This window comes from Capra hircus, chromosome 12 (genome assembly GCF_001704415.2).
Source record: "Capra hircus breed San Clemente chromosome 12, ASM170441v1, whole genome shotgun sequence".
NCBI classification, from domain to species: Eukaryota; Metazoa; Chordata; class Mammalia; order Artiodactyla; family Bovidae; genus Capra; species Capra hircus.
Window position 1 is genome coordinate 75,062,707 of NC_030819.1, and position 72,089 is coordinate 75,134,795.

Consider the following 72,089-nt stretch of genomic DNA (forward strand, 5'->3'; position numbering starts at 1 on the left):
GGCTCAGCTGGTAAAGAATTTGCTTGCAGCGCAGGAGACCTGGGTTCGATCCCTGGGTTGGGAGGATCCCCTGGAGAAGTGAACAGCTAGCCACTCCAATGTTCTTGCCTGGAGAAGTCCATGGGGTCACAAAGAGACACGACTGAGTGACTTTCAGTTTCTGGAATTTGTGAGGTCAAAGATTTTTCTTTTCTATTCATTGCTAAATTCTCATGTCTAGAACAGTGAGAAGCAGATAACTAGTGCTCCATATTTACTGAATGAATGACTGAATGTTTTCCTTTCTTTTTTTTCTGGAGGAGGGAGCTAGTATCAGCACTTAACAGCCATAGATTATTAAGACAGGTAAGCTTTATCACTAGTTTGGACAAGTTACTAAAATTCTCTGTGCCATTATTTTAGTGTTGTTGTAAGGATTAAATTAATTAAAAGGCTTAAGCCATTTAGAATAGTATCCAGTATGTAGTTGGTAGAAGTGGATACCTTGATATAGGCAATAAATGCTAGATATTTATGTTTATGCCTAATTCCCATTTTTACATTTATGTTCATAACCTAAGAAAATATCCTGTGAAGTCAGTAATATGGAATTCTTGTTGCCTCTTCTTTTCAGGAAGAAATACTGAGGCACAGAGTTCAATATCTGCAACATAAATAAGTATCCTACTTGAATATTTATAGTAAGGCAATATATTTGCATTTTTCTGGAATTGTTTGTTATTTATGTTTTCTAATGCTTTACTTAATTGATGTTTTACTTAATGTACTTACTCAAACCTAAATTGAGCCCCCAAATTCTGTTTATGCAAATACAACAGATATAAAGTCACTAACCTGTGACTATACATGGTCTCCCATATTTTGGATCCTCCTTGTGACTTTCAGGGCTTCCCAGGTAGTGCTCAGTTCAGTTCAGTTCAGTTCAGTCACTCAGTCGTGTCCGACTCTTTGCGACCCCATGAATCGCAGCACGCCAGGCCTCCCTGTCCATCACCAACTCCAGGAGTTCACTCAGACTCGCGACCATCGAGTCACCGATACCATCCAGCCATCTCATCCTCCGTCGTCCCCTTTTCCTCCTGCCCCCAATCCCTCCCAGCATCAGAGTCTTTTCCAATGAGTCAACTCTTCGCATGAGGTGGCCAAAGTACTGGAGTTTCAGCTTTAGTATCATTCCCAGGGTTGATCTCCTTCAGAATGGACTGGTTGGATCTCCTTGCAGTCCAAGGGACTCTCAAGAGTCTTCTCCAACACCACAGTTCAAAAGCATCAACTCTCCAGGTAGTGCTAATGGTGAAGAATCTGCCTGCAATGTGGGAGACCCGGGCTTGACCAGGGTAGGGAAGACCTGGAGGAGGAAATGGAAACCCACTGCAGTATTGTTGCCTGGAGAATCCCATGGACATGGGAGTCTGGAGGCCTATAGTCCATGGGGGTTACAAAGAGTGGAACACAACTTGCTATCTGAGTACTGCTATGATTTTTTTAGAGATATACATTTACAGTGTCAGCTAGCCATTAGGCATTTTCTCAGGCAAGGAAAGCTGAAAAATACAGCTATTAACGTTCAGAATCCTGTAAACTTTCGAATCCTCCTTTATATAAAAAAAAAAATCAGGAATCCCTGCTCTAGTGGCTCCACATGTAAGGAAATTTTTTTATATCTTCAGCTCTTAATCAGAACTGTAGAGAACTTCCCTTTTGAGCTTGCCTGAAACTGGGAAAACCGAAGCTGCAGCTTCGGCCTAGGGGGTTGGGGGCGGAGCGCCTGTCCGACGTAAACTACAAGTCCCAGGACTCCCCGGCCGACGCTCCCGGGAGTCGTTCATTCAACGCGCCAGCCTGCGTTGCCCGCACACCTCCCCTCTCCCTCCCCTGGCAAGCCACACTTTGGGCTCTGACTCCAGATGAGCAAGCCCAAGGCCGTCTCGGGGGAAGTTTTCTTGCTGTATCGTTTTCTCTCCTGTTTCCTCTGTTAGCTTATGTTGCGCAAACTCAAGAACTCTTCTGCAGAGGAGTGGAGACGCCCGAGGAGGCGGGGTCGGGCTCTAACCCAGGCTGGGTGAACCCGGAGGTGAAAGGGATCCGGTGACCGACGGGCTGAAATGTAGTGGATCAAAGAAGGTTCCGACTTCAGTAAGGAAAACTAGTGTCCTTAATTTTTTTTATTACTCACAGTTCATGTCTCTTTTCTGATCTTTAAAGTCTTATTTTCTTTCTCTAGCTTTTTTGCCCCCTGGTGCCTCCCTATGGGATCATTCCTGATACCGAGTAACTCAGCGTAACTTACACGTGGTACTCTCGTGCGGGCTTAGTGTCGCTACTGATTTGCCGAGGCTGAGAGTTCCTAGAATTTCAGATTAATCTTGTTAACTATTTGTGTGTATGGGGGCGCGGGGGTGAGGGATGAAGGAGAAGACTTGCAATTCTCAAGTATAGATAACCCTAGAGGGTGAAGGTCTTAGGGTTTACTTAACATTGAAGTTCGTGACCTAGAGAGGTATTTTTACTTGTTGTTCAGCCGCTTAATGGTGTCCGACTCTTCACCAGGCTTCCCTGCCCTTCACAATCTCTGGGAGTTTGCCCAGACTCCTCCCATTGAGTCGATGATGCCATCCAGCCATTTCATCCTCTGTCCTCTCCCTTCTACTAACTGTTCCTAAAAAGGAAGTCTAGCTAGAAGTGTTTCAACAAAAATCTTTTTGCCGTTTTTTTCTCTGTCCTCTTTCAAATGGACACACCTGTGATGGAGACTAGATGTTGCTACCCATCAGGGTTCTTGGCCTCCTTAATCACTAGAAAGTGTTCAGAGGCTAGTCAGGAAATTGAAACAAGGCTTTATTGAGGCCCCTGCCAGAACAAGTTTGCTTGCTTGCTCACTTGCTGGGGGTGGGGAGACAGAGGCGAGCTTGTTCGTGTCCGGAGTCGGAAGGAGGGGTAGCTTAAGTGGTTTGTCCCTCCCTTTGAGGGGTCATGCTCAGGACCATGCTTTTACGCCCAGCTCTTCAGGCTCTTGGGAGGTGGCAGGTGGGCTTTTTGGTCTCTTTGTATCTAGGTGTCTAGAATTTGCCCCAACTGCGCATGCAGGCAGTTAAGTCCCTTATAGTTCCTTTGTGTTTTGTTGCTCCTGGAGATGTTTGTCCAGGTGCAGGCATGGTAGCCCTGCACCAGCGGGTCCCAGGCCCCAGCCCCCAGCCTGTCTCAATGTGAAGACGAGTAGTAACTCCTGCTGGAGGACTAGCATTTGTGGCTACTGGACACTGGTGCCCTCTTTAGAGTGTGATTATGTTACATTTTCTTAGCAGAACCCTTTAAATTTTGAGTATTTTAGAGACCATTCTATTTCTTAGGAAATAATGATATCCACGTTAGCTGACCTGCAATGAGCAACTGAACTGATATATTAATATACCTAGCATAGTAGGAACACTGGAGATAATAAAGGTTGATTCTAATAAGTTTTGACCATTACTTCAGATTCGAACCTCACGATTCTAGGGGCAAAGTATTTTTCTCAGAACACTTTATCTTCTCCCTTTCTTATTCAGTAATCACAATTGTGTACATATGTTCGCTCTGTTAGAGGGAAGAACAGATAGTTATTGGACACAGCCAAATTCACCTAACTTGTAATTTTTTAAGTAATTTTTCCCTTGATTGCAAAAATACTATGTGCTGTATGTATAGGAAATTCAGAAAACACTAAAAAGTAAGGGAAAAAGAAAAAGTATCCATAATCTCACAACTAGAGACCATAGTATTAACAGTTGGTGTTATATTTTTATCTAGTTTTCTTTTTTCAAAATAAAAATCTTCCTCAATTATGAGGGCTTATGTCCCCATAAATCCATGTATTCCATATACTGTAGAAATTTTGAAAACCTAATTGATAATATATTGTTTTTGAGTCTGCTTTTTTCATTTAGTATAATTAGCTTCATTGTCTTTTTTTAAGCCAAATTTCTACATTTTTACTATTAATATGTAAAGTTTTTATCCTTTGAATCTCAGCTAAAAGGGAAGCATCTCTGAAGAGAGATTGCATAGTTGGGAATGAAAAACACTGAGCTCTGAACAGGCAACTTGCATTCACCTCAACTCTGCCTGAAATGGGTAGAATGAATAATCATGATTAAGTTACTTGACTTGGGCATCTGGGTACCTAAAATTAAAGTATTAGACAAGGAAATAGTGTTTCCGTCAAATTTAGAAATCTGTTAATATGTGAGACACCTAAGCTTGCATGGTTATTTTGTACTTGTGCTTATTCATGCACACAATTTTAGATTCTGGATATAAGAAATAGGGGATACAACTTATTCTGTTGATATATTTATTCATTATACTCTTACTCATTTGCCTTAGTTAATTATATATGATGAGCGGGTGGAAAACAGTGCTGTCTTCATTTATTTTGTTTGATTCAGAGATTTGAAGTAATCGTCTTCCTTTGTGGGTTATTGAATTTGGGGACTGTGTTTGGATCTGGCTGGGGCAGTGAACTGAGCTAGATTGCTTGAGGTTCCTCCCAGTTTTTCTATCTGTGGAGTTGATATTTTTCAACTTGCGCTTATTTTGTTGCAGATGCTGAGATGAATCGTCACCTATTTGCTTGGCTTTTTAGACATCTGTCTCTTAACGGTCACCTCCAGTGTCACGTCCGTCGCCATTCTCATCAGCTTACACAGATCCCTCTTGACAGAAGGCTGTGGGTCTTCAGGCGAAACAGGAATCACGTTCTCCATTGTCTGTCAAATAAGAATTGCTCCAGGAGATACTGTCATCAAGATACCAGCATGCTCTGGAAACATAAAGCACTACAAAAATACATGGAGGACCTGAATAAGGAGTACCAAACACTTGATCATCGTTTGCATCACGTCTCTGCCAGTGAAGGGGACCGGAGGTCCTTGACGCGACGGCATGCCGAGCTGGCCCCGCTTGCGGTCATTTACAAAGAAATTCAGGAGGCTGAACAAGCCATTGAAGAATTAGAATCCATGTGTAAAAGTAGGTAAAAGATGTGTGTGTGTACAAGCACAGGATTGATTCTTTAAGTTAAAGCTGTATTGAACTCGAGCTCTTAAAAAACCGACGAGTAATAAGCCCTACAATTGGAAAGGACAGGACTCTGTACTGTATGTAGTCTGGTGTCTGACAGCTTCTAAAGAGTAACTCCTGCATGAGACTGAGGTCCTCACAGTACTCGCCAAGATGCTGTGAAGGTCTGGGAGACTGGATACTGACCTTTTCAGAAGCTTTAATTTATTGAATAGATCTTTGTTGAGCACTGTCCTAGATGCTACATACCATGGGCACAAAAATACAATATTTACCCCATCAGAGGGCTCATGTATTGTTTCATCACCTTCAGAGGAAACCCTGCACCCTTTAGCCATTTCATCCCAATCCCGCCATCCCTACCAGCCTTACTTTCTGTCTCTACCCAGTTACTTATTTCAGGCATTTTATGTAAATGGAATCATCCAATATGTTAGCTTCTTTCATAAGCTAAGATTGGCCTCTTTCCCTTAGGATGTGTTTAAGGTTCAGTTTCGTTGTAGCATGTTTCTGAGCTTCATTTCTTTTTATTGATGAATTTTGTCCTATTGTATAGATAGCTCGCATTTTATTTATCCATTTATCAGTTGTTGGTTATTGAGTTGTTTCCACTTTTTGGTTATTATGAACAATTCTCTTACGAATACTTGTGTACAGGTTTTTGTGTGGACATACATTGCTGTATGGTAACTCCGTGTTTAATCTTTTGAGGAGCTGCCTGACAGGCGGCTGTACCATTTTACATTCCATCGCGCATGTATGAGAGTTCTGGTTTCTCCACATCCTCTCCAACCTTTGTGATCCACCTTTGTAATTCTAGCCATCCTAGTGTGTGAAATGGTATCTTACTGAGATTTTGGCTTTCATTTCTCTGATGAATGTACCTATTGTATGTCACCTTTGGATAAACAACTGTTTAAATCCTTTGCCCATTTTTAAATTGAGTTGTCTTTTTTATTATTGAGTTGTAAGAGTTCTTTATGTTACAGATACAAGTTCCTTACCAGATAGATTATTTGCAAAATTTTTCTTCCATTTTGTGGGTTGTCCCTTGAAGCACCACCGTTTTTAATTTTGATGAGGTTTATCTTTTTTTTTTCCCTGTTGTTTGTGTTTTGGTACCATATCTAAGAAACCCACAGTCACAAAGATTCAGATCTGTGTTTTATTCCAAGAGTTTTATATTTTTAGCCCTTATATTTAGGTCATTGATCTGTTTGAGTTAATTTTATATACATAATGTGAGAGGTGTTAATTTTCAATTTTAGTATCTCTTAATATTATTGTCTTAACATTTTTCTTTTATAAACAGTTTCCAAAATATATAGAAGTTGAGAAACAAGTATAATGGCTTAACCTGGGATTCAACACTTAACTTTGCTATTAACTTTTAGTTTAGTTTATAAGCTTTATTCTGTGTATCATCCTGTTTCATTAAGCCTTAGAGATGTTAAGCCGTATTACAGCCAGTCACAGTTACACCTGTAAAGTCCTGGATGTCCAAACCCTTACCTTTTTCTGCGTTCTATTGGTGGTCCTGTGAGTTTCTTACCTCTTTTTTTTTTTTTCATATGCGTATGTTTTTAATTTTTTTTCTGTATTTATTTTATTGTTGGCTGCACTGGGTGTTTCTTGCTGTGTGCAGTCTTTCTCTGGTTCCGGGACCACTCTCTAGTTGCGGTGAGTGGGCTTCTCATTGCAGTGGCTTCTCTTTTTGTGGAGCACAAGCCCTCGGGCTTGCGGGCTGCAGTAGTTGTGCACAAGCTTAGTTGCCCCGCAGCATGTGTGATCTTCCCAGACCAGGGATTAACCCGTGCCCCCTGCATTGCAAGGCGGATTCTTAACCACTGGACCACCAGGGAAGCCCTTCTCACCTCTTTTAATGAGTATTATTTTTTACCTTTTGCATAATTCCTCTCAAATTTGTAATTATTTGGGAAAGTTGCCTGCACATATTATGCATGTTAGTCACTCAGTCGTGTCCGACTCCTTGCAACCCCATGGACTGTAGCCCATCAGGCTCCTCTGTCCATGGAATTTTCCAGGCAAGAATACTGGAGTGGGTTGCCATTCCCCTCTCCAGGGAGTCTTCCCAACTCAGGAATCGAACCCTATTGCACATAATAGGAGCTTACTAAATGTCTTCCAAATTAAACTGACACAAACTCTGTCAGCCATGTTTGTATCTTGCAATATTAGTAGATTCAATTAGTAGATTGCTTCTAAAGTTTCTACTACAATTCTGCTATTTTATAATAGTGATAATAGCTGTATTTACTAAGTCTTATTATGTGCCAGGCACTAAGCTAAGTATTCTGCAAATATTAATCTCATTTGAATGCTCACAATGACCTTATGAGGTAGGAATTTTTATTAACATTCCCACTTTATAGATGAAACCGAAAGGTTAAAATGCCAAACGTCACTTAGCTGATCCAGAGAGGAGCAGGGATTTGAACCCAATCAATGAGATTCCACAGCTGCTACTCTTATTCACTGCCCAAGGATTCGAAGTCCAATGTAGAGTCTACGTCTGTAATATATCTTGCGTGAGTCTTCTCCTGTTCTTTCCACTACTTTATATCTTCATTATAGCTCATCAAAGATACTTACAATAAATTCCCAACTTGTAGTCTCATCTCCAAGCTTTTCCAGCCTAGTGAGTGATTACTCAGTCCTGTCCAACTCTTAGTGACCCCATGGACTGTGCAGTCCATGGAATTCTCCCGGCCAGAATACTGGAGTAGGTAGCCTTTTGCTTCTCCAGGGGATCTCCCAACCCAGGGATCGAACCCAGGTCTCCCACAATGAAGGCAGATTCTTTACCAGCTGAGCCACAAGGGAAGCCCAAGGATACTGGAGTTGGGTAGCCTATCCGTTCTCCAGCGGATCTTCCTGACCTAGGAATCAAACCAGGGTTTCCTGCATTACAGGCAGATTCGTTCCCAACTGAGCTATGACAGGTTCCCAGCTGAAGTACAACCTTAACTATACTACTTTCCTGCTGTGAATTTTCAGTAAATCCCATTGCCTGTAAATACAGATTGTATGGCTTGGCATTTAAGAGTCCCTGCAGAGTGACCCCCACCTCTCTGTGTAGCCTGAATTCCCTTTGCATGTTCTATCTTCCGACCAAAATAGACCAATTTGCCATTTCCTGAATATACTCAGAACATCCCATGTCTTTGCTCGTGTTCTTAACCCACCAATTTCATCTTCTTGAAATTCAGTCCACTTACAAAGTAATGGCTTGAATATCATACTTTGGCTTCACTCCGCTCTGTAAAGCAAGTATGATTACCTTTCTCTTTTTTGTATTCTAATCTCTTATGTAACTGTCTTAACTTCAGTCCCTTTCCCTGAGCCTCAAGTACAAGGCCTGTGACTTGTTTTTATTTCCTGCGGCACCAGTCACAGGGTATAATAGACTCTTGAATCTGTTGACATTGAATTGAATCTGGTGAAATTGAATTAGGTTGGATTTTACAGTTCAGTAATGAATCAGGTGTTTCTGGTATACCTTTGACCCCGCCGACACATTGAGTCGTGGCAGCTGGCTACCGTCTGAGGCTTACGTGCACACGGCGAGGCCAGCTGTGATAGTGCAATTCTGCAACAAGCCATTTATAATTAGAAATTGAGGTCAGGGGCTTCCCTGGCGGTCCAGGGGTTGAGACTTCAGCTTCCAGTGCAGGCAGTGTGGGTTTGCTCCCTGGTCAGGGAGCTAAGATCACACACACACACACAAAAGGAAGAGATTCAGTTCAGATGGTACCTTATTTAGGAATCTTCCTTAAGGGTCAAAGTCTGGGTTAGACCACCCTGTAGGCCTCAGTGGCACTACTTTTACTACCTATTGTAACCAGGTGAATGTGTCCATCTTTGCCAGCAGACTGAGCCCCTTGAGGCCTGAACCATGTCTTATTCATCCTTGGGTCCCCAGCAACTAGAGCCAGTGTTAAATGTTGAAAGACGGAATGAGGCATAGAATTGCACCAGAACCCGATGACTTCCATGACTAGAGAAGGATTTTAAAGAGCCTTCTCTCTTTTATGAGTCTTCATTTCTAATTTTTTTAATTATTAAGAATCAAAAACGTCTTCCTCATTTAGCACACATCACCACTGACAAATGGAGTCTCTAGGCATCTAAAGCAATGGGGTCAAAGGTTATAGGAGTCACCTTGTTTGGCCACTGTCTCACTGACAGCTTGTTTTGTGAGAGTTCCAGGATTTTTAATTTTCGGCTTTGAAATGTGAAAAGAACCACTCTTTCCATAAAGCAGAGGTTGCCAAGATGTGTGGGTTTTTGACCCATGTGGTGTTTTAAAAAAATGTTTACTAAGGATGAGCATTTTTAAGAACGTTCAAAATTTTAAGAGTTCTTATTTTTGACTTAAAAAAGTGGAGGTTCTAGCCATGCTAGATTACTCAGCGTGCTAACCAATTACTGCTACCTTTAGACAAGTAGTCACCCCAGTTTACTCTAAAACTTAGCTTATTTGGGTCGCGAAGATGTCATCACCGATTTTTATATTTACTTATAGACATTCATATCACCAGCTCTTTGGAGCAAGATTTTTCTTGTTTTCACACAAGTTTTTTGGACATACTTAGCATACACTTTGGAGAAGGAAATGGCAACCCACTCCAGTACTCTTGCCTGGGAACTCCCATGGATGGAGGAGCCTGGTAGGCTGCAGTCCATGGGGTCGCTAAGGGTCAGACACGACCGAGCGACTTCACTTTCACTTTTCACTTTCACTCATTGGAGAAGGAAATGACAACCCACTCCAGTGTTCTTGCCTGGAGAATCCCAGGAACGGCGGAGCCTGGTGGGCTTGCCGTCCATGGGGTCGCACAGCGTCGGACACGACTGAAGCGATGCAGCAGCAGCAGCAAATACCTCATTGATATTCTCTAACTATTGTTGTAATAGTTCTTTTTTATAATCCCTTGCCTTCACAAGATAAAATTTAGTAGATTGAGATTAGGTAGCTATTTAAGAGTTTCTTGGTGAGTATTTAAACATTTTTGCTATTAGATAAAACCTAGTAGATAGAGACTAGGTAGCTATTTAAGAGTTTCTTTGTGAGTATTATTTACACATTTTTACTATTATTTGATGGTTTGTAGGTCTAAATAAACAAGATGAAAAACAGCTACAAGAACTTGCATTGGAAGAGAGGCAAACCATTGCTCAGAAAATCAACATGTTATACAGTGAGGTATGTTTGAAGAGGTAAACTAAACCTAATACTGTGAATATAAAGGAATACTGTTGTTGCTAGATTATGTTTTGGTGCTTAAAGTATTAAGTCTTCTCTTAGGATGATTGATAATGTTGGGTTTAGTGCTGTGATTTACGACAGAATGAGATTGAGGTGAAGAGATTGTGATGGCAAAGAAAAGAACAAGCCCCCTACCTCCAGACAAAAGTATTCCAAAGCTGAATCTACTTCAACAAGGGGAGGAGGCCAGGGTTTTCAAGTCTTAGGAAAAGGGAGCGGTTCATGCTGCTTAGGTTAAATATGGAACGAGTCCAAGACTGTAGAGACAATGGGTTAATGTAAGTCTTTAGCCCTTTCTAGCTCAGTGGATGGCTTGTCCAAAAGAAAAGGGAGACCCAGCCCTGCGCCTTATATTCCCGGCCATGTCTGCCGTCCCCCTACCTTCAGGCTTCCCTACTCTAGGAACCCAGTAGACGGGCTTTTGTTTTTAATTGAAGTATAGGTGATTTACAATATTGCGTTAGTTTCAGGTGTACAGTACAGTTATTCTGTTACGTACACACACACACACACACACATCTTTCTCAGCTTCTTTTTCATTATGGGGTATTACAAAATTTTCAGTGTAATTCCCTGTTTTATACAGTAGATCCTTATTTATTTTATATATAGCAGCATATATATATATATATATATAAAAATCCTAAACTCATAATTTATCCCTTCCCCTTTGATGACCCTAAGTTTGTTTTCTATGTCTGTGCATCTATTTCTGTTTTTGTAAATAAGTTTATTTGTATCCTTTTTTTTTTTTTAAGATTCCACAGATAAGCAACAATATATCATATATGTTTTTCTCTGTCTGGCTTACTTCACTTAGTATGATAATAATCTCTGGAGGGGCTTTTTGAAGGGTTGAGGAGGATGTGATGGAGGTATCAATATTTTTTATCCCTGATGTAAACAGCTAGTCCAAGACAGAAGTCAGACGTCTGACTCCTAGTCTAATATTCTCTCCATCAGGCCAAATCATTTCTAGTAGAGATGGACTATTTCAAAAACTGTCAGTAGGAAGAGTCATGGTACATGGGTAATTTCAGTTTGATTTGAAAGACCTTTTAGTAATAATAAAAGAAAACTGCTTCCTAAGAGGGAAATTGGTTACTTTCTTTATTAGAATGTCCCTCTTTTTCTTATTACACTGAGAAAATATTTGAGCCTTATCTTGGGAGTCCTCAATCTACTCTTTAAACAGCAACTCTGCTGAGAAGACAGGGCATGGCCTGGCACTGGCATTTATTGCTGGAGAGAACATGTAATCATATATAAAAAGTCCTCATTTTCTCCAAGTGAAGACTTTGAAAGCTTTCTTTCATTAGATGAAAGAAGCTACTGTTTAGGACTACTAGAAGCAGAATCTGAAGAAAACTGAATGGGACACTGGACTTTGATCTGAACTTCTGCATTTTAGAAAATTGAGATAATCTGATAGCATTGTAGAAACTATCCCAACAAGTAACTTCATTGTTTAACGTAAACCGATTGCTTATCTTAGGCCTAATTGGTGTACTTCTTAAAGACAGACCTCTTTGGGGATGATCTGTGATTTTATTAATTACTGATTTTATTAATATTTGGGAATCTCTTGTCTAAGTTCAAGTAATAACAGCATACCATGGAAACTATACACACTAATACTGATTTGTCCCCCTTTTCAGCTTTTCCAGAGTCTACTGCCAAAGGAGAAATATGACAAAAATGATGTTATTTTAGAAGTGACATCTGGAAGAACGACTGGAGGTTAATAAAATAATTTTATTGTAAATGATCTTAAAAAATACTTGAACATTACCTTGATCTGACACACTATAACTTTAAAAGTTTGTGAAATGTGTTTCCCTTTGGAAGTAGTTACTTCTTAACTCCTAAGGGGCCTTGTATCAATACTTAAGGAGGACTTCCCTAAAATTTCCTGGGATTTCTTCTCCTAGAAAAAGCAGAATTTTATGTTTTATTGAAGTATAGTTGATTTATAGTGTTGTCTTAGTTTCTAGCATACAGTGATTCAGTTACACCTATATATATATTCTTTTTCATATTTTTTAAATTTGGTTTATTATAGGATATTGAATATATTCAATTCTAGTGTGCTATACAGTAGAACGTTGTTGTTGATCCATTATGTATATAGTATTATATATCTGCTAATTCCAGACTCCTCATTTATCCCTCCTCATCCGCTATCCTGGAGAAGGCAATGGCAACCCACTCCAGTACTCTTGCCTGGAAAATCCCATGGACAGAGGAGCCTGGTAGGCTGCAGTCCATGGGGTCGTGAAGAGTCGGACATGACTGAGCGACTTCACTTTCACTTTTTCACCTCCATGCATTGGAGAAGGCAATGGCAACCCACTCCAGTACTCTTGCCTGGAGAATCCCATGGGCTGCCGTCTATGCAGTTGCACAGAGTCGGACTTGACTGAAGCAACGCAGCAGCAGCAGCAGCAGCAGCATCCCCTATCCCCTTTGGTAAATATAAATTTGATGTCTGCATCTATAAGTCTGTTTCTGTTTCCTAAATAAGTTCATTTGAGTCATAGTTTTGATTCCATATAGAAGTGATATCACTTGAAATTTGTCTTTCTTCCTTTTCTGACTCACTTCATTTTGTGAGATAATCTCTAGGTCCATCCATATTGCTGCGCAGACGGCGTTACTTTGTTCCTTGCTAAGGCTGAGTAGTGTTCCACTGCACGTGGATGCCAGGCCTTCTTTACCCATTCATCTGTCAGTGGACATTTAGGTTGTTTCCGTGTTTTGGCTAATAATGCTGCAGTGAACACTGAGGTGCATGTGTCTTTTTGTATTAAGAGTTTTCCCCAGATATATGCCCAGGAATAGGATTGCTGAGTCATATGGCAATCTATTTTTAGTTTTTTAAGAAACCTCCATACTGTTTTCCATAGTGACTCTACCAGTTTACATTCCTACCAGCAATGTTGGAGGATTCCTTTCTCTCCACACATTCTCCAGCATTTGTTATTCGTAGGCTTTTTAATGGTGGCCATTCTGACCAGTGTGAATCAATACCTCCTTTGTAGTTTTGATTTGCATTTCTCTAATAATTAGTGATGTTGAACATCTTTTTATGTGCCTATTGTTCATCTGTATGTCTTTCTTTGGAAAAATGTATACTGACTGAATATTTTTAAATTTTCTTTTAGGTGATATCTGCCAACAATTTACCCGAGAAATATTTGATATGTACCAAAATTATTCAAGCTACAAACACTGGAGATTTGAACTTCTGAATTACACACCAGCTGATTATGGTAGGTGTGTTTGAGGATTTTGTCCATAGATGATGCTGAAAATTATTTTTTCTCTGCTTTTGATTAGAACCATGTTGTCTTGTTTTTTAAAACATGTGGTCTATATCTGCTAAATATTGTGACATGGACTCATCAATTTCATTGGCTTACCAGAGTAGAATTCTCGCTATAGAGGAAGAGAATGGGAGACAGAGAAGCGTCCTGTTAGGAAGGAGTATGTGAATAAGAAAAACTTTTCGTGTGGAGGGTTGATAAATGCCTTGCCTGGGAAATCATTGTTCTGTTATGCAAAGCCAAGATGTCTTAAACTTTTTACTCTAAAGTACTTATAATGTGTTAGATGTTTATGGGAATGCAGAAAAAGTTAGTCATTTATCTTTAGTTTCAAGTTGCTCCCACTCAAGCTGGACTGATAAAAACTTAGACAACATAAACAATAAGAAACTAGTGCAAGTCTTTAAAGTTTTAAATACTCAGGTATTTAAATCAGAACAGCTGATAATTCTTTTTTGTTCCGTTCTTTTAATTCATCTGGAAGTTTTTTAATCTGCTTGGTTAGAGAAAGATACACCATGGTAGACAGAGGGCCCGTGAGTAATAACCCACAAATGATCAAAGTGGGGAAAGAAGATTCACATAAGCGACACAATCCAGGGAAATGAAAACCAGTGGCAAGCATAGGAAGTGTGTGCTTGGTACAGATTTGAAGTACAGCCAGTGGTCAGGAAAGGGAAAGACCAGGCGAGCAGAGGGAAGGAGTAATCCAGGCAATGGCGTGATGGTGGGGAATATCTCGCTGTGTGTGTACAAGTGGGGAAGCCAGTTAATCGGGATATTTGTGATGAGAAGTGAGAGGAAATAGGTTTGAAAGAGTAGATCTGCCGTAGACAAGAGAGCTGAAGAAGCCTTGATTATTAGGGAGCTATTAAACACTTGATTAATAAGAATATCATTTGATAAATATATATTGTAAGAAGATTATTTTTCTTTTTTATTGAAGTAAGTTGGCTTATAATATTTTTTCAATTTTTGGTATGTATCACAGTGATTCATACACACACAAACATACACATATAATTCTCTGTACTACACCATAGGTCCTTGTTGGTCTTCTGTTTTATGTACGTGAAGTGAAAGTTACTCAGATGTGTCCAACTCTTTGCAACCTCATGGACTATACAGACCATGGAATTCTCCAGGCCAGAATACTGGAGCGGGTAGCCTTTCCCTTCTCCAGGGAGTCTTCCCAACCCAGGGGTCAAACCCAGGTTTCCCACATGGCAGGCAGATTCTTTACCAGCTAAGCCCAAGAGAAGCCCATTTTATGTATAGTAATGGCAACCCACTCCAGTACTCTTGCCTGGAAAATCTCATGGACAGAGGAGCCTGGTGGGCTGCAGTCCATGGTGTCACTAAGAGTCAGGCACGACTGAGCGACTTCACTTTCACTTTTCACTTTCCTGCATTGGAGAAGGAAATGGCAACCCACTCCAGTGTTCTTGCCTGGAGAATCCCAGGGACAGAGGAGCCTAGTGGGCTGCCGTCTTGGGGGTCACACAGAGTCGGACACGACTGAAGCAACTTAGCAGCAGCAGCAGTGTATATATGTTAATCCAAATCTTCTAAATCTCTGCCCCTCTTTCCCCTTTGGTAAGCAAAAATTAGTTTTAAGATTATTTTGACAGTGTGAAAGATGGATTGAAGAGGCTTGATTTAAGGCAGATGGCTGAGAGGTTATTAGAGTAACCAGGTGTGACTAAGAGTTAGAATTGGGAGTAGACATATAAGAGACCTTCAGTGGAAGAATGGGCAAAATCTGGTAACTGATGAGAGAAGCTATTGCTTGCCAACTGTGTCTGGCATGCAGTGTGGGTCATTTGATCCTTAAAACCCTGTGAGATGGGTATTGTTAATCCTATTTCACAGATGAAAATCTAGGCTCAGAGAGTAAGTAACTAATCCAAGATCACACAATAAGTAATGGCAGTCCTGGGGTTAGATTTAAGTCCACGCTATATCCCATTAGTTTATTCTGACACAAAGGAAATGAGCCACAGGGACCTAATCGTTCTAGCTGAGACGATTGGAGTATTCATTCATGCCAAATGAAATAGAAATTGGAAGGCAGACTCCACTTGGGAAGATCAGTGAAAGTGGTTTTTGCATGATTGTGTGTGTTGTTATAATGAACATCCCTTTAGAAATATCCAGGAAGTGCTGAAGTTGTGTAATCAGAGCTTTGGTGAGAGAGTAGAGTTGAGGAGAGATATTTGATAGATGTTAGAACAGAGATGGGTGCTTCCCTGGTTGCTCAGCTGGTAAAGAATCCACCTGCAGGGCAGGAGACCCTGGTTTGATTCCTGGGTTGGGAAGATCCCGTGGAGGAGGACATGGCAACCCACTCCAGGATTGTTGCCTGGAGAATCCCTACGGACAGAGGAGCCTGGCGGGCTACAGTCCGTGGGGTCATAAAGTGTCGGACATGACTGAGCGACTAAGCACAGCACAAAACAGAGATGATGTCTGATGCTGAGAGAGAATAAGTGAGGGAGAGTCTATAGAGAGGGTACCAAACCATGGAGAATGGCCACATTTAGAAAAATAGACTAGTTGACAAAAGAAAAAAAGGAGTTAGGCAAACAGGAAAAAGAATGGGGACAGTATATATTGTGGGTGCAGGAGAGGAGAGAGTTGCGAGAATCAGAAACAGCATTAGAAAAGAGTGTCATCTCTGAGATGCATATTTTGAATTCAACTTTCAGCAATGAAAGGGAATTGCACTTGACATCGGGAGGAGAGATTCTGCTCCAGGAACACAGAGCAGACAAATAATGGTTGGGAGGTCTTATATTTAGATACACTGACTCCCTAGCAAAATAAAATAAAACACATTTTAAAAAGTACGAAGTTGAGCTTTCCTGGTGGCTCAGTGGTTAAGACATGGTTTCAATACCTGGTCCAGGAAGATCCCACGTACCACGGAGCAACTAAGCCCATGTACCGCAAGTACTGAGCCTGTGCTCTTGAGCCCACAGGCCGCAGCTCCTGAAGCCGGCATGTAGAGCCCGTCTGTACAGCAAGAGAAGCCACAGCAGTGAGAGGCCCAGCACCGCAACTAGAGAGTATCCCCTGCTCCCTACAGCTGGAGAAGGCCTGTGCCCTGCAGCAAAGACCCAGCACAGCCATGAATAAAATAAATAAATCTTTAAAAAAAGAAACAGATTAATGTATACAAAATAGAAGGAAAAAAAAGGTAAAAATCCTTTTATCAAAAACGAAAAAATTGGGGGAATTCCATGGCAGTCCAGTGGTTAGGACTCTCTGCTTTCATTGCTGTGGGCCTAGCTTCAATCCCTAGTGGGGGAACTAAGATCCATGTCTCACCTGCCACCAAAAACAAAAAAGGAAAAAAAATTTAATACTCTCCTCAGATACCTTTAAAATTAAAACCTAAGAATAAACCTTTATCCGTTAAAATTATAAAATATAATTTAATTTATTTACTGTAATGAGCAGAAGACAAAGATATGGATAGGGAAAGACTAAAATAGAGACGGGGAAAAAGTATCTGTCTTGCAAAATATGTATGTTAAAGTATATGTATGGGGCTTCCTAGGTGGCATTAGTGGTAAAGAGCGTGGTTGCCAATACAGGAGACTTTAGAGATTCAGGCTTGGTCCCTGGGTCAGGAAGATCCCCTGGAGGAGAGCATGGCAACCCACTCCCACGGAGAATCCCGTGGACAGGGGAGCCTGGTTGGCTACCGTCCATAGGGTCGCAAAGAGTTGGACATGACTAAAGAGACTTAGCACAGCATATATATATATGTATATGTACATACTTGGGAGGGATTGGGGGCAGGAGGAGAAGGGGACGACAGAAGATGAGATGGCTGGATGGTATCACCGACTCGATGGACATGGGTTTGGGTGGACTCCGGGAGTTGGTGATGGACAGGGAGGCCTGGCGTGCTGTGATTCATGGGGTTGCAAAGAGTTGGACACGACTGAGTGACTGAACTGAACTGAATGTTTAATTGAAATATAGGGAACTCCCAGAGATTCACATAGCACTAGAAGCTAAGATTGGGAAAAAATATACTTAAATGTAAAAATTCACAAATCAAATGACTTCAAGTCTTTTAGTTTTGTGATCTTGCGACAGATAGGGAAAATCCTCAACCATTACACAAGTAGTCAATACTACGTGATTACAAGATTAGTCTTTGCAGAGGGGTGGCCCTTGACATGCAGTGTAGGTCATCACTGTCATTCTGTATTCCTGATTTCTAGGGGGTTGAGAAAAATGTCTTTCATATTAAAGGGGGCTTCCCTGAGTGGCTCAGTGGTAAAGAATCCACTTACCAATGCAGGAGACTCAGGTTCAATCCCTGGGTTGGGAAGCTCCCCTGGAGAAGGAGATAGCAACCCACTCTAGTATTCTTACCTGGAAAGTCCCACCATGGACAGAGGAGCCTGGCAGGCTACCAGTCCATGGGGTCGCAAAAGAGTCAGACAAGACTTGGTGACTGAACAACAACAACAAATGAAATTTATTATGTTCTCTCTTCCCGCCCAACCGATTAATGTTTATAATTATGTTTTGTCATTTTCTGCTCACCAGCTAGATTCAGGGAGAGGTCATTAAAGTAGTGTGGTGGTTGGGACTGCCCTGGCGGTCCAGTGGTTAAGATGCTGTGCTCCCAGGGCCGGGGGCCTGGGTTCGATCTCTGGTTGGTGAACTAAGATCCTGCAGGCCACACATCGAGGCATAAAAAAACAACTAGCTAAATAAAAATAATGTGGTGGTTAATTTAATGTGTCCAGATATCATACTTTTCACCACAACTGTTGAGCAATAAATTTATAAAGGGAGCCCTGGCGTCACTGAAGAGCTCTCTGGTAGCTTTCACCTGCAGCCGAGACCTCACAGTGGGAACTCTAGTAGATGAATTGGGAAACCCAAGGGCAGTTGGAGTATTTGGATCTCAAGGTAGCAGTGTTGGCACTCAGAGGCCAAAGGCAATATGGGCGTGGTTACCATAATGGACAGCAGAGTAAAAGGAGCAACTGGAATAGGCTGGCTTATGCAGACAGGGCATTGGCTGGTTGACAGGTGTCCCTGGGAGTAAAGAATGGAAGCCTGCGAAATTCTTATTTGATCTGTATAAGCAGAAAAGTTCTAGGTCAAGTGAACAGAAGTCTAACCTGTGTCATAAAAACAGAAGTCATGGCCCCTTAGTCAGTTCCCAGACTTGATCCAGTTTGTAGACCTAAAACCCCTTGAATAAAGGCAAGAGTGGGTCGTCTTGAGAAAGTTTGTACATGCCAGAAATTTATACTGCCAGTCTTTCTCCCAGGCTTTCCTGGTGGCTCAGACAGTAAAGAATCTGCCTGCAATGCAAGAAACCTGAGTTCTATCCCTGGGCTGGGAAGATCCCCTGCAGTAGAAAATGGCAATCCACTCCAGTATTCTTGCCTGGAGAATCCCATGGACAGAGGAGCCTGGTGGGCTGCAGTCCATGGAGTTGCAAAGAGTCAAACATGACTGAGCGACTAACACTTTCACTCTCCCTAAAGGGGAGTATTAAATACATGATTATCTATAGAACTAGGTCTAATTGAGGACTAAGAGGAAAAAGTACAGTATATAAGGACTGTTAGATCTGACAGTATAGAGTATAATCATTTGCAAAATGGGGAGGAGAATGGGAAGAGCACATGCAAAAAAGTTTTATAATGTTTTTATTAATCATACTGGTGGCAGAACTAATACTGGCATTCTGAAACTTGTTTATGAAATATGGGACAAAATAGAAGAGTAATTATGAGATACTCTGATTCTGGTATCCTCTCTGTCTTTGGGAACCAAGATTCTCAGTATGGAAAGCAAGTGATACAGGAGTATTAGAGAAGACATTGTGATCTTTAATTTATATTAAAAGTATCAGTTATCAAGAACAAGTTGTCTGAGATTTTATCCTACTTGCAAGATAGGAATTTAGCAAGTCAGTTTCATGGGTCAGAGACAAAGGATGGTTTATGACTCATGGTAGTAGCAGCAACCAGAATATCAGCATTTTTGTGCTGGTTTCATGAGCTCCATGTCCCCAAAGGCAACTGGAAGAAGGTCAGATGACACCTGCCCACATGGTGGGTTTCAAAGCACAAGAAGAATCCTGAGCTTGGGGTTCTCAAGTGCATTTTATTTTGCTGAGTCTCCATTGCCATGCATGCAGGCTTAGTTGCCCTGCAGCATGTGGGATCTTAGTTCCCGATCAGGGATCAAACCCATGTCCCTGCATCGGAAGGTGGAATCTTTTCCTTGGCTGGGCTGGGTGGGCCGCGTGGCTTTTTCTCTGGTTGAGGTGAGCAGGCGCTCCTCTATAGTTGTGGCGGCTTCTCTTGTTGCACAGCATGGGCTCTAGGGGGTGTGGGCCTCAGCAGGTATGGCTTCCCGGCTCTAGAGCACAGGCTCAGCAGCTGTGGCACACAGGCTTAGCTGCTCCACGGCGTGTGGGATCTTCCCAACCAGGGATGGAATCTGTGTCTCCTACATTTGCAGGCACTTGTCAAGGCTATGGTTTTTCCTGTGGTCATGTATGGATGTGAGAGTTGGACTGTGAAGAAGGCTGAGCACTGAAGAATTGATGCTTTTGAACTGTGGTGTTGGAGAAGACTCTTGAGAGTCCCTTGGACTGCAAGGAGATCCAACCAGTCCATTCTGAAGGAGATCAGCCCTGGGATTTCTTTGGAAGGACTGATGCTAAAGCTGAAACTCCAGTACTTTGGCCACCTCATGCAAAGAGTTGACACATTGGAAAAGACTCTGATGTTGGGAGGGATTGGGGGCAGGAGGAGAAGGGGACAACAGAGAATGAGACGGCTGAATGGCATCACTGACTCAATGGACGTGAGTCTGAGTGAACTCTGGGAGTTGGTGATGGACAGGGAGGCCTGGCGTGCTGCGATTCATGGGGTCGCAAAGAGTCGGAGACGACTGAGCGACTGAACTGAATTGTCCTTTGCTCTAGAGGGAGACATTATCTCCAAAGCTGTTTACTAAACAAATACCTTTGGGAAAAAAGGACAGGCAGTTCCTTGTTTACAAGATGTGCAGAAATGCAAGAAACTGATAAGGAATTGTTTCTCAACATCTCTGTAAACTCATGAGGTATTTCCTATCTCTGTCCATTGAAAAGGTCTGGAAACAATGACCAACCAGTATTAGTGAATATCCCTAGTTCCCAAATATTGAAAACATTGAAATATTATTTTCCTTCGAAAGGAACCAGGGCTTCTTGGAGAAATGGCTGACTCTAGGTCTTTTTTTTTAAAGTCACTCAGTCATGTCCAACTCTTTGTGACCCCATTGACTATACAATCCCTGGAATTTTCCAGGCCAGAATACTGGAGTGGGTAGCCTTTCCCTTCTCCAGGGGATCTTTCCAACCCAGGGATTGGACCCAGGTCTCCTGCACTGCAGGTGGATTCTTTTCCAGCTGAGCCACAAGGGAAGCCCATAGAGTTGGACTATCACCCTTTTACAACCTCTGTGGTACATGAAGCATCAAACATTGTCAAAACCATAAAAACAGAGACAGCCAGACATTGTCTGTCTCCTGTTGTCTTGCCAGAGTTCAATCTAGTTTCTGGATCCAGCTGCCCAGTAGCAACCAGAACAGAAGGCAGAAAAGAGACGGAAGCATGGCAAGAGTATGCAGTCAGCAAAACCGAGCTGTGGGAAATTTCTATATGTCAACAGCCCTGGTTCCTCAATGGATAACTTGAGATGGGTGATGAACTTATAAACTGAGATTTGAAAGATGTATCAACTTTTTTAAATGGACAAGACTGCACTGTAGTGCCTAGGGCAGCACATTAGGTAATAAAATTATAGTAGCGAAGGGAATAAAAAATACTGGTTACCTGAGAAAGGGAGGGTATTGTAGGAAAGGCGAATCTATGGGAGGACTTTGCAGGTGCCTGATAAAGTTCTTTTTCTTAATCTTGAACCATGCATTTGATTCGTGTGGTTTTCTACATCTGTATATTATTTTACAATAAAAAGATTTTTTGTAAACAATATGTTCAATAAGAAGCTAGCTTAGGCCTTGTGCTTATTTTCCTGCTTCATAGACAAGCAAAAATTAAATTTCAATAGATTCTTGAAAGCTTGGGAGGACCTAGAGAATTATTCATCATTATCAAATTGCTGTGTTATTGAGCACTCATATATGGCATCAAATTAGCCTAAGATCGCATAGGTTCAATGCAGAAAATGTCCCAGTATTCTTTTTTTTCTAATACTATTTTTATAAAAGTGAAATGTGTTCATCATATAAAACTTTGCAACAAAAACACTTAAGATGAAAAACATGCTGCTGTTCTGTTCTCCAGAGATAACCATAAGTCATCGTTTGGCATGTTCCGTATTACACATGCACACACTTAGGCTGGGAAACGTCTTTGGGACCTACTTTCTGTTCTCATCTCAGGCTCTGTTTTCACAGAGGCCTTTCATGGAGGCCACTTAAGGTCTTGATCCCTTCCAAAGTAGAATTTATTATCACGCTGGAACATGTTTTTTCATAGGTGGGCTACATCACGCGGCGGCCCGAATTTCCGGTGATAACGTCTATAAGCACTTGAAGTACGAAGGTGGGATTCACCGGGTTCAGCGAATCCCCGAGGTGGGGCTGTCATCCCGGATGCAGCGTATTCACACGGGAACGATGTCGGTGATCGTCCTCCCCCACCCAGATGAGGTAACCCCCTGCAGGAACCCCGTACCATTATCCGTGAAGATCCCCCGTTTCACTGTCCACGGAAAGCTCCTGTACGTTCCGTCTGCTTACAGAATGCTTCTGCACCCTAAACTTGTGAACTTCTTTCCCCCCACGAAGCAGTCCCTCCATTCTTTGTGGACAACGAGTGACCGTCCTACAGTTCAGCTCAGCTCACGTCTGACACCATCTCCCTGGGGAAGTGGCTCAGGTTCCGCAAGCTGGACTCAGCCCCATAGGACAGCTGCCCCTCCCACGTCAGAGCCAGACGTGAGACCAGGCTGTCTCTTGTGTTCCTGCATCTGGAGGGTCCTGTGACCGCCTCCTTAGTCTCGGTAATTTACTAAAGGGGCTCGCAGAACAGAGGAAAACAGTGTCCTTACCAGCGTGTGCACGGAGTCATGTCTGACTCTCTGTGACCCCACATGGAATTCTCCAGGCAAGAGTACTGTGGTGTGGGTTGCCATGCCTTTCTCCAGGGGATCTTCCCAACCAAGGGCTAGAACTCAAGTCTCCTGCATTGGCAGGCGGATTCTTTACCACTGAGCCACCTGGGAAGCTCACACTTACTTAGACTACTGCTTTATTACAAAAAATATAACTCAGGAAGGGCCAGATGGAAAAAACTCAGAGGACACAAAGAGGTGTAGGGCTTCCATAGCCTCTCCAGGCTCGCCACCCTACCTTGTAGCTTCACATGTTCACCAACCTGGAAGCGCTCTGAACTCAGTGCTTGGGGCACTTTTATGGAGTCTTCCATACATAGACATGATTGATTACATCAGTAGACTTTGGGGATTAATTCAATCTCCAGACCCTTTCCCCTCCCTGGAGACTGGGGTGGAGCTGAAAGCTCCAGCCCTCTAGTCCTGTGTTTGGTTCCTCTGGCCATCAGTCCGCATGCTGTGGTTATCCAGGATTTTCCACATGTCACCTTATTAACATAAAGTAAAATGTGGTTCAAAAGGGCTTGTTATGAATAACAAAGGACACCTTTGTCACTCTTATCACTTAAGAAAATATCCAAGGGTTTTAGGAGCTCTCTGCTGAGAACTGAACAATATATATTTCTTAACATAAATCACAATGTCACAATTAATACTTAACTCCAGTTGTTAGTTTCCTCAGCATCAAAAAGTATCTTTATAGCTATTTTCTTAAACCAGGATGCTATCAAGTTTCACTTATTGCAGTTTGTTGTTATAACTCTTTATGCTTGGAACAGTCTTCCAACCTTTGTTTTTTTTTTAATGACACTGACATTTTGAAGAGTCTTGCAGAATGTTCCACATTCTGGATTCGTCTGACTGTTTCCTTATAACACTCTTTAACTTGTTCCTTTATCTCCTGCATTCTATGAAAAGTTGTATTTAAATATTCCGTTCTATTCAGATTGTACATTTAGAGCAAGAATACTTCGCAGGTGTCGTTATATTCATGTTGCGTCTCATCACAAGTCATGGAATATCAGATTCCCCCACTTTTAGTGAGGATCACTTTGAGCATTTAGTGAAGTTGGTGACCACAAAAAAAATCCTGATTGTGAAAGTTTATTTCTCCCTTTATAATAAGGGAATAATCTAAGTAATATAATAATATAGTAATATAAGTAATATATCCTATTCCCAACAACTTTTCGTCCATGGTCTTTAACATCCAGTAGTGATCTTTGCCTGAATTAGTTATTTAGTTTGGTGTTTCAAAATGATGATTTTCTAATTTCATCATTCCTTCTGCATGTATTAACTGGCATTCTTTACTGTGAAGAACTTTCCTCCCCACTGCCTTCCCTCCTCCTTTCTTCTCTTTCCATTTTTATTTTACCTCATTGTAAACTCATATATTGAATTTTGTATGTTTGTGACTTCATTATAGACTTATGGATTTATTTTTTAAATTCAATAAGATATAATCACTATTATTTTTCTTTTTGAAAAAACTGAGGTGTAGTTGACTTACAATATTATGTTTCAGGTGTACAACATAGTGATTCACTATTTTGAAAGGTTGTACACCATTTATAGTTATCATAAAATACTGGCTTTCTTGCCCGTGTTGTACAGTATATCCTTATAGTTCATGTGTTTTATACATAAGAGTGTGTACTTCTTACTCCCCCGCATCTATTCTTCTCCTCCCACTTTTCCTCTCCTCACTGGTAACCACGAGTTTGAGTCCATTTCTTTTTTTGTTATATTCACTGCTGCTGCTGCTAAGTCGCGTCAGTCATATCTGACTCTGTGCGACCCCATAGACGGCAAGCCCACCAGGCTCCCCCGTCCCTGGGATTCTCCAGGCAAGAACACTGGAGTGGGTTGCCATTTCCTTCTCCAGTGCAGGAAAGTGAAAAGTGAAAGGGAAGTTGCTCAGTCGTGTCCAACTCTTAGCGACCCCGTGGACTGCAGCCTGCCAGGCTCCTCCGCCCATGGGAATTTTCAGGCAAGAGTACTGGAGTGGGTTGCCACTGCCTTCTCCACAGGCTTATATATTGACTAGTGTGTTTTAATTTTTAGACTCCATATATGTGATACTATACATATTTGTCTTTCTCTGTTCGACTTATTTCACTAAGCACACTACCCTCCGAGTTCATTTATGTTACTGCAAATTGCAAAATTTCATTTTTTCTGGCTGAGCAGTATTCCAGTGTGTGTGTGTGTGTGTGTGTGTGTGTGTATGTGTGTGTGTGACATCTTTATCCATTCATGGATACTTACATTGCTTCCATATCTTGGCTGTTATAAATAATACTGCTGTGAACACTGGGGTGAATATATCTCTTTGAGTTAAGGTTTTTATTTTCAGATATATACCTAGGAGTGGAATTGCTGGATATGTTGGTTCTATTTTTAGTTTTTGAGAAACCTCCATGCTGCTTTCCACAGTGATGCACCAATTTACATTCCCACCAACAGTGTACAGGGGTTTCCCTTTTTCCATATTGTCCCTGACATTGGATGACAGCCATTCTTTCTGATGATAGCCATTCTGGCAGATGCAAGGTGATACCTCACTGTGGTTTTGGTTTGCGTTTCTCTGATGATTAATGATTTGGAGCATCTTTTCATGTGCCTGTTGGCCACTTGAGTGTCTTCTTTGGAAAAATGTCCACTCATGTCTTCTGCCTTTTTTAAAAAATATATGTTGTATCTAATATAGCTTTGTGGGATGATAGATAATAAAGCTTTTGAAAGATTGCATAACTCAGCGGTCTCATAAATCAGTGTTTAAAATAGCATCTGTTGGAATAGGGTGTTTATGATTCTTTCTTTGTTATAAGTTATTTCGCCTCTTACTCACATGGCTGTGATTTAAAACAGTACAGTTTATTTGAAAGACCTTGGGATCAATTTAATATTTAAGTATTTGTTCAGTATGGAATTTACTCATGCTATACTTTTGGTTCTAGGTCGACGTGAAAGTGGACCCTAAGGACTTACGAATAGATACATTCCGAGCCAAAGGCGCAGGAGGGCAGCATGTTAATACAACTGATAGTGCTGTCAGACTTGTCCACATCCCCACAGGTAAGCTAGTCCTTCTGCCTTTGTGCTTTTAACTCTTTTTTTCACATCTTATAAAACTGTCCGGCATTTAGAAAGAGTTTTAGGTTAGTGTCGATGACACTGGACGGACTTCCCTGGTGGTCCAGTGGCTAAGACTCCACACTCCCACTGCAGAGGGCCCAAGTTCAATCCCTAGGCAGGGAACTAGATCCCATGTGCCGCAACTAAGATACTGCATGCCACGATGAAAGATCCCTTGTGCTGCAAGTAAGACCCAGAGCTGCCGGATAAATACCTAAATAAATAAATACATAAAAGATTTTCTTAAAAAAAAAGGTGACACTGGGTCATGGGTTCAAAGTCCCCAGTGTGTTCATATTCCCTTCTGTTGGGACAAAGTCCCTCCTTGGCTGTGTATATACATTTAAGAGTGAGGTTCTAAACACTCCTCAGCGCATGGGCGCCACTTATCCAGTAAGAAGTTTCAACAGTCGGGGAGTGGATCAGCTTTTTTATTAGGGCCCCTGAAATGTCAGCATTTGTAGAACTTTTTCTCCTGGGTAGTTTTCTCCTAAGAAGGCTCGCCCAGGACGCACCTGACGGTAAAGTCAAGGTCTCCCCATTCAGTAAGCAAACTTTCACTTAATCTTCCTTTTCAGTCTTGGGCCTCACGCTTGCCTTCCTTTGTACCTTTGAAGACTCAAGTCTGGAACTTTCCTTATTTCATTCTCTAAAGACTGTACCTCCTGCCTCCTACAGACTGAGGGAGGGGACTTGAAAATGTAGTTGTTATATAGACTCTCTGTGTCTAGTCCCCAAATGGTCAGCTCCAGTCTCTGGGCGTCCTCATTATAGTGCTTCATAAAAGGTCTTAAGGATCTATACCTATATGTTAAAATATAAAGAAATACATGGAAACAGTTATTTTAAAATTTTAGGTAGTCGTTACTTCTGGGAGGCATGACATAGCTTCTGGCTTGGAAGGGGGCAAATGGGAGGTTTAAAGGGCATTTAGAAATATTCTTTGTGGCTCAGCTGGTAAAGAATCCGCCTACAGTGTGGGAGACCTAGGTTTGGTCCCTGGGTTGGGAAGATCCCCTGGAGAAAGGAAAGGCTACCCACTCCAGTATTCTGGCCTGGAGAATTCCATGGACTATATAGTCCATAGCGTTGCAAAGAGTCAGACAAGACTGAGGGACTTTCACTTTCAGCAATATTCTATTTAAGCTGCGTGGTACATATATATTCTTTTACATTATGTATATTCTTCCCTGTGTGGAGTATACAATTGACCCTTAAACAACATGGGTTTCAACTGCATTTTGTTGTTGTTTAGTCACTAAGTCGTGTCCGACTCTTTAAAACCCCATGGACTGCAGCCCACCTGGCTTCCCTGCCCTTTGCTATCTCCCAGAGTTTGCTCAAACTTATGTCCATTGTGTCAGTGATGCCATCCGACCATCTCATCCTCTGTTGTCCCCTTCTCCTCCTGCCTTCAATCCTTTCCAGCATCAGGATCTTTTCCAGTGAGTCAACTTTTCCCATCAGGTGGCCAAAGTACTAGAGCTTCAGCTTCAACAACAGTCCTTCCAATGAATATTCAGGACTGATTTCCTTTAGGATAGACTGCTTTGATCTCCTGCAGTCCATGAGACTCTCAAGAGTCTTTTTCAGCACCACAGTTCAAAAGCATCAATTCTTTGGCGCTCAGTCTTTTTAGTCCAACTCTCACATCTGTACATGACTACTGGAAAAACCATAATCTTTGACTCTACAGACCTTGGTTGGCAAAGTGATGTCTTTGCTTTTTAATACACTGTCTAGGTTTGTCATAGCTTTCCTTCCAAGGAGCTAGAGTGTTTTAATTTCATGGCTATAGTCACTGTGCAGTGATTTTTGGAGCCCAAGAAAATAAAGTCTGTCACTGTTTCCAATTTTTCCCCTTCTGTTTGCCATGAAATGATGATGTTGGATGCCATGATCTTAGTTTTTTGAATGTTGAGTTTCAAGTAAACTTTTTCACTCTCCTCTTTTACCCTCATCAAGAGGCTCTTTAGTTCCCCTTTCTGCCATAAGGGTGATGTCATCTGCAATTCTGAGGTTATTGATATTTCTCCCAGCAATCTTGATTCCAGCTTGTGATTCATCCAGTCCAGCATTTCACATGATGCACTCCACATAGAAGTTAAATAAGCAGGGTGACAATATACAGCCTTGACATACTCCTTTCCCGATTTCGAACCAGTCCATTGTTCCATGTCCAGTTCTAACTGTTGCTTCTTGACCTGCATACAGGTGGAATTCCCTTACTTTCCCTGTGATCCAAGGAATGTTGGCAATTTGATCTCTGGTTCCTCTGCCTTTTCTAAAACCAGCTTGAACATCTGGAAGTTCACAGTTCACATATTGCTGAAGCCTGGCTTAGAGAATTTTGAGCATTACTTTACTAGCATGTGAGATGAGTACAATTGTGCGGTAGTTTGAGCATTCTTTGGCATTGTCTTTCTTTGGGACTGGAATGAAAACTGACCTTTTCCAATCCTGTGGCCACTGCTGAGTTTTCCAAATTTGCTGGCATATTGAGTGCAGCACTTTCACGGCATCGTCTTTTAGGATTTGAACTAGTTCAGCTGGAATTCCATCTCCTCCACTAGCTTTTTCATAGTAATGTTTCCTAAGGCTCAACTGACTTCACACTCCAGGATGTCTGATTCTAGGTGAGTGACTGTACCATCATGGTTTTCCAGGTCATTAAAGCCTTTTTTATATAGTTCTGTGTATTTTTGCCACTTCTTTCTAATCTCTTCTGCTGCTTTTAGGTCCACCTTTTCTGTCCTTTGTTGTGAGGATCCTTGCATGAAAGGTTCCCTTGATATCTCCAGTTTCCTTGAAGAATTCTCCTAGTGTTCCCCATTCTATTGTTTTCCTGTGTTTCTTTGCATTGTTTACTTAAGAAGGCTTTTATCTCTCCTTGGTATTCTCTGGAACTCTGCATTCACTTGGGTGTATCTTTCTCTTTCTCCCTTGCTTTTCACTTCTATTCTTTTCTCAGCTATTTGTAAAGCCTCCTCAGACAACTACTTGCCTTCTTGTATTTCTTTTTCTTTGGGGTAGTTTTGATCACCACCTTCTGCAGAATGTTATGAACCTCCATCCATAGTTCTTCAGGCACTCTCTCTGCCAGATCTAATCCCTTGAATGTATTGGTCACCTCCATGCATAATCATAAGGGATTTGATTTAGGTCATATCTGAATGGCCTAGTGGTTTTTTCTACTTTCTTCAATTTAAGTCTGAATTTTGCAATAAGGAGCTCATGATCTGAGCCACAGTCAGCTCCAGTCCTTGTTTTTGCTGACTGTATAGGGCTTCCCCATCTTCAGCTGCAAAGAATATAATCGATCTGATTTCGGTATTGACCATCTGGTGATGTCCATGTGTAGAGTTGTCTCTAGTGTTGTTGGAAGAGGGTGTTTGTTATGACCAGGTGTTCTCTTGAGAAAACTCTGTTAGCGTTGATCCTGCTTCATTTTGTATTCCTCCAAGGCCAAATTTTCTATATTCTAGGTATCTCTTGACTGCCTACTTTGCATTCCAGTCCCCTATGATAAAAAAGACTTTTTTGGTGTTGTTCTATAAAGTCTTGTCGGTCTTCATAGAACCGTTCAACTTCAGCTTCTTTGGCATTAGAGGTTGGGGGTATAGACTTGGATTACTGTGATGCTGAATGATTTGCCTTGGAAACCAACCGAAACCATTCTGTCATTTCAAGATTACACCCAAGTACTGCATTTCAGAATGTTTTGCTGACTATGAGGGCGACTCCGTTTCTTCTAAGGGATTCTTGCCCACAGTAGTAGTTATAATGGTCATCTGAATTAAATTTGCACATTCCTGTCCATTTTAGTTCACTGATTCCTAAGATGTTGACACCCACTCTTGCCATTTCCTGCTTGGCCATGTCCAATTTACCTTGATTCATGGACCTAACATTCCAGGTTCCTATGCAATATTGTTCTTTACAGCATCAGACTTTACTTTCAGCACCAGACACATTCACAACTGAACATCGTTTCCCCTTTGGTTCAGTCTCTTCATTCTTTCTGGAGCTTATTAGTAATTGCCCTCTGCTCCCCTCCAGTAGCATATTGGACACCTTCTGACCTGGGGGACTCATCTTCCGGTGTCATATCCTTTCGCCAAGAATACTGGAGAGTTGCCATTCCCTCCTCCAGTGGACCACATTTTGTTAGAACGACCTGGGTCTATATAAATGCGGATTTTTTTTTAATAAATGTGTATTTGTATTATAAGTTGAAACACCTTATTTAGATATCAGAATCTAAAGAGCCATCTATAGCAGTTACCATCATAACTCATGTGTAGTTTCTGGTGTGTGCTTCATTTAAAATGTTTCTCATTCTCTTCCTGATTAACCTTTCCCCCTTTAAAGCATTCCTCAGTTCTATCTTCTTTATCAGTTTTATTGTGATGTAATAGATACCTCGGGGTTTCCCAGGTAGCTCAGTGGTAAAGAATCTGCCAGCAATGCAGGAGGTACCTGTTTAATCCCTGAGTCAGGAAGATCTCTTGGAGCAGGAAGTGGCAACCTGCTCCAGCATCCTTACCTGGGAAATCCCATGGATGGAGGAGCTGGGCGGACTGCAGTCCATGGCATCACACAAAGAATCAGACGCGTCTGAGCGACTGAGCACGTGTGCACGCACTCTTTACCTCTGATCCCTGTTATTTTTCAGGACTTGTAGTGGAATGCCAGCAAGAACGATCACAGATAAAAAACAAAGAAATAGCTCTGCGTGTGTTGAGAGCTAGACTCTACCAGCAGATTATTGAGAAAGACAAGTGTCAGCAACGAAGCGCAAGAAAACTTCAGGTAAGAGTTATTGAGTGAGATAACTTAATGGCTCTGTACAGAAGGCCATCATCTTGTGTAGGAAAATGGGGTCAATATTCTTAATCTAATCGAAGTACCTTGGAGCACTGGAAAACATGTTCATTTGTAAATAGCAGTAATTTAATACCGGTTGGTTATGGCTAAACTCAGACATGCCAATAAGGAGAGGAGATACATGTAAACTAAAAATTATTTCCCAGTTGTGTTCTGTGTTTATATCATAGTTATCTTTAAGAGGAAATCAGTGTAAAAGACAATTCTCTAGAAATTAAGAGACTTTTCAGGTTTTTAATTTAAAACCTTGCTTTTATTATAATTTTATGTGGAATCAAAAATATATGGCATGCAAAAAACTGGTAATAGTGATTTCTTCTGATGTGTCTGGGAACAAAGAATAGAAAAGAGATTGATTTTTTGTTTATGCTCTTTTCTACTTTTAAAATTTTGTTCTATGTATATTTATATTATTATTTATACAAAAATATACATAGATAAGTTTTAAGCAAAATGAATAAATGTCATTGTTTTAAGTAAAGCAAGTGTTGTATGATTTTAACTTCTGAAAAAATAAAGTTTGTCTTTGAGAGGAACTGGGAGAGACAGTGGGACCCAGAAATAACTGTGTTTCTGTGTTATTTGCAGGTAGTTATACTTCAGTAAATATGGGAGATTTTGTGGCCTGTTAAGATAATGAAATTATATAAAACTAAACATCAATTATTCTTTTCATGTAGATGTCCTAGTCTTTCACACTTTTCCCCTTTTCATTTATTTCCCTTACTAACTTGCAGATAGTAAAAGTGGCAGGATAAATAATATATCAATCTTAAACACTATCAGCTCTGCCACATTTCATGAAAGACATTAGGGTTTTTTCAGTTCAGTTCAGTTCAGTCGGGATCCTAGGCACTAATATGATACTTTGGGATAGTGGTTTCCAGACCTGGCTGGTTGCAGAATGGATGGCTTGAGGAATGTTTTAAAAATCAGTTCATTTCAGTCGCTCAGTCATGTCCGACTCTTTACGACCCCATGAATCACAGCACGCCAGGCCTCCCTGTCCATCACCAACTCCCAGAGTTCACTCAGACTCACGTCCATCAAGTCAGTGATGCCATCCAGCCATCTCATCCTCTGTCGTCCCCTTCTCCTCCTGCCCCCAATCCCTCCCAGCATCAGAGTCTTTTCCAGTGAGTCAACTCTTCACATGAGGTGGCCAAAGTACTGCAGTTTCAGCTTTAGCATCATTGCTTCCAAAGAAATCCAAGGGCTGATCTCCTTCAGAATGGACTGGTTGGATCTCCTTGCAGTCCAAGGAACTCTCAAGAGTCTTCTCCAACACCACAGTTCAAAAGCATCAATTCTTCGGCGCTCAGCTTTCTTCACTGTCCAACTCTCACATCCATACATGACCACTGGAAAAACCATAGCCTTGACTAGATGGACCTTAGTCGGCAAAGTAATGTCTCTGCTTTTGAATATGCTATCTAGGTTGGTCATAACTTTTCTTCCAAGGAGTAAGCGTCTTTTAATTTCATGGCTGCAGTCACCATCTGCAGTGAATTTTGGAGCCCCCCAAAATAAAGTCTGACAGTGTTTCCACTGTTTCCCCATCTATTTGCCATGAAGTGATGGGACCGGATGCCGTGATCTTCATTTTCTGAATGTTGAGCTTTAGGCCAACTTTTTCACTCTCCACTTTCACTTTCATCAAGAGACTTTTTAGTTCCTCTTCACTTTCTGCCATAAGGATGGTATCATCTACATATCTGAGGTTATTGATATTTCTCCCAGCAATTTTGATTCCAGCTTGTGCTTCTTCCAGCCCAGCGTTTCTCATGATGTACTCTGCATGTAAGTTAAATAAGCATGGTGACAATATACAGCCTTGATGTACTCCTTTTCCTATTTGGAACCAGTCTGTTGTTCCATGTCCAGTTCTAACTGCTGCTTCCTGACCTGCATACAGATTTCTCAAGAGGCAGGTCAGGTGGTCTGGTATTCCCATCTCTTTCAGAATTTTCCACAGTTTATTGTGATTCACACAGTCGAAGGCTTTAGCATAGTCAACAAAGCAGAAATAGAGGTTTTTCTGGAACTCTCTTGCTTTTTCCATGATCCAGCAGATGTTGGCAATTTGATCTCTGGTTCCTCTGCCTTTTCTAAAACCAGCTTGAACATCAGGAAGTTCACGGTCCACATGTTTCTGAAGACTGGCTTGGAGAATTTTGAGCATTACTTAACTAGCATGTGAGATGAGTGCAATTGTGCGGTAGTTTGAGCATTCTTTGGTATTGCCTTTCTTTGGAATTGAATGAAAACTAACCTTTTCCAGTCCTGTAGCCACTGCTGAGTTTTCCAAATTTGCTGGCATATTGAGTGCAGCACTTTCACAGCATCATCTTTCAGGAGTTTTAAGAATATATTACCCAAAATTTAGTATTTCTTAGGTTAGGCTTTGGAATCTTTCAACAATTTCCCAGATGCTCAGCCATACTTAAGAGTTTAGTTTCATACTGTTTGCTTTGTAAGTTGTAGGAATGTCTTTTTTTTTTTTAAGTGAAAGTGATATACTTGTACCTTATATTGCATAGCAACTATGCTTCAATAAAAAATTAATAATACAATAAATTGTGAAATCAAAAGTGAAAGTGAGTGAGACAGAGTATTGTGTGCCTTGTATGTGAGGGAGGGAGGGCAGGTGAGCAGACGAGACTATGAATAACCACCGCATAAGGTAGACTGGTGTGCCATGAAGAAGATTCCAAGTGCGTGGGGTTTCAAAGGAGGAAGATAATATACTTTTCATGTTGGGACCAGAAAAGTCAAGATGGTACAAGAGTGCTAGGAAGCGCATTCCTTGAGGTGATGTTTTAGCTGAGTTAACAGACTTGCAGACAATAATGAAATGGCAGCAGTTCAGTTCAGTTCAGTCGCTCAGTCGTGTCCGACTCTCCGTGACCCCATGAATCGCAGCACGCCAGGCCTCCCTGTCCATCACCAACTCCCAGAGTTCACTCAGACTCACGTCCATCGAGTCAGTGACGCCATCCAGCCATCTCATCCTCTGTCGTCCCCTTCTCCTCCTGCCCCCAATCCCTCCCAGCATCAGAGTCTTTTCCAATGAGTCAACTCTTTGCATGAGGTGGCCCAAGTACTGGAGTTTCAGCTTTACCATCAGCCCTTCCAAAGAACATCCAGGACTGATCTCCTTCAGAATGGACTGGTTGGATCTCCTCGCAGTCCAAGGGACTCTCAAGAGTCTTCTCCAACACCACAGTTCAGAAGCATCAATTCTTTTGAGGTTCGCATATTCTCAGAAATAATATTGGGAAAGTTGGCCACATTATGAAGTACAATTGAATGCTGAGTTGAGTTGTGAGTGTTTAGTAGTCAAGGAGCCAAAGAAGGAAATTGACAAAAAAACCCAAAACACTGTGCTTTAGGAAAACTAAGCAGGACAATGCAATGTAAACAGGGAAATGGAAGATTAACTTTTACAGGAATGTAGTGAAAGTAATGAGCCCTTGAATGACAATAAAAATGGCAAGGGCAGGATAAAATAAAATTTGGAATTGGGGAGAAGTGAGATGAGTTGAAGGTCCTTTCAGTGTCTCTATCAAAGCCTGCCAGATAGTCAGCCCCCATGAAATGTCTGTCAAAGTGTATAGGATGTCAAGTTCCCTACTTAGATCAAAAGGAACATTGTGGGGTCATTTACAGAAACCACAGGAAGAACTGACTGATATAGAAAGATAATTTGGTTTTAAATATTTGGGGTTTGAGGTACCAAAGAAACATTCATTCTCATCCCATAACTAAGCTTTACAAAACTGTAGTCTTCAACAGTAAGTTCTGCCCATTCTTATTCCTGGTCACCTTGTATCTTTGAATTTAGAAAATAATTATACTGTTAAAATAGAAAAGTAATTTGCAAGCACTTTTTCCATTGTGATAAAGATAATGATACAGGTAAAATATGAATTGTTTTTTGTTATGGCACAGGTGGGAACACGAGCCCAGTCAGAGAGAATCCGGACATATAATTTCACCCAGGATAGAGTCACTGACCACAGGATAGCATATGAAGTTCGTAATATTAAGGTAATAACACCGAGTATGTTTCATATGCCTTTGATTTTTGAAGAAAGTACAGTCAAATTCTAGAGCAATCTTTGAAATATTACCATGTAACTGAGTTTATGTTAGTACCCCAAATCTGCAAACATTTTTCTTCGTTTGCTGATAAGAAATACACTCTTTATGCCAATATGAAAAAGCTGTCTTTTAAATTCAAAATTCTGTTATGCACTCACAGTGTATTAATGAATTTTCAGTATATGTCTATCAGTTTTCTATTGCCATATAACAAGTAACAGCAAATTTATTGCCTTGAAAGAATGCCTATTTATCATCTCAGTTACTGTATGTCAGAAATCCAGGTATGACAGAGCTGAGTTTTCTGCTCTAGGTCTCACAAAGCTGAAATCAAGGTGCTGGCCAGCCGGCCTGCCTTTCTAGAGCTTGGAGTCCTCTTCTGAGCTCATGTGGTTGCTGGCAGCATTCAATTTCCTTGAATTTTAGGATTGAAGCCCCCATCTTCTTGCTGGGCATCAACTGTGTGCCGCTCTCAGCTCCCAAAGGCTGCCCGCAGTTGCTTGCGGTCTAGTCCCTTCAATGGACCCTCTCCCACTGAAACGCTTGCAGAAATGGCCTTTTTAAGGGATTGCCTGCTTAGGTCAGCCCCACCTGGAAAAGCATCACTCACTAGTCATCTGATCACTGGAGTGATCATCATCACAGCTTCTGCCTGCTCTTAAGGAAGGGGATTTTGCCAAGGTGTGGACGCCAAGGGGCGTCTTAGAATTCTGCCTTCCACAATGTGTATCAGTAGATTCAGGTGTTACAATGATGCTTTCAGGGAAAAGACCCTGTCAGTTTGATTTGAACATTAACCTAACTAAATCCCATGTCACCAGGATCATTGACAGTAATCCATTAATGACAGCACAGAAAAAAATTTTTTTTTTCTTCCACATAAACTGGTTCCCGTAAAGGACTATGCGGAAAAGGCAGGAGGTAGAAGGTTTTGATCCTTGTCCTTGCTACCATGTGATACCTCGGGCTTCTTTCACTTGATTCTGTCTCATTTTATACACAGAATTAAAGTCCTGATTTTACAGAAGAAATATCTATGGTTTTAACATATTTAGAAATTTCTGTGTGTCTTATGCCACTTCCTCTGTCTTCTCAGCAATTTCAGGCCATCTTGCATAGGAACACAATAGCCTGCTGAAAAGGAGAAAATATTTACCAACTTCCCTTTCCTCAGGAAACACACAGTAGTAATACCCAAACATGTTTGGCCATATTGTTCTAGTTACAACATAATTTTTCAGTTGTTTTTCTTATAGTGGTGATGGTTTACCGTGAGACAGCTACATTTTTGTGACGTGTAATATTTTTTAGAAGGGCACATAGGTGCTCAGCAGTGTATTCAGTCATGAAACAGAGGTTAACTGGTTTTTACAGTTATAAAATATATGACTTTGTCCTAAATACTAATATGTTATTACTAACTAAACTAGCATGCTAGCCTCAGAAAGAACAAGGACAGTCATATTGGTATGCTCTACTAATCACTAACCAAGTTAAAGGGAAAGAAAGAAAATGCTCCATATTAGTGAAGGGAAAAGGTTTGAAAATGGTATGAAAAAAACATTGTTGAGGTAAAACATTAAAATCTGTGGAGAAGGGAATGTCAACCCACTGCAGTATTCTTGCCTGGAGAATCCCATGGACAGAGGAGCCTGGTGGGGCTACAGTCCATGGGATCACTACATCCATGACTTAGCAACTAAACTACTCAGACTCTTAAGGTAATTTCATTGTTGGTACCCTGATATTAGGATGTTTTCCACATTAGTCATTTTTTTGGTCCCAGTTGAGACAGAATCTCATCAAATCCTGACATCTCTCCTGAGGGAGAATGTCCCAGACCAAGGGGGTGGGCAGGTCTTGCGGTGAGAGCAGTTACTAAACAGAACTCCCTCTGTGCTCGTTCTGGTATAATTGAAGTTAAGAGGCAAGATGACGGGTAGCAGGATTCCTTCTCAGGATCACGTTTGCTGCCACATCAGTTAATATCAGAGCCCTTTAATCTGGAGGGTGATACTGTAACTTGATTGAACTAATTCGCTTTTAGTTATTGATAGTTGTTTTATTTATACCCTCCCACATACAGTCCTGGGGACCACTGTAAACGTCTCAGATGGCTTGTATTTTTGTAGTACTACGAGATTTATTTATATCCCTGTAAAGAGAACTGTGAAAATCACTCAGTTGTGTCAGATTCTTTGCGAGGCCATGGACTGTACAGTCCGTGTAATTCTCCAGGCCCGAACACTGGAGTGGGTGGCCTTGGACTTTAACAGACATCCTGCTGTGTATTTGAAACAGGAAAGGCAAAGTGTTTCTTGTGTATCAGCCTTCCCAGGTAGCGAAATGGAGGAGCAGGAAAGTCGGCTGTTCGCCACAGGAACAGCCACTGACCCGGAGCAGAGGGTGTGTGGGCAGTGAGTGGCACACATGTGTGGCTTCCAGCTCTGCTGCCAGTGGGGACTCAGAGGGGCACTGAGGGAGGAGGGTCCACGACCCTCAGCCACCTGCCAGACTGAAGGCTAGGAGCAACTTGATGTAAAATTGGGCAGGATCTTCCCTACCTGAACCCCTTCTCTGTTAGACCTATTGACTTACAAATGGTCCCTCTCAGGGCTGAAAGATCTGTTGCCTGAGGCTAGCGGAGAGCTTAACCTAGAGTTTCTACCCTGTGGTTTCTCAGCATCTGTTGTGTGAGCTACTGAAGTGACCTCTTCCTCCCTCTGATTGGAAGCTCACCCGGCATTTTTTGGATTAGAGAATTCTTATCTCCTGCCTTGTCATTTTGGGAATTTTGAATTTCTTTGCTTTCGATTTTAAGAAGTAACCTAAGCTTTCCTACAACACTGAATAAAATGGTGCTGGTCCTGTCCTTCAAAAAGAAAAAAATTAAAATCTGTACGCAGGACAGAGAAAGAAACTAGTCAGACTGCATGATTTAGGAACTGAAGAGTTGTATTGGTTGGCCCAAACGTTTGTTCAGGTTTTTCCATATGGAAAAAACCCATAACATCTTATGGAAAAACCCAAACGAACTTCTGGGCCAACCCAACAGATGACGCAGGAAAAGTGATAAAGGCCTTAGCCGCAGGGCAGCTGCTGTAGGACTGAATGGAGGAGTGGAGAGGAAAGAAAGTGGGCTCCTGAGGGTCTCTGCTCAGCCGTCCCTGCCATTCTACAGCCAGACCTCCTCCCTTTTCCATGCACAGAGTCCCTCATGAAGGGCCCTGTTCTTCCAAGATTGTGATCTTGACCCAAGACAATAATTGGTTTGTTTGGTAAGGAAGTCCAGACAAGCCCCAGTCAATGAGCTGCTTCCCAGGATTTTTAAATTAAGAGACGAAAATGCTCCTTCTCTCTTGTGGATGAAGCTGAAATATGTAAAGCTTATAATAGGTTAGAAGCCGTATTTCCAGCCATGGCAAGAAGCAGTCTTCAGTGAGGGAACACTGGAAGCTGATATATTGATCTTTTTTTTTTTTTTTAATATGCATTTATTTATTTGGCTGTGTCAAGCCTTAGTTGCAGCACCGGGATCTTCTTGTGGGCTCCAGGCATGTGGGTTTAGTTGCCCTGGGGCATGTGGGATCGTAGTTCCCCCACCAGGGATTGACCTGTGTCCCCTGCTTTGGGACGGGGATTCTTAACCACTGGACCAGCAGCGACGCCCCACAGCTGATGTAGTGAAAGGAACAAAACTGGGAGAACGGGATGCAGAGAATCCTGATGCTATTGTTAGTGATTGGGGTTCTTGGCCTTCCCTAATCAATAGAAACTGAGTAGACGCCAGACTAGGAATTCAGGTAAGGCTTCATTCAGGCCCCTGCTGCAACACAGTTGCGGCAGGAACAAATAACAGGTTCCCTTACGCACTCTCTTCTGGATGCAGGGATGAGCTTGTTTTTTATGTGGGGTGAGGGTAGGGGTGGCTTAAGTGTTTTGCCCACCCCTTAGGTGGTGGTATGGTGTTATGCACAGTACCAAGTTTTTTTTTTTTTGCTCCAAGCCCCTCAGAAATTCACAGTTGGGTTTTTTGGTCTCTTTGTATCTTTGGGGTCCAGAATTTGCCCCAGCTGCCCACGCACGCAAGTTATTTTTAGGCCCATACAGTTTCTTTGCATTTGGTTGGAGAGGTGTGTCCAGTGCTGCAAGCTTCGCAGCACTGCAGCAAAGGGCCCCAGCGCCCAGGCCTATCTCAGGATGAATTCCCACATGATTTATACAAGAGGTGTGGGTTCGATCCCTGGGCCAGGAAGATTCTGTGGGTCAAGAAATGACAACCCACTCCAGTATTCTCGCCTAAGAAATCCCATGGACGGAGGGGCCTGGAGAGCTACAGTCCATGGGGTCACGAAAGAGTCGGACACGACTTAGCTACTAAACACCATCACCATCATGTAATATATTATTTTGCATTTTTATTATGTTTCTGAAAGTCCCTGTGCAGATTCCTTAGCACCAGCCTATCTCCTCTCCTGTATTCCAATTACACTGGAAATTTACTCTTGCCCTGGGTGTTCATTGTACTATTTCCATACCTCTCTTCATACTCGTTCTTTTGCCTGAAGTGCTCTGTTTGTCTCTGTTTGGAGAAATACTATTCTCTTTTTAAGATCTAATTCAAAATGTTCTTCCTTTTTAAAAAATTTTCTTACACTGTATTATGCTTATGTGTTATCTAACTCTCCCACTAGATTGTAAGCTTCTGAAAGCTGGAAACTACAGCTCCCTCATCTTTGATTTTTGTATCACTAGCACTCTGGTTAATCCAATTGAACTCTAAATGTGATGTGATTATCAAGAGTAATGACCCTTTTAACATAATTTTCAGATGATGAAATCACACTGGCAATAATCATAATAATTTGAGCTTACAGGGCACACTAATTTTATAAGCAATTTTCAAATTATGTTCAAAATGGTATATAAATCAGTTTTAAAATTTCATCAAGTTTAATAGACATTTTATTATATGCTAGTGTTTTGTAGAATACAAAGATAGTAAGGCATATCTTTCCTCCTACAGTTTAATTTGAGAGATATATGTGTACACTTAATCTGAAATTTAACTTCAAGACTACTCAGGAAAGACTAAACATAAGAGTGGTTCATGCCTACATCTAAACTTTGAATGGTCTGTGTTCCACATGTCCACATTAAAATATTTCTGTTAAGTGAATGTCTGGATTTTGAACGTTTCCAAAAGAGGAGGCTCTGCTAAATCACTAATCCCAACAACTCTGTTACACAGAAACTTTATAACACAAAGGTGCTCATAGTCAGTATTGTACTCATTTCTTAGAGAAGCTTCAGGGAAGACTGCTGGGAAGTCTTAACCGAAACAGTTTCCACCCAGTGGAATTATTTGGAGGTTTAATAAAAGATGGGCTTTTTTTCTTCAACTTTTTATTTTGAAAGTTCAAGCACACATGTTTAACGATTAACTCATATATATATTCCTAGACCTAGATGCAACCTTTGTTAACATTTTGCTATTCTTGCCTTCTCTTCCGCCTCCACTTCCTCTTTCTATGTATACACTTGTGTTGCAGCTGAACCACTAGAAAGCAAGTTGTAGGACTCAAGGCACTTGTCCCCCAAATATTTCAGCATAAATATTTTTCAATACACAGGACTTCCATATTTTAAAGCCAGTGTGTTCCTAATTTAAGAAAAAACAGAACAATTGTAAAGCACTTCTGGATTAAATAATTTGAATCTGGAAAATTGGCTAATTTAAAAATGCTAATTTAAACTATTTAAGGATTCACTTTTTACATAAAAAGTCAGTATTGACTAGGGAATCCTCCCAAGTTAGCAATTGTGTTCATTACATTGTAGATTAGTAGTCTTTTGTTGCTATTAAATAATGATTTTAAAGAAACAAAATACATAAATGCTTAATTCTTTGTTGTGTTTCTCCTTTATTTCTAGTAATCAAGTTTTCATGATAACTGTCTTTTACCAGGAATTTTTATGTGGGGAGAAGTGCTTGGATCAGCTAATTCAGAGACTACTTCATTCAGCGGATGAAGAAGCCATTACTGAATTTTTGGATGAAAACCTTAAATTAGTCAAATAAAGTCGGGTTTATAATTATTATAGAAATGAAATGGGCCTGTATCAAGAAGCAGACCAAAGCAAGGAAGCCTTTATGAAGTTTGATAAAGTGCAGCTAAAAATACACAGTACTCACAAAAATATTTTTTTAATGAATCAAGTCATATTTCTTGACCTAAGAGTTTTATTTTAGGTTTCCTGTAAAGTACAGTCCAACTCTTCATGTAGAACCAACTTATGCATCATCGGAAAGAGAAAGTATTGAGAACTGACTGTGATTTAGAGCAGACCATTTGTTCTCTGTATATACCTTTTTTTTAAACCATCTATAAATTAATTTAAATACATTTTAAATCTATTACTTCAGGACTTTGCCCATGGTAAAATCTAGTGATATAAACTTATAAACTTCCTTAAAGACAACGTACCGTTATTCAAGTCAGTATTAGGACTTAAACTACTACTTTTAAATAAAATAAATAAATAAAAGTTGTGAAGATATCAGTCGATAACGATGAGCACTAGTATACAGATGGTCGAGCTCTGTGAGAGCTGAATGAACTCTGTACTGTGCAAACTACAAGTCAATATTTAAAGCAGACTCTGGCTTCTGTTTCTTATTGTTCTGACTTAATAAACATTCACAAATGTGGTATAATATGAGTAATTCACTGGGGTCGGTTTTGTGCTATGACATGTAAAACCTAGTCCTTACCTTAGAGAGCTTCCAGCTGAACAGGGAACCAAAATATATATGTCACCAACCCTAATTCAGAGTAGCACACTGTATTTATTAATCATTCTTGGGAAGTTTTTTGAGTAAAAAAGAGAGCGGTTGTTATTTTAGACAGTTCCTTAGAAAGAAACTATATGCCAGAAAAGACTGGTTAATTTTAGAGTTTTAAGACCAATTGAATTATTTGGAAATAAAGATGAGAGGAAAATTTTTTCTGAAGTTTTTATTTTGAAAATCAAGTACTCGGAAAAGTTTTACAAATAATTTTAAATAATCAGTTCAATGAATTGTCTAGATTCAACGATTGTTAATATCTTGTCATATTTGTTTTTTCTCTTTCTCTGATTCATACACATACAGTGGTTGTTGAACTATTTAAAAGTTTGTTATTATTTTTTTTAGTTTTATCTTTTGGGTGCATTTCACAGCATATGGAATCAGTTCCTCAACTAAGGATCAAACCCAAGCCCCCTGCATTGGCAGCATGGAGTCTTAACCACTGGGCCACTAGGGAAATCCCTGGACTATTTAAAAGTTAGTTTCTGATCTTATAACACTACTCCTAAATATTTTATCACATCCTAAGAATAAGGGCATTCTCATACAAAATTATAACTCCATTATCACACTGAAAATTGAAAATGCTAGTCGCTCAGTCGTGTCCAACTCTGCGATTCCATGGACTGTAGCCCACGAGGCTCCTCTGTCCATGGGATTCTCCAGGCAAGAATGCAGGATTGGGTAGCCATTCCATTCTCCAGGGGCTCTTTCCAATCTGGGTCTCCTACATTGCAGGCAGATTCTTTATTCTCTGAGCCATCAGGGAAGCCCACAATACACACTAATTGTATATTAATAATATAATAATTGTATTATATGACCTAATAAAGTGAAGTTGCTCAGTCGTGTCCAATTCTTTGCAACCCCATAGACTGTAGCCTACCAGGCTCCTCCATCCATGGGATTTTCCAGGCAAGAATACTGGAGTGGGTTGCTACTTCCTTCTCCAGGGGATCTTCCAGGGTATTGAACCTGGGTCTCCCACATTGTAGGCAGACGCTTTACCATCTGAGCCACTATTGCATATTAATAATATAATAATAATTGTATTATATGACCTAATAGCTATTACAAATTAAAATTTCTTCAATTATCCCTCCAAGTTTTTTTAGCTGTTTTTCTTTGTTTTGTCCAATCCAGGATACAACCAAGATTCACATGTTACATTTGCCAGTATCTCTTTAGTTTTTTAATTATCCCCCAATTTTTTCCTCACATGACATGGATGTTTTAAAGAGTCCCACGGGGTTGTTTTGTAAAATAGTCTACATTCTAAATTTGTGTGGCTGTTTGCTCATGCTGTTGGTAACCTTCATTCATCCCCTAAATGTTCTATGGGCTTCCCTAGTGTCTCACCTGCAATGAGGGAGACCTGGGTTCAATCCCTGGGTTGGAAAGATTCCCTGGAGAAGGGAAAGTCTACCCATTCCAGTATTCTGGCCTGGAGAATTTAATGTACTATAATGGCAACCCACTCCAGTAACATTGCCTGGAAAATCTCATGGACAGAGGAGCCTGGTGAGCTGCAGTCCATGGGGTTGCAAAGAGTCAGGCACGACTGAGCAACTAACACTTATTTACCTACTTAATGTAAAATTATGTCTCAGTTCAGTTCAGTTCAGTCGCTCAGTCGTGTCTGACTCTTTGTGACCCCATGAATTGCAGCCCACCAGGCCTCTCTGTCCACCAACTCCCGGGGTTCACCCAAACTCATGTCCATCGAGTCAGTGATGCCATCCAGCCATCTCGTCCTCTGTCGTCCCCTTCTCCTCCTGCCCCCAATCCCTCCCAGCATCAGAGTCTTTTCCAGTGAGTCAGCTCTTCGCATGAGGTGGCCAAAGTACTGGAGTTTCAGCTTTAGCATCATTCCTTCCAAAGAACACCCAGGACTGATCTTTAGAATGGACTGGTTGGATCTCCTTGCAGTCCAAGGGACTCTCAAGAGTCTTCTCCAACACCACAGTTCAAAAGCATCAGTTCTTCGGCACTCAGCTTTCTTCAGAGTCAAACTCTCACATCCATACATGACCACTGGAAAAACTATAGCCTTGACTAGACAGACCTTTGTTGGCAAAGTAATGTCACTGCTTTTGAATATGCTATCTAGGTTGGTCATAACTTTTCTTCCAAGGAGTAAGTGTCTTTTAATTTCATGGCTGCAATCACCATCTGCAGTGATTTTGGAGCCCCAAAAAATAAAGTCTGACACTGTTTCCACTGTTTCCCCATCTATTTCCCATGAAGTGATGGAGCCAGATGCCATGATCTTCATTTTCTGAATGTTCAGCTTCAAGCCAACTTTTTCACTCTCCTCTTTCACTTTCATCAAGAGGCTCTTTAGTTCCTCTTCCCTTTCTGCCATAAGGGTGGTGTCATCTGCATATCTGAGGTTACTGATATTTTTCCCAGCAATCTTGATTCCAGCTTGTGCTTCTTCCAGCCCAGCGTTTCTCCTGATGTACTCTGCATATAAGTTAAATAAGCAGGGTGACAATATGCAGCCTTGATGTGCTTCTTTTCCTAAAGATGAGTTAAATTCAGATTAAACACGTTCGGTAAGACGACTTCATAGATGATATTGTGATACTGTATCATATCAGGAGTGTCTGCTGTTAGTGATGCTAAGTTTGGAAGCTGGCAGACTGCCTAGTAATGGAAATGGAGCAAGCTCTCCCTGCTTTCTTTAATAATGAGTATATCATCTGCAGGGTAATACTTTGTCATCATAAACATTTGATTTCTCATTGTGCGAGGCAGCTTCTGAAATGACCCCAGAGATCCCTGTTCCTGGCGTTTCACACACTTGTGTAATCTTCTCCCCTTGAAAGTGGACCAGATTTATTGACTCTTTTTAACAGGTAAAATATGATGGAAATGGCGGGATTGTCACTCCTGATATGAGGTTGTAGAAAGACTCGCTTCTGGCTCTGTTTCTGCCTCCCTCTTGGGTCACTTGTGCTGGTGGCAGCAAGATGCTGTCATTAGCAGCCCTGTGGAATGAGCCTCATTGTTCGGCAAAACCGAGTCCATTGGTCCAACAGTCCTCAACAGCCTGCCAGCTGGCACACGAGTGGGCTTGGAAGGGGACTGTGCACCCCTAGTTGTGTCCTGAAATGACTGTGGACAGTCTTAACTATGATTTCAGGAGAGCGCTACTCCAGGACGTGACCCTCAGACACCTCAGACACCGAGTCAATCATGGTTTCTTGGTTTCAGCCACTAATAGGGTAATTTGTTACAACCCAAATATGTAACTGATACACCCCATGACCTTTAATCTCATTGTTTAACCTCAAGGAATGATTCTTGCTTTGCCTGAGGCATCTGTTACATTTGGAGTTACAAAATGGTGATGTTCTCAGACTTTGATTCCTTCTAAATGTATTAGCTGGCATTCTTTTTTAATTAATTTATTTATTATTTGGCTCTGCTGGGTCTTTTCGCTGAGCAAAGGCAGTGGGAACGGGGCGGGGGACGGCAGGGCTACTCTTCCTTGCGGTGTGCAGGCTTCTCATTGCAGTGGCTTCTCGTTGCAGAGCACAGGTTTTAGGCTTGTGGGCTCAGTAGATGTGGTGTGCACGGGCTTAGTTGCCCTATGGCATCTGGGATCTTCTCGGACCAGGGATCAAACCTGTGTCCCCTGCACTGGCAGGCGGATTCTTACCCACTGTACCATCAGGGAAGTCCAGAAACAGATTTTTGTTCTCAGGCATGTTACATAACAGATAAACGTTTATTTAAGGAAATGTAAATATCAATAACCTCAGATATGCAGATGACACCACCCTTATGGCAGAAAGTAAAGAGGAACTGAAAAGCCTCTTGGTGAAAGGGAAAGAGGAGAGTGAAAACGTTGGCTTAAAGCTCAACATTCAGAAAACTAAGATCATGGCATCTGGTCCCATCACTTCATGGGACATAGATGGGGAAACAGTGGAAATAGTGTCAGACTTTATTTTTTGGGGCTCCAAAATCACTGCAGATGGTGATTGCAGCCATGAAATTTAAAGACGCTTACTCCTTGGAAGGAAAGTTATGACCAACTTAGATAGCATATTCAAAAGCAGAGCTATTACTTTGCCAACAAAGGTCCATCTAGTCAAGGCTATGGTTTTTCCAGTGGTCATGTATGGATGTGAGAGTTTGACTCTGTAGAAAGCTGAGCGCCAAAGAATTGATGCTTTTGAACTGTGGTGTTGGAGAAGGCTCTTGAGAGTCCCTTGGACTGCAAGGAGATCCAACCAGTCCATTTTGAAGGAGGTCAGTCCTGGGTGTTCTTTGGAAGGAATGATGCTAAAGCTGAAACTCCAGCACTTTGGCCACCTCATGGGAAGAGTTGACTCATTGGAAAAGACTCTGATGTTGGGAGGGATTGGGGGCAGGAGGAGAAGGGGATGACAGAGGATGAGATGGCTGGATGGCATCACCGACTCAATGGACATGAGTTTGGGTGAACTCCAGGATATGGTGATGGACAGGGAGGCCTGGCATGCTGCGATTCATGGAGTCGCAAAGAGTCGGACACGACTGAGCGACTGAATGAACTGAACTGAAGTGTTAACACATCATGTGAAACAAGGCAAAATGAAGATCGTCTGCCTTAATGTTTTTCATTAGTCTGCCTTAATGTTTTCTCAAACCTTGCTGTTTATACCAGTCACTTGGGAAACTTGCCATAAGGCAATGCTGATTCAGTAGGTTTGGGGCCTGTGATTCTGCATTTCCAACAAGCTCCCCGGAGATGACCAACTATCATGATGGCCCACAGCCACCACTTGGAGTAGCAAGGATCTGGGACATCTGTTAGTTAATAATGAATACTCTCAGTTGATCTATACTTTATTTTTGGACAATGGGATTCAGTTAAATTCACAATCCTACATTATGCAGATAGACCTTTAGTCCCCCAAACTACAAAGGTAAACTTGACATTTTTAACTGTAAGTAGAAAAAATATTAGGAATGGACCTTTAACCATGCCCTCCTCCAGGGGATCTTCCTGACCCAGGGATCAAACCAGTGTGTCCTGCGTCTCTTGCTGGGCCTTTCAGCCAAAGATAAATCAGGGTTCTTGTAAAACAGTCTAAGGAGCCACAGTTCATTGCCTCGTATAATCAACACCTTTAAAATAGCAAGGAGTAACAAACTTTATTTAACAAGTACATTTTGGAACTTCCCTGCTGTTTCGGTGGCTAAGACTCCGCACTCCTAATGCAAGCCACTGGGGTTTTGGAGAAGGCAATGGCACTCCCACTCCAGTACTCTTGCCTGGAAGATCCCGTGGATGGAGGAGCCTGACAGGCTGCAGTCCATGGTGTCGCTGAGGGTCGGACACGACTGAGCAACTTCACTTTCACTTTTCACTTTCATGCATTAGAGAAGGAAATGGCAACCCATGCCAGTGTTCTTGCCTGGAGAATCCCAGGGACGGGGGAGCCTGGTGGGCTGCCGTCTATGGGTTCGCACAGAGTCGGACACGACTGAAGCGACTTAGCAGCAGCAGCAGCACCAACAGGGAACTAGGGGGCTTCCTAGGTGGCTCAGTGGTAAAGATCCTGCCTGCCAATGTAGGAGACACTGGTTCGATCCCTGGGTGGGGAAGACCCCCCTGGAGGAGGAAATGGCAACCCACTCCAGTATTCTTGCCATGGACGGAGGAACCTGGCAGGCTGCATGCAGTTCATAGGGTTGCAAGGAGTCGGATACGACTGAGCAACTGTGCACCTACTCATGAGGAACTGGATCCCACATCCTGCAACTAAGACCTGGCCCAGCCAAATAAATAAATATTAAATAAACAAACAAAACTTAGAGATAGTTTGAAATTGAGTCAAGGGACCTAGGATCACCAAACTACTACAGAGAAATTGTTTTTAAAATCATTTGTCTCTAGTGTTGGGGGGCAACAGTGATTAGGAAACATGCGTTGGCAGGGGTGGAGCTTCCAGGGTGCTGGTAATCTTCTATTTCTGGGCCTGAATGAAGGCTACATGGCTGTATTCATTTTGTAATAACTGTATTTATAATTGAGTTATTTTGGACAGTTGCATTCACCTGTGTAACTACCAGCCCAATCAAGAAGAGAACATTTCCACCACCCCTGAAAGTTTCTTTGTGTTCCTTCCCAATCAACAGAACAATCTGTTACCTACACCCACTCCCCCAACAGTGGCTGCCTCTTTCATGATTTTGATTCATCAGAACTTATTTTCATTGTTCTGGAACTTCACATAAATGGTCATAGAGCATATACTCCCTGTGTATCTAGTTTCTTCTGTTCTGTTCAAAGTTTTTAATATTCAGTTTACAATTGCAGGTATCAAAGATTGTTTCTTTTTACTTCCGAGTAGTATTGCACTGTATGAATATACCACAATTCATTTCTTTCATTCTATTGATGCATATTTGGATTATTCCCAGTTTTGACTATTATGGATAAAGCTTCTATGAAGATCTTTGGACAAGTCTTTTTTTTTTTTAATAACTTCATTCATTTATTTGTGTCTGTGCTGGGTCTTTGTGCTGAGCGTGCTTCTCTTGTTTCAGCAAGTGGAAGCCGCCCTGTAGTTGCAGTGCCCAGACTTCTCTTGATGCCGAGCACGGGCTCTTGGGCACTTGGACTTCAGCACTTGTGGCTCCTGGGCTCTAGGGCACAGGCTCAGTGGTTGTGCGCATGGGCTTAGTTGCTTTGCTGCAAGCTCAGGGATCGAACTCATGTCTCCCACATTGGCAGGTGGACTCTTTGCCACTGAGCCGCCGGGGGACCCCCCCCCACAAGTCTCTGTAGACGTGTTTTCATTTCTCTTGGGCAGATGCATAGGTGTGAAATTGTTGGGCGTTTAACACTCAAAGAAACTACCGAACAGGTTTTAAAACGGATATATCAATTTATAGTCATAGTGTTAATATATGAGGGTTCCAATGGCTCCCTATTATCACCAACATTTAAATTGTTGACCTTTTTAAAAAAATTTGTAATTGAAGGATAATTGCCCTACACACAATGTTTGTGTTGGACAGTATTGCTGATCCTTATTTTTAATATTGTTGATCTTAAGTTTAGCCATTCTAGTGGGTGTGCGATGTTTTCTCATTGTGACTTTAATTTGCATTCATCTGATGATGAACAACATTGAAAGTTGAACAGCTTTTCATATGTTTGTTCAGTATGATATGTATTACAGATAGTTTTTCCTAGTCTCTGACTTGCATTTCTATTTTGTTTTTCACTGCTTTTTGATGGGCAAAGCTGTCATCTTGTTTGTTTGTTTTTTTTAAATTTTTACTTATTGAGTACACAGAGTAGTCAGATTCAGAGACCTGAAGTAGAATGGTAGTTACCAGGGATTTTAGGCAGGAAGACAGAGATATTCTGAATGGGTACAAAGTTGCAGTTTTGCAAGATATAAACAGCTGGATGGTAGTGATGCTGGCAAAACAAGGTGAATATGCTTAATGCCAAAGCAAGGAAAAATTCAAAAATTATTAAAATGGTAACCTTTATGTAAAGTATATTTTATAGAAATTAAAAATTGTTTTCAGTGTTTTTTTCTCCCAGCTGGTGTTAGTGCAGGAGGGAAAGCAATCATTGTTACTAATAACTTAATTCTCTCTGGTGTACCTAAAAGACACCCAAGGAAGGTACAGAAGAGATATTGGGGTCCAGAGCCCCACTTAGTTTAATGTCTCTATCCTGGAGTTTTTCCATTAGACCCTCATCAGTTAATTAGAAAAGAAAGACAGTCTGACTAAGAGTTAGTTATTCTTTTGTGTGTTATTCACCAATTCATGTACTAACACTAAAGATTTAATTCACTAGGTTATGGTAACACATGGCAGGCAAACTAGCAGCAGGAGCAGACTGGTTTTTAAGTAAAAGTTCTCTAACTTTAACCCCTAACTTAACTTTAAAAAAATCTAAGCACTTGATTTTGAATATTTAAATGTTGATCTGTCACATATAAACAGTTTGTACAGCATAAACTACTATATTATTTCAAGGAATGTGTAGGCATGTATGAATACCATGTTTTGAGGATCTTGGGTTTTTGTACAATGCAAGGTATGTTTGTTTAAATAGTTTAATTTAGAACTCTTTGGAACTTCTTAGTAAAGACAATTATAGAATCTTCAACTGATTTTTGGAAAGGATGTGAAAGAAGAAATATGAGTAACCCTCTTATTAAGAAGTTATGAAAATGATTTTGCTCCCTAGTTGATGAAGTGTTGATTAGGTGAGATGTCACTGTATCTGTGAATGTGCCTGATTTGCCCATCTAAGACCATCAGAAATGCTGTTCTCTAGGACCTCATCTTTGTCTAAGATATCCTAGTGAACCTACATATCATTTAGTACTGAAAATACTGTAATACTCTTCAGAACCTTTGAAAAGAAGTGTGAAGGAGCTGGAAGGCTTTGAGCAGACACGGAAAATGTATTTGCTCCACTCATGATGAAGGCTGGGAGCTGGAACGAGCATAACGGAGGGTTATGAGCATTCATTAAGTGCCTGAGGCTGGGAACGGATGACGAAGGATCAATACGCCCGGCCTTGAAGCATTCAAAGGCTTCCTTATGACCACCTGTTTCCTGCAAGCAAGGACTGTTGTTTCACGATAAGACTCCCTTTAGAGTTTTGTCAAAGTCATGTTATGTCTTGCTGCTAAGTCGCTTCAGTCGTGTCCGACTCTGTGCGACCCCATGATGGCAGCCTACCAGGCTCCCCTGTCCCTGGGATTCTCCAGGCAAGAACACTGGAGTGGGTTGCCATTTCCTTCTCCAATGCATGAAAGTGAAAAGTGAAAGTGAAGTTGCTCAGTTGTGTCCGACTCTTAGCGACCCCATGGCCTGCAGCCTACCAGGCTTCTCCATCCCTGGGATTTTCCAGGCAAGAGTACTGGAGTGGGGTGCCATTGCCTTCTCCGATGTTATGTCTTAGGTGGTAGGAACTGTATTTTATGCTTGAATGCTGTAATGTTTATCTGGAATGGCTACGTGCAAGTCTGCCTTATGCTCTATTCCCTGAGAATTATAAAACTGCGTAGCTAGATAATAAACTTTGTCAGTCCACTAGAGGCTGTCCCTGAATGTTCCTTTCAGAGCACGGTTTTCTGAGCCTTACAACTGGCGCCCAACGTGGGGCTCGAAGCAGCAGACTGGTTTTGAACAAGGACCGCACTCCTGCAGAAGCGAGGTAAGCAGGATGGGACATCAGACAAGTAAGATTCCTTTTGTTCATCTCATGCATCATTTCTTGAAACAATACGGGGTTAATATACCTGAAGAACAGTTAACTAGCTGTTACCAGACAGTGGTTAAATATAATCCTTGGTTCCCCGAGGAAGGAACCTTGGATTTACAAACTTGGACCAGAATAAAACACAATGTTCTAAAAGCCTATAGACAGGGGGTAAAAATTCCCCCACAATGATGGGTAACCTGGTCTCTTTTACCAGGGACGGGGGAGCCTGGTGGGCTGCCGTCTCTGGGGTCGCACAGAGTCGGACACGACTAAAGTGACTTAGCAGCAGCAGCATGGAACAACTTAGAGGGCTTGGGAGGAGATTTAGAGGTTGAAACTGTTCGATCCCTGCATGAATATGAATTGGAAGAGAAGGATCTATCAGAGGTTTTAAATCAGAAAAATGTAATGCTAGGGCAGATTACGGACAAACAGGAGTCACAAGCTGCCTTGATGCCGAAAGCAGCTAAATAAATCAACTTTACCAGAAGTCCCCGATCCGCTTTTACCTTGCTTTTCGCGAGCTCATATTAACAAGCCTCTAACCCCTGCCCCTCCTCCGGCCGTTCCGCCCGCTGCGATGCTGTCTGTTGCTGCTACCGCTCCCCCGTTTCCTAGCATTCCTCCTCGGGACATGCCTCTTTGTGCATGGGCTTTTCCAGTCCAATTTAATAATCCTCAACCTGGACATAATCAGTGGCAATCACCTGATTTCAGTTTGCTCACGCAATTCCAAAAGGCATGTACGTTGTATGGACCTACCTCACCCTACTGTATGGAATTTCTTAGGGGCTAAGCGGATCAGTGGCTTCATGCAGATTTTTTTTACAGTTGCTAAAATGGTTATGACTCCACAACAGCTACTACAGTGGCAAATGTGGGTCACAGATGACGCCAAATTAATCTTGCAAGAACAGCAAAGCAGGGGAAACCCTGCTGGACTAAATTTTGAAATTCTCACTGGCACCGGAGCTATGACTGAAACTGCTGCGCAATTACAATTTGTGCCCCTGCCCATGTTGTACTGGATTAAGGAAGTAGCTCTCAGAGCATGGGCTAAAATCGACAGTTCTACCTCTGATGGATCCATTGTAAAAATATTGCAGGGACCAACTGAAGGAAATCAACCCTGGGATTTCTTTGGAAGGAATGATGCTAAAGCTGAAACTCTAGTACTTTGGCCACCTCATGCGAAGAGTTGACTCATTGGAAAAGACTCTGATGCTGGGAGGAATTGGGGGCAGGAGGAGAAGGGGATGACAGGATGAGATGGCTGGATGGCATCACGGACTCGATGGACGTGAGTCTGAGTGAACTCCGGGAGTTGGTGATGGACAGGGAGGCCTGGCGTGCTGCGATTCATGGGGTCGCAAAGAGTCGGTCACGACTGAGCGGCTGAACTGAACTCAACTGAAGAATATGCTCTGTTTATTGGTAAATTGAAGGAGGCCATTGATCCCAGTCTTAAGGATGCATCTCTGCGAGAAATCATTTTGAAACAATTTGCTTTTGATAATGCTAATGAAGATTGTCAGGCCATTATCAGACCCATTAAGGAGCAAGGAAGAGTTATGGAATATTTGAAAGCTTGCAGGAATGTGGGGACAATTCAACATAAAGCTAACATAGCCGCTCTAGAAACCTTAAATGTTTCCCAAAAGTCCAAAGCTAAATGTTTTAATTGCGGCAAGCCAAGACACCTGCGGAGGCAGTGTCGCCTGCCTCAACAAACAGGTTTTTCTCCTGACAAAGGAGGGGCTATTAAAACTAAGCCCCACCCCACCCCCCACCCCCGCCGCGCGGGCTCTGCCCAAGGTGTAAAAAGGGGAATCATTGGCTGAATGAATGCCGCTCTAAATTCGATAAACAAGGCAATGCCTTACCAGTCCAGACACCTCCTTCGGGAAACTAGGACAGGGGTTTTCCTCTAGCCCCGTTAACAAGGAGGACAACCAAATATTACTGAATTAACAGCGGCTACCAGACATAGCGCATGTGTAAACATCCCCGCTCCCCGAGATATGGAATTATTAATGGTAAATAACCCTATGAAAATCTTAACTGGACATTTTGGCCCTATACCAAAAAATACTGTGGCCTCCTGTTGGGAAGAAGCAGCAACACCATGCGCAGGATAATTGTACATACCAGAATCATTGATGAAGATTACATGGGTGAAATTGCAGTGATGTTACATGTGACTCGCAACTTGTATTTACAAAAGGGTGACAGATTTGCTCAGCTATTGCTATTACCCTACGTGCCCCCACTTAATAGAAAGGAAGATACCAGAACAGGTGGCTTTGGGAATACTCACGTTACTGCAGCCCTTTCAACTGTTATAAAAGAAATTAATAGGCCCATGTTAAAATTAAAAATCAGAGGAAGAACTTTTGAAGGAATGTTAGACACTGGGGCGGATATCTCCATCATAAGAACAGAGGAATGGCCTTCGGACTGGCCTGCGGTTTTAGCCTCACACCAGTTGGTGGGAGTAAGAACTGCAGATGCAGCCCAAACTTATGTTAGTTCATCTTACTTACAAGCCCTGGGCCCTGATCAATTAGTTGCTTACATTAAACCATACATTGCCCCATTACCATTAAATTTGTGGGGAAGAGACTTTCTACAACAAGCTCAAGCGACTATACAATTAAATGAAACTTTTTCTTAGGGGTCACTGAGATAAAGCCACTGAAGTTAGAACGGAAGTCTAATAAACCTATCTGGACAGCTCAGTGGCCCCTATTAAAAGAGAAACTGTCCGCTTTGCATACTTTGGTGGCTGAACTACTACAACAAAATAGAATAGAAACTACTCAATCACTGTGAAATTCACCCGTTTTTGTCATTAAAAAGAAATCAGGTAAATGGAGAATGCTAACAGATTTAAGGAATATTAACACTATAATGATTCCTATGGGAGCATTACAGCCAGGACTCCCGAGCCCTGCTATGGTTCCTAAGGACTGGGCTGTTATGATTATTGACTTAAAAGATTGTTTTTTCACTATACCCTTACATCGAGATGACAGGCAACGCTTTGCCTTTTCAATACCTTCTATTAATAATCAATCTCCCATTCAACAGTATCAATGGAAGGTCCTACCCCAAGGTATGATGAACTCCCCCACAGTCTGTCAATTCGTTGTTGATAAAATTTTGCAACCCATCAGACAGCAATTTCCTGAAGCACATGTCATTCATTACACGGATGACATTTTATTGGCTTCTCCCTCAGAATCTCAATTGAGTTTATTAGGTAATGAGGTCATAACAAATTTAACTAATCATGGACTGCTAATAGCAGAAGATAAATTGCAACACCACTCCCCTTTTAAATATCTTAGATACCTTATGGACCACTCCACTGTAAAGCCACAGAAACTCTATCAGATGGGGTAATTTACAAACACTTAATGATTTCCAGAAACTTCTTGGGGATATTAATTGGCTACAACCTACTTTGGGGATTCCCACATATGCTTTACAAAATTTATTCAAATTATTAGAAGATTCCTCTGATTTGGATAGTCCCCAACAACTTACTCCTGAGGCTGAGAAAGAATTACAATTGGTAGAACAGAGAATTCAACAAGCATTTGTTTACCATATTAATTACAATTCCCCTTTTCAGATATATGTCTTTGGTACTAAGATATCTCCTACTGCCATTATAGTGCAGGATAATCACCCCTTGAATGGGTATATCTCCATTCCAAACAGACTAAACGCATTGTTTCCTATATAGACTTGATAGGGAAAATCATTTTTCTTGCACGCTCTTGTTTATGTGCTATAACTGGATATGATCCTACTAAGATTTACCTACCTTTGCCAAAAACAGAAATTGATAATGCTCTCCAGGTGTCCACTACCATTCAGATAGCCCTTGCCGACTATTCAGGGGAATTGTTGGCCAACCCACCTAAAGGAAAATTATGGAATTTCTTGCAAAATACTTCCTTTATCATCAATAATATTATTTCTGAACATCCTCTCACGAATGCACCTAACTATTTCATAGATGGAAATAAGGCAGGATGGGCAGCCATAATAGGTCCCAACCTGCAGAAAAAAAAAATTAAAAGTCCCTATCAATCCATTCAAAAAACAGAATTATTTGCTTTATATTGTTTACTTACTCTAATAAAAACCCCATTAAATGTTTTAACTGATTCTCGCTATGTAGCACATCTTTTTCCATCCTTTGTAACGGCTCATTTTATATCCAATGAAAGTGATCTTATACATTTGTTCTTATTAATTCAGCAAGAAATAAGAGCTAGACTCCATCCCTTCTTCATTACTCACATTCATGCTCATTCCCATTTACCAGGACCCCTCAATCAAGGCAATGATTTGGCAGATCGCCTCATTGCCCCTATATTTTCTTCCCCCGAACAGGAACATCAGCTCTTCCATACCAACGCTAATAGATTACATGTTCAGTATAAGCTACCGTTACAAATGGCTAGAAAAATTGTTCAGGACTGTGCTACATGTGCCCCCTTTCATTTACCCACTAGTCCCCAAGGGACTAATCCTAGAGGCTTACAAGCAAATGAATTATGGCAAGCTGATTGTACACATTACAAACTGCCCCCTTTTAAATTGTTATTTGTAGTCATAGATACATTTTCTGGCTTCATCTGGGCAGTTCCTTCCACCACTGAGACCGCTAAAGCTGCCATCACAGCTCTTCTGCAGTGTTTTTCAGTGATGGGGATCCCTGCCTCCATTAAAACGGACAATGGTCCTGCTTTTACAGCCAATGCTTTTCCTGATTTCATGCATCAATGGGGTATTTGCCATCTTACTGGCATCCCGTACGACCCTCAAGGCCAAGCCATCATTGAACGGGCCCACCATACACTCAAGCTCGTTCTTCATAAACAAAACAGGGGGAATAAGCTAAGGGACCCCTGTGGACCTAAAGCCATCTTGCCTATAGCCCTTCTAACAATCAATTATTTTAATTTGCCTCTACACAGTGAGGAAACATGAGCAGAGCGACATTTTTCTGATTCACCCTCGCGTATGCCTGAACAAACTGCCATTTGGGTTAAATGCCTTGATCAATGGCGGCCAGGAACACTTAAGTTCCTAGGCAAGGGATATTGTCTTGTCATTTTAGATGATGGAACGGAACAGTGGGTCCCACTCAGAAAAGTCAGAAGACGGACAGGCCTTGCTCCACACCCCCCGACCGGTAACAGCAATAAAACAGAAACTGCAACAGATGACATTGAACGACAGCAAGAAAATGAAACGTCCCCGGCATAATGCGCCTTTTCCGACCTGGGCGCAAATGAAAAATCTGTCAAGATGAGCTGAGGATACTCTATTGATGACCAACAGTGAGGTAACACCGGAAAAACTGTTGCTGGCTATGATGGCCATTTTAACCTGCGCTTCTGGGGTAAGTGGTAATTACACCTATTGGGCTTATATCTCCAACCCACCTCTCTTACAAGTGGTGGATTGGACAGAATCATCTCCTGTGGTTTTCACAAATGATAGCTTACATTTTCCTGCCCACTGGTCAGATCTAGGACCACGAGTAAAAGAAGAAGGAAAAACAGTTAATTTAACACATACATCCAGTGCTCCCCATCTGTTTTGGTGCCCTCCCTTTGTGTTTCCGTCTGTATCCACAATGGTGGGCTTACTCTTTCTCAAATGGCTCTTTCCGTCTTGGAATGTTTGCTACCATGACCTTTGTTCTCAACTGGACAGAGACTGCCTACCGTGGACAAATAGCCAACTTCACTCACTATCTATTTAGGCTTTCTGAGCCTCCTTGTGACAACGTATTTTGGAAGAAAAAATCGTCTGTGCCGGGAATGGACTGGTCCAACTGTAGAGGAAGGTTTGGAAAAGTCTCTGTTCATGCCAACATGACTTTTGTAGACTGGGGGCCTCATGGACTCTGTGAATTGCTCAGAATCTCAAGAAAATAATAACACATGCCAATGGTATAATGTTTCAGCATCACATTTTAACAGAACACAAACAGGACTCTGGCACCGACGTGATGAACTTTTGAACTGGTACAATGGAGGTCTTTCACTTCCCAGACCCCAGATAATCAGTCCTGTCCTAGGGCCTGAACACTGGCATCTTTGGAAAATTCCTCCTTGCTTGTCCCGGTTTAGTGTCTCATATGCTTATGCACATGTTTCCATCCCACAAAATTATACTATTGAGTATAATTATACTGGTTATGTTCGTGCTTGTGTAAATGTGCCCTATCTTTTTGCTATTGGACAATTTAGGAGTAATGGCTCAATTCTGTCCTGTACTGAATGTCGTTTGTATACTTGTTTAAATCATAGTGTGCCAATTAATGTTACTAAAGACAGTGTTTTTTCAGTCCGGCAAAGGACTGACTTGTGGGTTCCAGTCCAGATCTCTGAACCCTGGTCAGGTTCCACGTTGTTGTCTTTTGTTCTGAGAGAATCCCTAAAAAGAAGCAAACGCTTTCTGGGCTGGATCATAGCTGCTATAGTGGGTATTATTTCAGTTGTAACCGTTGGTACAGTTTCTGGAATGGCATTGTACAATTCTATTCAGAATCATGATTTGCCTGGAAAAAAGGACTCTCATGATCTCTGGGCCCGGCAAGCTCAGATAGATCAGCAAATTCAAACACGCTTAGATGACTTACAAGCCGCCCTTATGTATGCGGGGGATGATCTGCATGCTTGACAGGTACAATTGAATTGCGGTGTCACTGGAATTTCACTACTTTCTGTTTGACCAATATGCCCTACAATGCCACTGAATATCCTTGGGAACAAATAAAGTTACATCTTTTAGGTTCAAAATCAAACATTAGTCTAGATATAGAAAAATTGAAGCAACAAATCACATCTACCTTCAGCAGCATTCCCCCTGTGTTATAGAACACTGACTTCTATAATGCACTATCCACTAGTACCTCCTTTCTAAATCCAAAAAATTGGGTACCCCATACGATGGCTACTTATGCGCTGATCTGTTTATTGTTTGTTATTGTTCTTGTAGGATTCCGAAAGTTATGTGCCCGAGTCACCTCCGCCCAAAAAACAGGAGTAACTGTGGCTGCAGCAATCCTTGCTCTTAAGGAAAAAGGGAGGAGATAAGGAGGAGCTGGAAGGCTTTGAGCAGACACGGAAAATGTATTTGCTCCACTTATGACGAAGGTTGGGAGCTGGAACGAGCATAACGGAGGGTTATGAGCATGCATCGAGTGCCTGAGGCTGGAAACGGATGACGAAGGGTCAGTACGCCCGGCCTTAAAGCATTCAAAGGCTTCCTTATGACCACCTGTTTCCTGGGAGCAAGGACTGTTGTTTCACGATAAGACTCCCTTTAGTGTTTTGCCAAAGTCATGTTATGTCTTAGGTGGTGGGAATTGTATTTTATGCTTGAATGCTTTAATGTTTATCTGGAATGGCTACGTGCAAGTCTGCCTTATGCTCTATTCCCTGAGAATTATAAAACTGCGTAAATGGATAATCAACTTTGTCAGTCCACTAGAGGCTGTCCCTGAATGTTCCTTTCAGAGAGCGGTTCTCCGAGCCTTACAAGAAGCAACAGTAAACACAAAGTTTTCTTTGTAGAAATTGCTCATGGTTTCGAATAAGTGGATGCCTCATTTTTTATAAATTCTAAATGAAAAGCCAACAGTTACCCAATATTTGTATTTTAGTCACAGTGTAAACCATTATTGATCTAATCAACAAGTATTTATTGAAGCATCCTATCTCCTATTAAATTTAGATCATTCCATTCTCCCAGAATCCTATACTATTATCCCCAATTTCCAGACAGGGAAAAGTTCTGACAGAAAATTTACACAACTGATGAATATTAAAACGGTACTTCCACTCTAGACTTCAAACCCACAGCTCTAAATCATCAAATCTGGAATAAACGCTTGCTGATTCTGTTAGTTAAAGCAGTAGACCCCCAGAAGCCTCGCGATATTACTGGAACTACTGATCCCAACAGGCACAGCGGCTCCTGTGAGGCAGCCTAAGCCGAAGAGTCCGCGGGGTCCCGGCATGCCTCGAGGCGCGAAGGGCAACCTGGGAGCTGTAGTTCTCCTAGGCACCTACCGGTATTGCCAGCGCGGCGGTGGCGGACCGCTTGGTTCCAGTTTGTAGGTCCTGTGAGGGCGAGCTGAGGCGGAGAAAGGGCGTGGAAGTGGAACCGGGTGAGTCAGGCACTGTCTACGCGATAAAGGGAGGCGGCACCGCGGAGCGGGGCTGACTTAAATCAGCGCGGCAGTCTTTTCAGGGACACAGCGGTCTCGGCGTCAGCGAAAAGAGAGCGAGGAGGCGCCAGAGCCCGGTTCTCGTCCTTCTCTCCCCGCCGCCCTCTTCACCATGCAGTCCCGGGAAGAAGCTCCGCGCTCTCGCCGCCTCGCCAGTCCCCGCGGCGGGAGGCGTCCCAAGAGGATTTCCAAGCCCTCAGTTTCGGCTTTTTTCACGGGCCCGGAGGAGCTGAAGGACACGGGCCATTCTGCAGCCCTGCTGGCCCAGCTCAAGTCCTTCTACGACGCGCGGCTGCTCTGCGATGTGACCATCGAGGTGGTCACCCCCGGCAGCGGGCCCGGCACGGGCCGCCTTTTTTCCTGCAACCGTAACGTGCTGGCGGCCGCGTGTCCCTACTTCAAGAGCATGTTCACCGGCGGCATGTACGAGAGCCATCAGACGAACGTGACCATGCACGACGTGGACGCCGAGTCCTTCGAGGTGCTGGTCGATTACTGCTACACCGGTCGCGTGTCATTAAGTGAGGCCAACGTGCAGCGCCTTTACGCGGCCTCCGACATGCTGCAGCTGGAGTACGTGCGGGAAGCCTGTGCCTCCTTCCTAGCCCGCCGCCTTGACCTGGCCAACTGCACGGCCATCCTCAAGTTCGCCGACGCCTTCGACCATCACAAGCTGCGATCACAGGCCCAGTCCTTTATAGCCCACAACTTCAAGCAGCTCAGCCGCATGGGTTCGATTCGGGAAGAGTCCCTGGCAGATCTGACCCTGGCCCAGCTGCTAGCTGTCCTGCGCCTGGACAGTCTAGACATCGAGAGTGAGCGGACCGTGTGTCACGTGGCGGTGCAGTGGTTGGAGGCGGCTCCCAAGGAGCGGGGTCCCAGCGCTGCAGAAGTCTTCAAGTGTGTCCGCTGGACCCACTTCTCTGATGAAGATCGGGGCTACGTGGAAGAGCTGCTGACCAAGCCCATGGTAAAGAAGTACTGTCTGGACCTTGTTGAAGGGGCCCTGCAGATGCGATATGGTGACATGTTGTGCAAATCTCTGGTGCCCAAGCCAGAGAGCAGCAGCAGTAGCTCTGTTGTGTCCATAGCAGAAAATCCACCCCAGAGGCTGGGTATGTGTGCCAAGGAGATGGTGATCTTCTTTGGCCATCCCAGAGATCCCTTTCTGTGCTATGACCCATACTCGGGGGACATTCACACAATGCCATCACCTTTGACCAGCTTGGCTCACACTAAGACTGTCACCTCTTCAGCTGTCTGTGTCTCTCCAGACCATGACATCTATCTAGCTGCCCAGCCCAGGAAGGATCTCTGGGTGTATAAACCAGCCCAGAATAGTTGGCAGCAGCTTGCTGACCGCCTGCTCTGCCGGGAGGGCATGGACGTGGCATACCTCAATGGCTACATCTACATCCTGGGTGGGCGTGACCCCATTACTGGAGTGAAGTTAAAGGAAGTGGAGTGCTACAGTGTTCAGAGGAACCAGTGGGCCTTAGTGGCTCCTGTACCACATTCCTTCTATTCCTTTGAACTCATAGTGGTTCAGAACTATCTTTATGCTGTGAACAGTAAGCGCATGCTCTGCTATGATCCTAGCCATAATATGTGGCTGAACTGTGCTTCTCTTAAACGGAGTGACTTTCAGGAAGCCTGTGTCTTCAATGATGAGATCTACTGCATCTGTGACATCCCAGTCATGAAGGTGTATAACCCAGCCAGGGGAGAATGGAGGCGTATTAGCAATATTCCCCTGGACTCGGAGACCCACAACTACCAGATTGTCAATCATGGCCAAAAGTTGCTCCTCATCACTTCTACAACCCCTCAGTGGAAAAAAAACCGGGTAACTGTGTATGAATATGATACAAGGGAAGACCAGTGGATTAATATAGGGACCATGTTAGGTCTTCTGCAGTTTGACTCTGGCTTTATTTGCCTCTGTGCTCGTGTTTATCCTTCCTGCCTTGAACCTGGTCAGAGTTTCATCACTGAGGAAGATGATGCACGGAGTGAGTCTAGTACTGAATGGGACTTAGATGGGTTCAGTGAACTGGACTCTGAGTCAGGAAGTTCAAGTTCTTTTTCTGATGATGAAGTCTGGGTACAGGTAGCCCCTCAGCGAAATGCACAGGATCAGCAGGGTTCTTTGTAAATATTTTGAAATACTAAGATGTTTCTATTGCTATGAATATATCTTAAAAAGATGTCCTTTCCTTTTTCTGGGGAAAAAAGAAAACTTTGATTAGGATTGCATATTTGGTTTAGAAAGGGTAATGTTTGAATTGCTAATGTAATGTTATAAAATGTAAACAGTCCATGAAATCAGCTATATAATTTACTGTGCTGAAAGTTGAGATTAAAATATGCCCCCCCCCAAAAAAAAATGAACCATGTAATTGATTAGAATGCTTGCTGGTTTTTTTCTGTGTTCAAGAATTTGTTGCACTAGTGCATTGTTTTCATTAATTACACGGTTTATATTTTGATTATCTGATTTAGCCTTCTGTTCATTTTAAAATTCTGTTTAGTGTTGTGGGGGGAAAGTTAGCTTTTTCATTTTTTGTGTAGAAAATTGGACTAGAAATTGTTGGCAGGGTTTTGAAGATTTCTATCTTCCTTCTGAATAATGAAAGTAGTAGATTTCTCAAATTCTCACATAGTCAGTTTTTAGTATTCTTTATAGTTTGTTAAAATTTGGTTTGGTTTTCTTCTCTTCTGCAAAGAAAAACAATTGGACATATAATTAAGGTTATCAAAGAGTGATTTCATTTTGATAATGGACAGAATGGTCTTAAGCACTCACAAAAAGTAAGAAAAAAAAATCAGGATTCCACTGTCTTACAAAAAATTTTTATTTTTGTAATATAAAGTGTGTACTTGCTAAATGTGGCCATTTTTCTGTTTTAAAAAGCATCTATTCTAGTAGTAACACTATTTAGACCTTTCTAAACCAAAAACAATAGATAACTTGCCGTATTTCTTCATTTATACCTGATACATGTTTCACTGAATCAGAGGAACAATTGTTTTTTTCACTGGACGTGTGATTGGGTAATGTAAAGTTTTAATCCATTGGTCATGCCTTGTCTTAAAAAGTTTATATGCTTTCCTACAACATTTTGGCTGTATAGTTTTGGTGTTTGTCTTAGAGAATTCTTTGGCAGGAAGTGATTTTTGTGAGGTGATATGGCTTTGAAGATATGTATAAGCTAAAAACAGTATTTTATTGAGATCAGTAGTAGTTATTGTGTCTATCAACTCTAAAATCAAGTGCCAGAAGAGAAATTTAAAATTTTAAGCTGTGTATAAAATTGTTTTATGTAGCATTAAAATTTTCTGTCAGTTTTGTAAGTCACTGTAAATGATTATCAGCTTGAAGGTATTTTTATATTAAAAGTTGACAAATAACCTAAGTGGATGATGACATTTGGGGCCAAAAGTGAGAGTATGTTTCCTCTAAAATACTTTCCTAAGCAGTGGTGTACCTAGTTATTTTACTCATTTGTATCTCTCCTATATTTCTCTGTGAACCATGCTCCAGTCTGATTTTTGTTTTTTTCATTTTATATCACCATAATAAGGGAAGATCTAGAAACAGAGACTTAAGTTGCACAAATTTGATACTGTTAAATACCGGAACATATAGGTGCTTACTTTTTGAGGGTCTGTTAATACATACGGTTGTCACAATACATATACATGATAAATAGTGTATATGTACAAATGCTTATGGTCTAGAAATTTTTTTATACTCAGTTTATCTTCAGTCGTTGTTCAATAACATACTAATTCCTCTTCTATATTTATTCTCTAGTGACCAAATGCTGACATTTCTTTTCACCCAGGCAGAGTACTGAGGAGTATATTCTGGAGAACAGAATTTTGAAACTAAGAAAAGGGAGGGAGAGAGAAAATGGTTTAAAAGAGCCAGACACACAAATAATGTTTTCTTGGCCATTTCAATGGACCGCTGGAAGAATCTACAGGAGGTTCCTGTCTAACATTATTTAGTGAAATAAGATTCTTACTCTAGCAGCGTATGTTCCTTCCAAACAGCAAACAGTGCTCTAGTTTTTGTTCCATAGAGGGATGTCAACAAGCATTGCTCTTAACATGGAAAGCTCTATCTTAATTGTATTTTTTGGCCAACTTTTCTTCACCAGTAACTTCTTGTTGATAGTTTTTTGTTCTGTAAGATCGAAATAGAAACAAGCTGTTCACAACCACATTATCCATCTACAGAATTAAGGTGTCCAACCAATTGATAAGAGACATTCTCTCATGTGTCATTCTCATCCTCTTGAGTTAGGTATAAGCTAATTAATAGTAAAATATTGGTTTACCAAGAGCTTTTCTTAGAAAGGATTTTGGTTTCATAATATGTTTGTGAATTAAGGATAGATGTTAACCTTTTTTTTTTTTATAGATAAGTGATTTGTACATGGTTAGTTACAAATAAAACTGGCACTAGAACCCCAGGCCTTCTGACCTCTTGATTTAGTTTGTGCTAAATATACAAAACCCTTGCTTACATAGTGTGACACAACTACCAGAGCAGTGTTGAAATCCCTTCATCACAGGAAAGCTCCTTTGTCTCAGTTTTACAGTTAATCGACACAGATTTTAGCAAATGCTTAATATAATGTCATTTGCAGGATTACTGTTTGTAAAACTTAAGAATGATCTTATTTTTTGTATCTATCTGCCTGTAGTCTGAAAAGCTCAGAGAACCCATGTTATTTCAAATAATTTAAATATTCAAACAGTTAGCATTGGTATTTTCAAAAGGACAAAAAAAAGGGGGGGAACTAATTTAGTAAACAATTTGGGTTTAGGATTAAATTTAAATTATAATTTCCTTCTATATCCTCTGGGTGAGCAGTGTTTTGTGTGTGTGTTTGTTGTTGTTGTTTTACTCTGTTTCATACCTGGATTTTATTGATAATCTGATGAAATCTTTTGACCTATTCCCTAGAAAAATGTACATGTTTATGTTTTCATAATTTTGAAGGTGTTAGACATTTCTGCAGTTCATTTGCACACCCAGGGTAAGAACACTGTAACAGTCCCAAGAATACTTCTACAAAAAAGGAATTAGCATTTTGCAAGAGACGTATTGCTCAAATGTTTGTGAGGGGGGAAGGGCATTATTAAAATAGAGTTTAAAGAATCATGTGCATTTTCCACCTGAAAGGGATCTGAGTATCAGAACAAAGACAAAATTGACACTTGGTGAATTCCAAATTTCCTCATGATGTTATGCCTGAGAACATTTAGTTAAGTAACTAAATGTAAATGACTTAAAGAAATGGGTCAGATGAGCTAATGTATATGAAACCTTTGACATGTGATATTATTATTGTCTAAAGTGAAAGAAAATGAAATCTCTTTGAGACCCCATGGACTGTAGCCTACCAGGCTCCTCCGTCTGTGGGATTTTCCAGGCAAGAATACTGCAGTGGGTTGCCATTTCCTTCTCCAGGGGATCTTCCCAACCCAGGGATTAAACCTGGGTCTCCCTCATTGTAGGCAGACACTTTACCATCTGAGCCACCAAGGAAGTCCAGGGATTATTGTCTAGGAAGACTGTATATATATTAGGGTTCAAAGTAAATTATAAGTTGCAGGTATTTCAGACTTGATATCACAGCTGTTTATTAGGTATCTAAATTACAAGTTCTTTATCTCATAATGACCAGGTAAACAGGTGCTTGGAAAGGGCATCTACCCATAAGGAATTTATTTAAGATACAATTTAAAAATATAAATTTGCTATTCACCGTTCATTAAACTAGAAACCAGTATTTTGCCTGATGTCATTTTCACCACTTTGTGCTGAATGAGGAAAATAGATAAAACAATGGGTAAAGTGACGTTGCTCAGTTGTGTCCGACCCTTTGCGACCCCATGGACTGTTGCCCACCAGGCTCCTCCGTCCATGGGATTCTCCAGGCAAGAATACTGGAGTGGGTTGCCATTTCCTTCTCCAGGGGATCTTACTGACCCAGGGATTGAACCCAGGTCTCCCGCACTGCAAGCAGATACTTGAACCTCTGAGCCACCAGGGAAGCCCAAACAATGGGTAAGTTGTGAACTAAAAGTATTTAATTGATTTTTTTTTTAATGTTCATGAACTGGAAATATAAAAAGTTCACAGTTCTATGTCAGTCCCCTAAACTTGAAAGTTAACTTATCTTTGAAATCGTAAAATCTGTCTCTTGCTTCTTGGCTGTTTTACTTTACTCAGTCGTCTCATCTGATCTCTCCAATATGTGCTTAAGAGTGTCAGCATCTTTTCATCATAACATTAAAAGAATATTTATTATAGCAAATATGATAGAGCAGGAATGTATAGGAAACAAAATTGTTTGTATAAAATATGGCCAACTAGCAATTCCAAGAGCATTTATTGATAAACTGTTTTAGAACCACAGAGATTGATAAATGTATACAAACAAACAATTTTAACAAAGCAAAACAAGATAATAGTGTTCACAGAAGCTGCCAAGTCTTCCAGTACCAGATAGACAATACATTGTGTCAGTTCAGTTCAGTTCAGTGGCTCAGTCACGTCCGACTCTTTGTGACCCCATGTACTGCAGCACGCCAGGCCTCCCTGTCCATCACCTACTCCCAGAGTTTACCCAAACTCATGTCCCTTGAGTCAGTGATGCCATCCAGCCATCTCATCCTCTGTCATCCCCTTCTCCTCCTGCCTTCAATCTTTCCCAGCATCAGGGTCTTTTCCGATGAGTCAGTTCTTCCAATCAGGTGGCCAGAGTACTGGAGTTTCAGCTTCAGCATCAGTCCTTCCAATGAATATTCCAATATTTAGTCCTTCCAGTATTCAGGACTGGTTTCTTTTAGGATGGACTGGTTGGATCTCCTTGTAGTCCAAGGGACTCTTAGGAGTTTTCTTTAACAACCCTGGGGGTGGGGAGAGGTGGCAAACTATCCCTTAATTCTGGGGAAATTAGCAAATAGCAGTGACTGTCACTTCAGGGCACAGCCTGATCTAGTCTCAGTGTCCGTATGGCGTTATTTTACAAAGAAGGTATCATGGGGCCATGTTTTCCTCTCACTTTATACTTCAGTTAGGGATCTGTGTGTGGTTTGTTCAACAGAGACCCTATAGTTTTGAGGGTTTTTAAAGATTTTTTTATGTGGACCATTTTTAAAGTCTTCATTGAATTTGTCACAATATTGTTTCTGTTTGACATTTTTGGGTTTTGGGCCTCAAGGCATGTGGGGTCTTAGCTCCCCAACAAGTGATTGAACCTGTACCCCCTGCATTGGAGGGTTGAGAATTAAAAATTGAGAATTTTTAAGTAGAGACTTGACAGTTGAATCTGTTTGGTCGTGAATCCTCTCCTGGAGGTATTGACAGTGTAAGGCAGAGGGGGCAAGACCAGTTAAAGGAAGGCAGATGGAGTCCAGACGGTGAGACTGAGGTAGGAGACAGATGGGCTCCTGGGCCAGACAGCCGGTGTTTGTCAAGTGGAGTAAAAGTCAAGCTTCGTTCTCACCTAGACACTCCAAGGACAAAGCTAGTGGCAAGAGCTGAGCACTGCTAAAGTAAAGAGATAAAGTACCCACTCCTGAGATCAAGGAAAACTTCTCTACCTGCACAGGTGCAGAAAGGCTCCTTGGGGGTTGAAAAGGGAGAGAGCCCCACCCCCATAAGTGTGGACAGGCACCCACTAGCCATCTTAGCAAAAAGTTGCTCATGCATCTTGGGTAGGGTCCAAGGACAAGTGAGGTGCGGAGAAAGAAACGAGATAATTGGCCAAATGTAAACAAAGACCCAGAAGAACTGTCTTATATAAGTGATTGAAGTTGCCTTCTGACTGCTGCAGTCTTCGTTCAGGACTCCGCACTCCTCTCTGGGCATGTGTCTCTGCCTGGTTTCTGAATAACTCTGTTCCTCCTCACTCAGGATGCCTGTGTTCCTCTCCAGGTGTATATCTCTCCCTGCTTTCTGACTTGCTGTGCGTCTCGTTAGAGAGGATGCCCATACCTTTTCTCTCTGGGTGTGTATTTCTCCCTAGCTTCTGTCTTAAATAATTTCTCTGTCTACTCTCCCAGATGTTATGCTGTCTCTAATAATAAACTTTGTACCTATTACAGTTTTAGCCTCCTTGAAACATTCTTATTTGCAAATGGGGTAAAGAGCCAGGGCCACTTTGCTTCTAGCTTCTAGCCTCTAGTGATCTGATGGCTAGGATTCCTCATTTGCATCTAGGCTTCCCAGGTGGCACAGTGGTAGAAGAATCTGCCTGCTAATGCAGGTGACACAAGAAACAAGGGCTCGATCCCTGGGTTGGGAAGATCCCCTGGAGTAGAGAATGGCAACCTACTCCAGGATTATTGCCTGGAAAATTCCATGGATAGAGGAGCTGGTGGGGTACAGTCCTTGGGATTGCTGAGCACAGTACACACACCCAACCCAGATTGAATTCCTGGGCAGGGAACTAAGATCTCTCTTCAGGACTGCTCACTACTGTCTCCTAGCCCAATTGTGGGCTTGATGAGGAAGGGTCAGGCATAAGAGAGACTGAGCTAGATCTGCAATTGTATGTTTAGAGGTGAGGGAGCTGAGAAAGGAAATATGAAAGGAATCTGAGACAGGAAGGACTACAGGCTATTTCCTAAGCTTCCGGCTTGCATGTCATGTGAGGGTACAGGCCAAACCTCTATACAAAAGACACCCTAAGATGTAAGGCAGAGACTGGCTTCTCTCCATTCAGCTCAGAAGTGAGCTGTGAAGTGTTGGCAGGGTGGTTCTGGCCCACTGAGGTTCTTCATGAGCCTGGGTTCGTTCAGCACTGTCCCCACAGCTCCTAATAAGTGAGTTGTCTTCATTCTCATGGACAAAGCACACCCACCAGGGTTACATCTATGTTGCAGCCTGCAGGGATGGGCAAAGAGAGGAAATGGAGAACACGAAATTCCTTTTTAAAGCGCTTTTACACCACTTTTGCCATTTTTCACGGGGGAGAATTTCATCATATCACCATATCCAGCCACATGTTTACCTGAGAAATATCATTAGATGAATAGTATATGTCCAGCTAAAACTCAGGGTTTCTGTTATTAAATAGATGAATAAATGAATAGATTTTCATATAGATGTGCCAGACTTCCTGGATTCAAGTGTAGACAGTTTGCAACATTCAAGCTTTGTTACTCTGATGGTCATTTCAAATCTCCCTAACCCTCCTTTTATAGTAAGTTCACAACCAAAAAAAGTTAAATTCCAAATAATGGTGAATATTTAGAAAAGGCAGAGGAACCAGAGATCCAATTGCCAATATCTGCTGAATCATCAAAAAAGCAAGAGAGTTCCAGAAAAACATCTATTCCTGCTTTATTCACTATGCCAATGCCTTTGACTGTGTGGATCACAATAAACTGTGGAAAATTCTGAAAGAGATGGGAATACCAGACCACCTGACCTGCCTCTTGAGAAACCTATATGCAGGTCAGGAAGCAACAGTTAGAACTGGACATGGAACAACAGACTGGTTCCAAATAGGAAAAGGAGTCCGTCAAGGCTGTATATTGTCACCCTGCTTATTTAACTTCTATGCAGAGTACATCAGGAGAAACGCTGGGCTGGAGGAAGCACAAACTGGAATCAAGATTGCTGGGAGAAATATCAATAACCTCAGATATGCAGATGACACCATCCTTATGGCAGAAAGTGGAGAGGAACTAAAGAGCCTCTTGATGAAAGTGAAAGTGGAGAGTAAAAAAGTTGGCTTAAAGCTCAACGTTCAGAAAACGAAGATCATGGCATCCGGTCCCATCACTTCATGGGAAATAGATGGGGAAACAGTGGAAACAGTGTCAGACTTTATTTTGGGGGGCTCCAAAATCACTGCAGATGGTGATTGCACCCATGAAATGAAAAGATACTTGCTCCTTGGAAGACAAGTTATATCCAACCCAGATAGCATATTCAAAAGCAGAGACATTACTTTGCCAGCAAAGGTCCATCTAGTCAAGGCTATGGTTTTTCCAGTGGTCATGTATGGATGTGAGAGTTGGATTGTGAAGAAAGCTGAGCGCCGAAGAATTGATGCTTTTGAAGTGTGGTGTTGGAGAAGACTCTTGAGAGTCCCTTGGACTGCAAGAAGATCCAACCAGTCCATCCTAAAGGAGATCAGTCCTGGATATTCATTGAAAGGACTGATTGTGAAGCTGAAACTCCAGTACTTTGGCCACCTCATATGAAGAGCTGACTCATTGGAAAAGACCCTGATGCTGGGAACGATTGAAGGTAGGAGGAGAAGGGGACAACAGAGGATGAGATGGTTGGATGGCATCATCGACTCAATGGACTTGGGTTTGGCTGGACTCTGGGAGTTGATGATGGACAGGGAGGCCTGGCGTGCTGCGGTTCATGGGGTCACAAACAGTTGGACACAACTGAACGACTGAACCGAACCGAATGCTGAATAATGACAAAAATAATTTGTTTCACAAACAAATGCATCCTTGAATGCCTTTAACACACACACATACAAACGCTTGTCACATCCTTGCCCTTAAGTCCTATCTCAGTTCAAGTATTCCTAGAAATAACAGAACTTAAGCCTCCAGAGTTAGGTTTCTCTGCCTAAATGCCTAAGCTCTTCCAATCCCTTCCTCCTCTGGGAACTTACCAGTGTAGTCCTCTTACTCATCTGTACAACATTCCCACTATTACAAAAGAGAGGAAAAAGAATAAACTGAGTTTGAGAATACAGAAGTCAGGGAGGATTTGTAGACACCAGGGGATGATGCGGTGTCCCTTGGGCACTTCCGACCTGCTGTAACTAGGCTGTGCACTCTCAGGCAGTGGTAATAGGACATGCTGTTTTTCTGCCTTAGGGCTTTCTCTGAAGGCTCATTCTCCGAACAGTGCTCCTGCAACCAGAGCACAAAAGTTCAAGGGAAGTTAATGCCTTCAGGGTAGTCCTCCTGCAGCGAAGGATGGATATCGGTAGATACATGCCTCAGTAGCCCAACTTTAAGAAAGGGACAATTTGGAAATGCATTCTGTGTGGATCCTCAGAGGGCGCCCTGCTAGACTCAGCCCCAGTCTCCCGCAGCAGTGATCAACTCAGTAACACATCTTCTCCGTGTCACTGTCAGGGTATGGTCGACCATGTCGCATTGCAGTAATCTGACTTGGCAGTTAGAATGTCACTGGTGCTGTTTGATTTCTCAAGTGGCTCAGCAGTAAAGAAGCCACCTGCCAATATAGGAGATGCAAGATATGCAGGTTCATTCCCTAGGTTGGGAAGCTCCCCTGGAGTAGGAAGTGGCAACCCACTCCAGTATTCTTGCCTGGAAAATTCCATGGACAGAAGAGCCTGGCGGGCTACAGTCCAGCTGGGTTGCAAAGCATTGGATACGATTGAAGCGACTGAGCATACACACACACATGACCTCCTTAATACTTATTTACCTTATAACTGGAAATTTATACTTTTGAACTGCCTTCATCCAATTTCCCCATCCCCTACTCCCTGCCTCTGTTAACCACAAATCTGATCTCTTTTTCTATGAGTTTGTTTTTGAGGTATAATTGACTTACACCACCATGTAAGTTCCTATTGCTTTCTATTACATAGGGGTTCTCAGGTGGCTCAGTGGTAAAGAATCTGCCCGCCAATGCAGGAGACACAGGAGATGCAGGTTCAATCCTTGGGTCAGAAAGATCCCCTGGAGAAGGAAATGACAACCTACTCCAGTATTGTGTGAAATCGGGCTTCCCCGTTGGCTGAGATGGTAATGAACCCACCTGCAATGCGGGAGATCTGGGTTCACACCCTGGGTTGGGAAGATCTCTGGAGAAGGGAACAGCTACCCACTCCAGTATTCTGGAGAATTCCATGGGCAGAGGAGCCTGGCAGGCTACAGTTCATGGGGTCACAAAGAGTCACATAGAACTGAACGCCTTGCCCTTTCACTTGTTTGAAATCAGGAAATGTGCATACAACACTCACAAAAATTAACTTTAAATGGATTAAAGAGTTAACCATAAGACCTGATACCGTAAAACTCCTAGAATAAAGCATTGGGAACAATTTCCTTGACATTGGTCTTGACAATGAAACCAAAAGCGCAAAAGAAAAAAAAATCAAATTATGCAGCAAAAGAAACAACAACATGAAAAGACAATCTACAGAGTGGGAGAAAATGTTTGCAAGCCATATACTGGATAAAGGGTTAATACATGAAATACATCAAGAACTTGTACGACTCAATAACAAATCACATCTGATTTAAAATTGAGCAGAGGACCTGACTCAATAATTTTCTAAAGAAGGCATGCAAATAAACGGCCAACAGATACTAGAAAAGATGCTAATTACCAGGGAAGTGCAAATCAGAACCACAATAAGATATCACTTCACATCTGTCAGAATGGCCATTTTCAAGAAGAGAAGATACAACAAGTGTTGGCAAGGACGTGGGGAAATGAGAGCCCTTGTACCCTGTTGGTGGGAATATAAATTGGTTCTGGACTATGGGAAACAGTATGGAGGGTCCTCAAAAAAGAAAATTAAAATAGAGCTACCATATGATCCAGCAATTCCACTTTTTGGTATATATACAAAGGAAATGAAAATAGGATATTGAAAGTGTGTGTACAACTCTGTTTATTATTATAGCATTATTCACAATAGCTAACATATGGAAACAACCCAAGTGTCCTTCAGTGAAAAAATGGGTAAAGAAGATGTGA

At 41.8% G+C, this 72,089-nt stretch overlaps 2 protein-coding genes across 2 annotated transcripts; both read left to right on the forward strand.

Annotated features, from left to right (window-relative positions):
* On the forward strand, positions 2,071-41,993 carry MTRF1 (mitochondrial translational release factor 1). The gene is made up of 10 exons (XM_005687412.3): positions 2,071-2,136; positions 4,585-5,010; positions 10,197-10,288; positions 12,010-12,091; positions 13,516-13,623; positions 22,218-22,390; positions 25,818-25,935; positions 30,671-30,807; positions 34,834-34,932; positions 40,955-41,993. Exons 2-10 carry the CDS (start codon positions 4,593-4,595, stop codon positions 41,066-41,068), a joined length of 1,341 nt encoding a protein of 446 aa, XP_005687469.1. The 5' UTR covers positions 2,071-2,136; positions 4,585-4,592; the 3' UTR covers positions 41,069-41,993.
* Positions 59,131-63,846, forward strand: KBTBD7 (kelch repeat and BTB domain containing 7). Its single transcript, XM_005687411.3, has one exon. It carries the CDS (start codon positions 59,460-59,462, stop codon positions 61,500-61,502), a length of 2,043 nt encoding a protein of 680 aa, XP_005687468.2. The 5' UTR covers positions 59,131-59,459; the 3' UTR covers positions 61,503-63,846.

Coding starts and splice junctions, on each gene's coding strand:
- MTRF1 (XM_005687412.3), top strand. CDS start 4,593: ATGAATCGTCACCTATTTGCTTGGCTTTTTAGACATCTGTCTCTTAAC. Junction 13,624..22,217: donor TTACACACCAGCTGATTATG/GTAGGTGTGTTT, acceptor GTTTTTTCATAG/GTGGGCTACATCACGCGGCG. Junction 25,936..30,670: donor ACTTGTCCACATCCCCACAG/GTAAGCTAGTCC, acceptor GTTATTTTTCAG/GACTTGTAGTGGAATGCCAG.
- KBTBD7 (XM_005687411.3), top strand. CDS start 59,460: ATGCAGTCCCGGGAAGAAGCTCCGCGCTCTCGCCGCCTCGCCAGTCCC.